At 41.8% G+C, this 72,057-nt stretch overlaps 1 protein-coding gene and 1 pseudogene across 4 annotated transcripts; both read left to right on the plus strand.

The window, feature by feature from the left end:
* Window positions 1-16,104: 16,104 nt before the first annotated feature.
* Window positions 16,105-18,811, plus strand: LOC114222848 (large ribosomal subunit protein eL15 pseudogene; annotated as a pseudogene).
* Window positions 18,812-23,642: 4,831 nt separating this feature from the next.
* Window positions 23,643-59,848, plus strand: NPL (N-acetylneuraminate pyruvate lyase). Of its 4 annotated transcripts, none has more exons than XM_028121499.2 (12): window positions 23,643-23,764; window positions 28,123-28,197; window positions 37,647-37,720; window positions 39,390-39,477; window positions 43,587-43,644; window positions 47,425-47,500; window positions 49,058-49,150; window positions 49,967-50,115; window positions 50,250-50,296; window positions 52,819-52,903; window positions 55,515-55,554; window positions 58,335-59,848. In XM_028121499.2, exons 2-12 carry the CDS (start codon window positions 28,130-28,132, stop codon window positions 58,517-58,519), a joined length of 963 nt encoding a protein of 320 aa, XP_027977300.1. In that variant the 5' UTR covers window positions 23,643-23,764; window positions 28,123-28,129; the 3' UTR covers window positions 58,520-59,848. The 4 variants fall into 4 exon arrangements, with proteins under 4 accessions (XP_027977300.1, XP_027977301.1, XP_027977297.1 ...); XM_028121500.2 differs by having other exon boundaries at window positions 23,663-23,764; window positions 28,112-28,197; XM_028121496.2 differs by lacking the exon at window positions 23,643-23,764 and adding an exon at window positions 23,905-24,005 and having other exon boundaries at window positions 28,112-28,197.
* The last annotated feature ends 12,209 nt before the right edge of the window (window positions 59,849-72,057 follow it).

Consider the following 72,057-nt stretch of genomic DNA (forward strand, 5'->3'; position numbering starts at 1 on the left):
TTATTATCACCTGAGTGAGGGGACCAAGGCTCAGCTGAAATAATCACTCAAGGTCATACAGCTATTAAATATCCTAACTCAAGTGGAGGCACAAGTATCCTAGCCCAGGCTTCTGTAATGCCAAAGTCTATCCCTTTAACCACTTGCAAAATAATGCAGCTCTCCACAAGGTGAATGATTGCCAATATTCTTTCCACTCCCCAAAATAGTGTTTTCTAAGCTGAAATAGACAACCATTGATTAAACCCAGCAGCCCTCATTAATCAGTTTCTTGAGTGAAAATAAAACAGCAGGTTCCAGCATTTTTATTCTTAGCTCCCTTAGGAGAAAGGAGAGGAAAACGGAAAGGAAGGAAATTAGCATCAAGATCCAAGATGACGGATTCAAATCCATCCTTTTGCCACCCTAGCCAGCAGCCCATGGATTCCCTCCCATGTATCCTTCCCCCAGCTCTACAACACCAGAACTCCTGTGCCTCACCCTTGAACCCCTGCAAGGTCTCCATTCTCTATAACCATGTATTCCTCCACAGTGAGTAAAGGCCATACAATTTCATTTCCCTAATCTTAACAATGAGTTTTTCTGCAACAGGAACTGGCTAAAATTCTCCGTTTAGAATGACAATGGATCTGCCGGGAGAGCCCTCTTACTGCCTCACCTGCCCCTTCTGTCCAGGTGGCCCCTGCTACTCTTGATGACAGTGCCAAGGTTCAGACACTCCTCCTGCCACCACACAAACAGCCAGTGATTCATTCCTAACTGTCACCCAAGCCTCCACTGCTCACTGTTGCAAAAAGAATCTGTGAATCTCTGGGAGTTGCAACCTTCCCCATTTTTCTTTTTTGCTGATAAATTCTGGAGAGCAGGAGGGATAGCAGTAAGACATCCATCATCTTGTGGGGTTTGCAGGCGGCTGGCATGACGATTCTCAGCCAATATAACTGCAAGCTGACTTTAATCATGGTCTGTTGATCTCAGCTTCCAGGAATATTGCCTTGATACATCATTCTCTTCCTTTTCTAAATGCTCTGAGGAAGGCTTTCTGAGTCTCACCATCTAAACCCCGGGGAGGAGGGAGGAGGGGATGCATAGAACCATTATTTCCTTTGCAAGGGTAACTGGAAAACAGTTGGATCTTAAAAGTCCATAGACCTTAAAAGAAGATAATTTAAGCTAAAATCTGAGCACATGAAAGTATTTGCAAATGTTAGGAAAATCTGTGCCAAACAAATGTTCCATCTTGCTGAATTTCATTGATTTCTTCCAATAATGTTCACTGAGTATTTCCACATTTTCTAAGATGACCCTTGGATTACCAATAAGGCTAGTTGCTTTTTATATAATTAAAAATCTGGCAATCTGAATTTTAAGCCTTCCTAAAAATTTCACTTTCTGCAAAACTAAAACTCAGCCGTTTTAAACATCATTCCATGATAATTAAAACTTTTGATTAAGTGAGGGGATGGCTTAGAAATGGTAAGCTATCGTCCCCTGCATCTGACAGTCTACTAAGACAACCCTGACATTTGCATTTGGCAAATGCTACGACCAGTGCCTCCAAATATTTTACACATGTCCCTCAATAAAAAAAAAAAAAATGTTACACATGCTTCCTGTATGCTAAGCAGAAATAGAGACAGAGACGTGTGTAATGGCTCAAATACACAAAAGTTTATATCTTGGCCCTGTAATAGCCTGAGGTGGATGTTCTTGGTAAGTGAGTGGTTTCTCTCCCAGCAATGTTTCAGGATGCAAGCTCCTTCCATCTCGGACCCCCATCATCCCTTCCGTGCCGCCCCCCCTGCCCCGGGGCCATTTTCTGCATCTAAGCCAGCTGAAGAGCTAAGAATACAAAGGAGGCATGCCTGCTTCTCAAAAACTTTGGTCCAGAACTGACATATATCACTTCTACTCACCTCCCATGGGGAGAACTGGTAACAGCTACTTATGAGGGGTGTGAGAAAGTTGTCTATGGCTGAGCAGCAACTACAGCTACAACCATTCCCAGCTACAACTGTATAATCTGGAATGAAGGACAGATTTCAGTGAACAATTAACTATCTGCTATGACTCACAGTTTCTTCTTTCTTTTATTTAGTCATTCTTATTTATTTATAAGTGGTATGCAAATGTGTATATACAAAACACATGGCATTAATATGCAGATTATAAAGCATATGTGGAAATAGATGTTTAAGAGGATGAGAAGAAAAAACAAGTTTAAATAGCAATTTTAAATGTTCTTCCTGCAGCCCATTGGATCATCCCGTGCCTCTCCTGGTCAAGATTCACACCCAAAATTCATCACTCAAGACTCTAGAAGGTCCTGGGAGTTAGCAAGTGTTTTTCTAGCAGAGTTTTAAGAAATGAAGGACATCACCCTCCCCCTAGTCTTTCCTATCTTTAGATGGCAACACACACACAGCTACTCAAGCCCCAAACCTAGAAATCATCTTCATTTCTTCACTGCCCTTTACCTCCATATCCAGTACCCAGCTGGTCCTGTCCACTTACCTTCTCAACCAGATCCAGAATCCCCAGTTATCTCTCAACCTCCTTGACTCCCACCCTATCCTAGACACTGTCATCTTTTATCTGGACCTCTATAATAGCATATTGTCTTGCAAATCCACCTTCCATGGGATAGATGGTACCATCTTTAAAACGTAAAAAAAAAAAGATTCAGTGACTGCCCTGCAGACTCCCCAATGGGTAGACATTTCGAATAAAATGCAACCTCCTCATACAAGCTTACAAGGTACAGAAAGAACTCAAATATCTCCTAAATACTGTTAAACGTTATATGCTTATATGGGTAGTAAAAAGAGGTCTGAAAAAATACATACCACGCTGTAGGTTTAGTGTTAATTTGCCCAATGGCATCTTTTATCATTGAAAACAAAGTTATTTGCATTTTGTAAAGAAGAAGAAAGGAAAGAGGAAGAAAATAAAAAGAAATGAAGGATATTTGCTTCCATGTAAATTCTACTCTAATGACCAGATCCGTTACTTTTATTACTATTTTCCCCTTCTGACTCAAGCAGATTCTAGCCTACATGCCTCACAGGAGGTTAGCAGCAAGAATAAACAGAAAAAACACTTCCTGGCTTGCTTTTTTTTTTCCCCTCCCAAAAGGCAAAAACCCATAGAGGAGAATCAGAATTTGATCAGAGAAAAAGGGCATCAGAGGAAAAATGGGGAGGGATTTCCCTCTGAGAAAAAGAACTGGTCTGTGTTAGGAAGAGAGACAGGTCAAAGGGATCTCAGAGGAAAAGGCCCTGTGCCACCTTGAGGAAGCTGGGAGATCGGGTTCTCACTCAGGGCTCCCAGATTCCTCATGGGTTTCAGCCCCAAGTGCCAAAGAGATCTTGGGGGCCAAAAGTGGCAGCCATCTCCATGGAACTAGTAGAGATAATTGTTCTACACAATGTTGGCCCTGCATAAGACAATAGAATCTTGACACAACCTCATGGGAAGTAAGAGAGGTGAGCTCAAAATGACAAAGGCTAAATTTCCTGTCAGTCCAAGGGGCTGAGTGTCCAGAGCCAAAATTAAGTTTATTTACAGAAACAAAGGAAATGTCATATTTCTTGGATACTTTCGTTTGTGCCCTGAGATTTATATCCACTAGCTTCCCGTATGAAAATATGCAAAGGATTTATCATCTTCATAAATTATCTCTGATTCAATGTCATTACTATAATAATGTCACTCTTACTCATGTGCATTCCAATATGCTCTTCTGGGGCAGGAGGTTGGAGTGAGAGGGGAAAGGAATGGAATCATGCACAATGCTGGTGTTGTCCCAGAGAATGTATCTCGTGCATGCTTATCAGGTGGCATACATACATTTTGGTGGGCAAAAGACAGAGAACCAGTGTTCTATGCCTGTCTCATTCTGACTTGATTACAGTTTATTGCTTGCATCCCTAACCATGTCTGGTATAGAACCTCGAACATAAAGAGATGACATAGCACAGCAGGGGCTGGACTAAGACGATCTGTGAAGAAAAGCTCTGCCGGCTCAACAAGCCATGTCATATGGAGCAAGTTTCCTAATCCTTCCATTTTCTCATCTGGGGATAATAATATTCTTACTCCACAGGGTTATTGGGAAGATGAAATGTGATCATTTTAAGGTGTTTAGCAAAGTGCCTGTCACGTGGTAAGCTCTATTAATGGTAATTGTTATTACCAACTTGTATTACAGTAGGCATTTAAAGATGCTGAATGAATAAATGAATGACCTATCTCAGCGTATTGAGAGCAGAAAATTCCCAAAGAAATATGGAACTGGCCAGGTGATCCTCCACTTAGGTGCTGCTCTGGGCCAAATATGGCCACACACTTTGTTTTTGCTACTAAAGTACATACCTCTGGGCACACATCACATGTCCTGAGGAGGTGGTAAAGTACTGCACGGAGTATACTGTCTCAATCAATTGGTGATCAATCGCTGACACTGGCAAGAACTTTGGCCACGACCAAGAATATACTTTGTCGTGTATTTTCTTCCAGAAATGCTAACTGCCTTCTGTGGGAATTGCAATTTTGGACTCAGCATTAGAATAAACCAATTTCAGGAATAATGGGAAATCAAGAAATCTGTATCCTTCTGGGGATGTATTTAAAACAATCCTCACCCAGTAACTCAGCAGAGCAAACAGTTGGACAGTAGCCATTTTAAAATGCTCAAATTTTAAGAAACAGTGTTGATAAATACCTTTCCAAATATTCTCTAGGAAAGCCTCTGCAATGAAAGGAAAATGATGCATGTATGTTGAATGGCTCTGTGTTGCCTTCCCACCACAATTCAAAGCAAGAATCACAAACATGTCATATTTTCGCACATCTTTGGGCCTTTGCCCATGCTGTTTCCTCAGCCTAGAATGTCCTCCACGCCCCAGCTCATGCTATCCCAACCACCCCCCCCCCCAATCCTAGCAAATCACAGAAATATAGCACAGAGGTTAACAGCACGGTTCAAATCCCATCTCTATGTTTCCCCAGCTAGGTGACCTTGGGCAAGTTATTTAACTTCTCTGTGAGTCAGGTTCCCACAGGGATGATAACTGAACCTAACCTTATAGGGTTTTTGGATAATTAAATAGGTAAATATATGGAAAATGCTTAGAATGGGACAGTTCATGGAACATAGTAAGCACTACATAATTTATGTCATTCTTATCCTTCAAATCGTAGCTCCAGCTTTAAACCCTTGGGAAGGTTCTTTCATTCCCTCCTGGGCAGAGTTACACATTTCCTCCTCCATGCTTGCCCTAGTCTCTGCTGTAGTATGTATCACATTCAACCATCGGTGTGTGTATGTCTGCCTTGCCACTATGCACAAATAGGAGGAATGCAAACACCAACACGTTACCTTGAGAGTCTCCAGGCCTTCCAAGAGAGCCATGAACATGACAGATGCACGGTAAATGTAAGGTTAACATATGAATGCATTAATTAAATGTTACCTGAGCTTTCTGAGTTTCTCATGCAGTCAGTATGTTCCCATCCTTGCATGAAACTGTTGAGTGATCCCTGTGGCTGGGCGTGCCTCTAAAAGCCAAATGAGGTAAGGTTCTGAGCTGCCTCAGAGTTTGTACACTAATCATTGGCATCATAAAAATTCATCATTAGCACCATTAACAGAGTGGACTGATGTGATCACGGAGACAGCAGAAGGACTCAGCCCAGCACATGGCATGTCTCTCGATGAGCTTTAACATTTCCCCCAGCTGCTCTTCAGCCCTGCATTCCTCCAGCACTGCTGGGACAAGGGACAGGTCACAGTTCTGAGGGGTGATGCGAGAGTGCTTAGTCACAGTCTATCTGCCAGTGGAGAAAAGACTTTGGCAGGAATGTGATCTGAGGAGACGCTGAAAATAGCAAGTCCATCGCAGGCCAAGGGAACTTCCTCTTGTGAAAGTGGGAAAAAGGGATTGATGAAAGAAGCTGCTTCCTGGCAGAGGGAAGAAAACATCCTGTCTGAGCTGGACTGAGAGAGAGGAATCAAGGAATGTTCTGGCTGCCTGGGGAAGGCAGGGAAAGCACTAGATTTCGAATAAAAACAATCAAGTCTTAATGCTTCCATTTGGTAAGCTTTCTCCTCTTCAAAATGGAGAATCAAATGAAGAAAACTTTAAAGCACCATATAAACGTTTAAGACACGATTCAATACAGCAGGAAAAGGCTCCCTCATACACCAACTCCCAGAAGGGGCTCCCACCTGAACAAAGGCCTCTCCATCTTCACTCTAGGGGAAAGAGAGAGGTCTCTGCCTCCTGTTCACTTAAATTAGCAAGTTTTAAAGAAGTTTAGAAGGACACTACGTTTCAAGGTTTCCTTGGGATAAAACTTTTTATTAGGAATCTGCCTTTGCTTTATTGTTTTTTTGGGTTTTGGCCAGTATAGCTTTGAGATATATGAAACTAAACAGTGTGATTTATGGCCTACGTGGAGTTTTCTTACCTTAAGAGCAAACATTTACAATGCAAATAGTGGCATGCCTCCAGCTAGCTAGAACTGATTTTGCACATGTCCTCCCAACCCCATGTTTTGTGACATCACATTGGTAGCTTGAAATTAGCCATGGTGGGAGTATTTCACCCTGGCAACTGACAAATGCTGTAAATTAGAGGGGGTTTTTTTCTGCTCCTAAAGCTGGCTTGCCAACACAACATTCACTGAGCCCAAAAGGCCTCAAGAGTCCCCCAGCCAACACTTTCCACTCCAAATGCCACAAAAAGATGGCTGCAACCACACACACAAACATTCGATGGGAAACATTACAGAGATACATCACTATGCAGATAGAAACACAAAAACAAAGTGAAAACCTTGGTAAATTAATTGTACATTCCTACCACACAGGGTTCTGACAATGAGGTGTCGAGTTTTTTTAAAACTGAGAGTAACTATAATAGGCCAGAGAATTTTGAATCAGCCTTATCTAGAGCCACAAATGAATATAGTCAAAAGACATATTACAGCTGGAATGCAAACATCTCAATTGCACACTAATATAATGATGGAATAACCCACTTATCAAAATAGGAGATCTGTCACTTGTCCCAGTAAGAGAATGTAGTGTTGCAATTATAATCCCGTAATGGTCAAGTGAATGAACAGTCTTTGTTTCCTCCTACATGTTTTATCTATTCTCTTAACGTTTAAATGGACTGTTCCTTTTCTTTTGGAACTTTAAACATTATGCTATGTTCCTAAGGCTGGCAATTGTCATAGGAGAAGCACAGATTAAGTGCTTGATGGTTCTCAGAGGCCTTTTTCAGAGCACGTTTTGACTAATGCTTACACACACCCTCTAAAGTAAGGTGCACCCATTTTCAGAGAAGGAAAATGATTTCATCATGATAGTAAGAGCTGTGGACTCTGCACCCTATTGTCTTCATTGCTACTGACCATTGGAAGCTGAACATCATAGCCGTCAACACCACAGCCATTAGAATGATGACCAAACTGCCCCTGCTTCTTTCTGTCACTCTTACTGTTGGACAGCTCAGGACAAGAGCTTGTCTCATGTCCACATACTAAGTCTCATGTCAAGATTTCAAGTGAACCAGCATCTGGTCTTCTTTTGGCGTCTGTCATAGGATGAAAATCCTCCACCCAGCAAGACTCTCAAAATGGTGGCTTCCCTAAACAGAAGAGAGTTCAGATTCTGGACAGTAGATATTATTATTATTATTATTACCATTACTATTATGGGCATCTATCCTATTCATGGCAGCTTATTATCTTTTTTGAGTCTTCCTCCTATATTTGGGGAAATATTCAAATCATGAGTCATCACCACTCCAACATAGGAGTCAGAATGCAATCTGCAATCTTAGCCTAATTCAGGCACATGGATTAGTTACTGCCCATCAGGGACCCCATCATAAGCTACTGATTCAGAAGTAAGCAACAAAAGGAAAGAGGCTCTACATGGACCTTCCATTTTTGCATCTTCACTGGTGAGGGGGAGGCAGAGGTGTCTGGTTTTTTGTGGTGACTGTTTCCCAGGGATTACAGTAGTATCTTTCTGACGTAGAAGCAGAAGCTATGGAGCAGCAAGAGTTTCCTATCAGATCTGTGGCTTGGTTTGGGGTATTGTACGCCAAGACTTAGCCTCAAGCCAGTTTTCCAGTGCACTCAACAGTTCTGTGAGCCACCTGATATTTTTTTTTTAAGATTTTATTTATTTATTTGACAGACAGAGACAGCGAGAGAGGGAACACAAGCAGGGGAAGTGGGAGAGGGAGAAGCAGACCTCCCGCCAAGCAGAGAGCCCGATGTGGGGCTCGATCCCAGGACCCTGGGATCTTGACCTGAGCCGAAGGCAGACGCTAAACGACTGAGTCACCCAGGTGCCCCCCACCTGATATTTTTTAAATAAAATGCTTTTCCATTTATTCAGCAAGAGTCATCCTCTGTTGCTTAGAGAACTCTGACTAATACAGGAACTCTAATACAATTATTTTTCCTATTTCTCAGGTATGGAAACTGAGCTTTAGGAGGTTAAACTGCTTACGATCACAAAGTTAGTCAATGAGAGAGCAAGGATTAGAACCAGGACTATCATAACCCAAAGCCCACCTCTAAATCAGAAAGATTATACCACAAGACCATAAAACTAATGAATCAGAATTGAGTTGTTGCTATTTTTTTAAGTTAGAATAAATGATAGAGCAAAACCCAAATCTTCTGACCTGATGTGCTTTCCATGGTCTCTCATCCTCATAATCCTGCCACATTTTTGCTTTATATATTTTGAGATGAGTTTTTAACTGTAATTGAATTTAAGAATATTATACAGGGAGGAGGTGACCGATTGTTTCTTGCATCCCACACTTTCCTTGTGTATTCAATGTCCATCTTACCAAAATATATTCCTTCGTAGCTCTTTCAGCAAGAGTCTATTTTTAAATTATTTATCAGAAAATGCCTTTATTTTTTCCTCATTCTTGAATGACAGTTCAGTTGGATATAGATTCCTAGGTTGAACATTATTTTTCATCAACACTTTGAAGATATTATTTCATTGTTTTCTAGTATCTGTTGAGGCTGATAAAAAGTTTACTACCGATCTACTTGGCCTACATTTGTGATTAATCTATGTTTTCTAGTTGTTTTACTACTTTATTTTTCTTTAATAGTCTGCAATATCAGTCCACTGTGAGGTTTGTTCTTAGTTATCTTGCTTGGGACATGCTTTCCATTCTTAGGACCCTTATCTTTCATCAATTCTGGAAAACTCCCCATCATGACCTCTTCTAGCATTGTCTTAACCTCTCTGCAGAGTAAATTGCTACTGTCCTCTCATATCCACTGTTCTCTATTTCCTTTGGGAGAACTATCACTTTTTTTTTTTTCTGGGAACATAGATAGAACCTCTCCCTGCCTCCCTAATGGGTCTGTGATAGAAGTGCTATGTGTATCTTCTAGATAGTGCTTTTAAAAGACACAGGCAGCCATGACCCTTTTCCCTTCCTTGCAACCCCTCTCCCCACCACCGCCACCCCTGCTTAGGATGTAGACCCAAGGACCAGAGCTAAAGAAACCATGTGGGATCCTGAAATAGAAGCCACAGATTAAAATAACAGAGCTGCTTACTAGCCCTTGGCCTCTAGACTGTTATATGGGAAATAAATTTCTATCTTCTCTAGGCCTTTATATTCTAGGGTCTTTTTTTTTAAGCAACTTCTATTATATCTTAGCAATTATACCTCTGTTCTCTCTACTCTCCCCTTTCCTTATGCCTTCCTTAGGAATCTTTTTTGAGTCTTCCTCCTATATTTGGGGAAATATTCAAATCATGAGTCATCACCACTCCAACATAGGAGTCAGAATGCAATCTGCAATCACAAATAGTGTGTGTGGATGTGTGTGTACGCACACATATACACACGTGACCCCATTCTAACCTCCATTTCTCATATTCATGTTCATATTTTTCTACCACATTATTTCTCTGTGCTACATTCTAGATGAATGTAGTCTTGGTTCTTTCTTACAGTTCACTTGTTCACTTCAGAAGTCTAATGTGGCATTTAATGGGTCCCTTTGAATTTCTAATGTCAGCAAATACATTTTTAATTTCTATACTTTATATTTGATTCTTCAATAAACCTCTTCTTTTTCCATAATAAGCTATTCTTTCATTCTATTCCTTCTTTTATGTCTTTGACATTCAAAAGACACCTATATCATAACCTCTTTCAGATTTTTTAAGTTAGCTCAGTTTTGGGGTAACTGACTTTCCTGTTTATTTCCAGGTTCCCCATCAGGGTGATTCATTTCCTCATTTGGTTTATAATTTTTTATTAACACTTCATCTTCAGCAGGACCAGTTATCCCAATGGATACCTGTGTGATAAGTTGTAGAAATACCCCTAACACAGCAGTTTGTTTGTCTCTGGTGAAATTCTGAGGTTTCAAAGGTCCTGGACCAGTTTTTATGGTAACTCCTCAGGCTGAAATTTCTATATCCCATATGTTATATAAATTTGAATCCTACATTAACTCATGGTAAGCCCTGGGGGACACTTACATTTTCCCACCAACAGCCCCAGATCAATTAAAGCTTCCTTTCTTCTTCCCCACAACAGTTGTGAATGTTTCCCCAAGGTAGTTACAGTCAGGTAGTTACACAATCCCTTCATGGATGAGGCACCATCCCCCCCATCCGGCCTCCAGGGTTTATTGAGAAAACTCTGTCATGGAGTTGTCAGATGAAATACGGAACACCTGGCTAAATTTGAATGTCAGATAAACATTTTTTAGTATAGATATGTCCCATTCAACTTTTGGAACATACTTACCTATATATTGAAAGTGTTCACTGTTTATCTGTACTTTTATTTATTTTTTTAGAGAGAATGTGCATGTGGGGGTGGGGGGGGACAGAACGAATCTTAAGCAAGGAGGGCTTGATCTCAAAACACTGAGATCATGACCTGAGTCAAAATCAAGCGTCTGACACTTAACCAACTGAGCCATCCAGGCACCCCTGCATCCTGTACTTTTAAATGCTAAATCTGATAACCCTAGTCACAGCGCCCTGCCTAAACTTGGCCTTGGGGCCACATATCCTGTCCCTACATGGCCTCAATATCTGAGCCTCCAGATTCTAGGACCTACATGTAGCTCCAGCCACGTTAGCTACAGTTATCATACTGGCTCTGAGTTCCTTTTTCATACTAAGAATAGGACTATTATCCTTACTTTTTTCAAGACTGGTTATATATAAATATTTGACATTTCCGCCACATTTTATCTAGGCTTTCTATGTGGCAGTAGAGGGAGGGAAGTCTTGTCCATGTCCACTCAGGCTGCTATTTGTCACAAATATTTCAGTTGAGCACTATACTATGCCATCCGATGGAAAGCCTGGAGCACAGAGGGTTAATTCACCCAAATTAATTGAAAGACGAGGGAATGTGCAGAAACAAGTCCTTACAACTTGTACTCTGGGGATGCTGCTCATTTTGGCAAAAGGAAGTTTTCCTACAGGATGGATTCTTCAAGAGAAGCAAACATGTCCCAGTTTTAGCTAAGGTTTGGCTTCCCAAGAACCTGGGTCTCCAAGGATTTCCCCTCTATTTGGGAAGCATAGGAAAGGCAGTAAAATTCTCACTTTACTGCACTTTATTTTCACTGGGCCAACTACGAGATGAAAAGCTAGATGGGAAGGTAAAAATAGAAAATTATTAACTAAAAGGGGTTGAAACATGTATATTTTAAGACCTTAAATTAGTCAAAATCTAGAAAATGGAAGACACCAAGTCATCGGATGAGAAAATACAATGCTTTTGTGTTGAAATCTTTCAGAGGAAGGCCCCTTTCAACACAGTTCTAAATAAAGTTCTCAGAATTGAAGAAGAGTATTTTCTTCACTTTAGACAGGGAAAATCCCCTGGACCAAAAATTCCAAAATCCTTCCCAGATATTTTCTGATGTTTTTCAATAATTCCACACACACACACACACACACACACCCCATGGTTTCCAGGCAGGGCCTAATTTAGCCTGGACCCAAATAGTCAACAAAGATCTCAAATCCAGGCTTTTAACATATTCTCAAAATGAAATTTAACTTCCTGGTTTTGTATTCTCTGGGTTAAAGGTACTGATTTCCTCAAGATAAGCATTTTTAGAACACCACAACTTTTGAAACTGTTTTGGTACATCTATACTTTTTTTTTTTTTAGTATTCCGTAAGTCCTAAAAATCGATCCATGCCCTGGGCTTTCTGCCCCCTGACAGGCTCTGCTGCTAAAAATTCATGTTGTATAAGCCTTAAAGAGTATGCATACCTCTAATTATCTCCTAGCTTGATGTGAGTTCATGAAAGTAATGTACACAGGAGTTATATATAAATCATAGAAAAATGGACTAATGCTTCTGAAGCTTGTCTCTTGGCCCAGAACTTCTTTGCTGCATGGGATCTGCCCCTCAAACCTATCTCCACCATCTCTACCTCCACCTCCACCTCCTAGGTCTGTAGGAATCCTCCCAGGACAGGTCTACTCCACTTCAGGGAAACTCGGTGGTTGATGACAGTCCAAATTATGACCCTCCAGACTTCCAAAACAAATCAGAGAACCATAGGATTTTTAATACATGTTTTATTTCAGAGTAAACCATGTAGCCTGGAAAACATTTGGAAATTTCACAAAAGCATAAAGAAGTGGAAGTAACATATATCTTCACCATTGAGATATGTTTCTCTGCATAAAACATGTTTCACAAAAATGGAATCATACTCTAGGAGCTGTAGAATTTTCTTTTTTTGCTTATCTATATATTGTGACCATTTCCCATCATATTCAATGGTTTTGCATGGTAACACTGTAGTGACTACACTTTCCATTTTTACAAATAATGTTCATTTATTTTGTTATTCCTCTATTTGGGAGCATTTAGATTGTCCCCAGTTTCTCTCAACTCTGTGATAACGATCCTTGTTGAAGAGTTATTCTTGCAGTCAGCCATGATTACATCGTTAGGATAAATTCCCAAAGTAAACCTGGTAGACTGAAGAACAGGCACATCTTCAAGGTCTGAGGTACCCACTGCCAAGTTACTTTGCAAAAGGTTTATCAGTCCTGCCACTAGTATACAAGAGTATCTATTTACCTGCTTCAAGGAGTCTTGCATAAACTAGTAAGTGATTATCTGTCATGCAAAAGTACTTTTCATTAACGAAAAGAATTTACAACATGATTTCTGTAAACACAGAACTCTCCTAGTCCAGTGTAGAACATCATTCAATTTAAAATATGATTTTAAGTTTCTGTGGAAATTTTCTGTAACACAATTAATAGAGAAAATAAGTATTTCTCTGTTTGATTTTTGTTTTAAATGGTGAATGCCACCTCTCAAAGAACTCTTTCCCTTTCTGCCCTCATCTAGACTGAGAAGAGATACCAAAGTACAGTACAGTTATTCTGCTGTTCATCCATTCTCTATTTCGTATTCAGTTTCCCATCATGCACCGGATAAACACGGCAGCCCTGACATGACGAGAAGTCTTCCCTGAAGACTACAGCCCACACTCATCCATCCCTTCACTGAACTCCTATTATACTTATTGTCTGTACCACACAATTAGCACTTTATTATATACTGTCTTGTTCTCTAATTGTCTGTACCACACAATTTAGCACTTTATTACATTCTGTCAGATTCTGTAATTGTGTCACGAATTTTTGCCTTGTCTCTCCATCTAGATTACAAGCACCAGGGTGGCAAGGGGTGCTGTCTGGTGCTGCTCTGGCATTCCAAACCCTGCCCTAGGAACAACAAAGTGGGCTTTCGACAAATGCTGAGTGCTTCACTGTTGGTGGGTGAGTTGGGAGAGGGGTAGATGGACTTTGTGATGGGCTCTAAGTAGGTGGAGCTATGGCAAACAGAGACAGGGAAGGCGCTGAGTGGCAAGAGGCTCTGTGCTGTGGTCATTCCCACCACTCCCCTTCAGTTCCACCTGCTCTGTCAGCTAGCAAGTCATTTAGTTTCCAAGTTTTTCTAGGTACATAGAACAGGGAAACCAAAACATTTGACCATACAATACCGATGAGAATCACATGTTTTTCACTGTCACATTCTCCAACGAGCAAAGCACTGCTCTGCAGAGAAAGAGGTCATGCTTTAGAATGAGAGAGACTTCTTACCACCTGGGTGACCATCCACACATTGTTTAACACCTCTCTTTAAAATTAAACCCTTGTTCCTCATCTCTGAAAATGATTCCAATGACTGTGATTATTTGTGATACTGCCACTGAGTATCCAGAAACCTGTTGGAATATTCTTATTTTTTCTAATTTCTACAAATGCCATTCCTTGAGGTAAGTGTTTAATATTGTTATTATTACAATAAACATAATTAGTACCTCTGTTAGTCTCACACGCTAGTTGAAGAGTGTCTGCCCTGCCTGTGATTCATGGATTTGCTTCTCAGAGAATAAAGTCAGGTAGTTACACAATTTCTTTATTTTTCTTGGTCGAAGAGTCATTTACACTTAGTGGTCTATCACATGACATCAGACTTACTTCTAGTAAATAATAAGAGAGGAAACACCCAATATCCAGCATTAGCAGATCCATGCCTCAGTCTGTCACTTTTACCTCCACTGTGAACATTTAGGTGACTGGAGCACTGAGTTAACCACATTTCTCTGAATTTGGGATGATACATATAAAATGTTCTGTCCCTGTATGTCATCTGCCTTTCCCCTTTCTGATCAATATGTTTTGCCATACTGTACCCTGTCATGTTTTTGTCCTTGTTTTTTCAATTGGCAGGTGCACAATACGATGTAACCAGTCAAACAGTTGTTCAACATGCTACTCTCTCAAAACAAGACCAATGCAAGCCTCTCCCAGAAGTGCTGCGCTCCCCTGAGGACCCAAGGAGCCCAGAGAGCGTTGGATGGATATTTTGTAGGGTAGGAGATGCCCCTTTAAGAACAGCTCCCCACCCGGGCACCTGGGTGGCTCAGTTGGTCAAGCAACCGCCTTCGGCTCAGGTCATGATCCCAGGGTCCTGGGATGGAGTCCCACATCGGGTTCCTGGCTCAGCGGGGAGCCTGCTTCTCCCTCTGACCCTCTCCCCTCTCATGCTATTTCTCTCTCTTTCTCTCTCTCTCTCTCAAATAAATAAATAAATAAAATCTTAAAAAAAAAAAAAAAAAAAAGAACAGCTCCCCTCCCTGTGTGTGTGTTGCCTGGATGTCCCTCTGGTAAAGATGAGAGGTTTTCTTTTGCATATCTTTGCAAAATGACTGTGTTTGATTATTCTTCAAGGGATATTTACCAAGGTCTGCCACGTGACAGGCAGGAATGGGGTGCTGGCCATACAAAGATGAAAACCACACAGATAGGAGCTCATACTTGAGGAGCCAGCAGTCAAACGGGGAAACAGACTTGCCAACAGATAATTACCATGCAGTGAGATAAGTGTGCATAGAACATGTGTGGCCAGCCCACCACAAAGGATCAAATTTGTTTAATAAATCTAAGGGAACAGTTGACCTGGTTAGAAGTTGCTTAGACTCAAGGAAGCCACTGCTTAAAGACGGTTTTGTGGCAGCCTTGGGTGGAAGAAAGGAGGACAGGAAGGGAAGCCTTGGGGTGGAAAGGAAAAAAAGGCCTTGTCTCCAACTTTGGTTCCCTGCCTTGGCTCTGTAGGCTCATACCTGAGCCCTGTGCAGGCAGACCCTTCAGACGGGGAGGGAGGGGGCTCAGGGAGACACTGAATACACGTCATGCTGCTCTGGGGCTTGGGTGACAGAATGTGGCAAGGCAGAAGAGAAAGGACTTCTCTCCACACCTTTAGGCACCAGGAGAGAGCAACCTTGGCTGAGTGGCTGTGGCTGTGGCTGAGAGGAGACACTGCCCCCCAGTGGCTTCACAGCAGGGGACACCAACAAGGAGCTCAAAGCAGAACAGCAAAGGATGGAAGGGGACCCACAGCAAGTTATCACCCTGCCCCTCAGACCAACCCCGGGTGGGGGAAACATGGAGGCAGGGGTGGTTCTGCATGAGGCAGGCGGAGGCACAAACCAATGCAATGTGAGTTATTACCATGATTACAATAACCATGACCATGCGGGCTGATGCTCAGGTAAAAGACAGGGAAACGCAGGTTCTCCACACACAAGAGTCATGTGAACACACAAAAAAAACACTTATTTTCTGGTCTTGAGAATAAGCAGAGCAATGTCTATGCTAGTTAGTAATGGGACTGAAGTCTGGTAAGGTGGAGAGACAAGAGGTGCGGGATAAGTAACAAAAGAAGATTCAGACAGCAACGCTGAGGACCAGGGGTGGGGACTGAGTGCTGGTGTAAGGGGGTCAGCCAGGGGAGCAGAGGGGTGTAAGCAAAGCTCTGGGTGGGGGAGCTTCCTGCATGATGGCACTAAAGAGAGCAGCCCTGAGTCTGTAGGCAGACTGGAGTCAGATGACTAGACAGAAATGTCCAGATCCACATTCTAAAAATATGACTTATCCCCTGAGCCAAACAAAATTAAATTCGATCTCCGAGTCCATGATTGAATAGAATTCAAACAACGAGAACCACCACCAAACACTGTAAACAGTACTAAAGGGCACACTGAAAAAGAAGTCTCTCCAACCTCGATCCTCTCCCCTCCCAAGAGAAATGGCTGAGGATAAGCGCAAGTTGTTCAACTGTTTACAGATTCTCTAGATTGGTAAACAGCTGCTGCTTGAAGCCCCCTGAGTGCTGCCCCCCAGAATTTCAATCAGCCATTAAAGAGTTGCAGCTTGGATACTTGAGGATCTGCAGCATGCTTTCAGAGCTAAAGCCAGCAGCCATCCCTTTCCCCAGCACTGACCCAGTTGGTAAATATTTGAATATCACTGTTATCCTCCTAAATAACATACCTACAGATACAGGTGCCTCTCGACACACACCTTTTTTTTTCTTTTAATACAAATGGAAGAATTGAATAAATACTGTTCTGTACTTTGCTTTTCTTTCTTTTTTTTTTTTAACCTAGTTGGCCCACCTTTAAATGTACGGCCAAATATAGATTGTAGGCATTTCTTTCAGAGTTGACATAATTTAGCTGTAACTAAGATACCTAACCTGAGAAACAGAGCACAGGAATAACAAACTTTAGAAAAACTTATGAGAACTTTGGGGGAGGACCAGAAGAACATGGTTGATGGGGGCAGTAGGAATAACATGGGAAGCTGAGTCTGCTAGTCCAAGACAGTAGCGCCCAGATGGCTTGGGCGGTGGGTATGAGGAGGGGCAGGACCAACAAAATTTACCCCCAAACCCCCCAGAAGCCATCTGAGCTCCTGTCCCCTGCTACCAACTGACAGGAGGGGCCCAAACTTCCCTGAGCCCAGACTGTTAGTGCTTGAGTTCAGCTATTACCCAGAACTGAAGCAGCCTTGGGTGGAAGCAAAGGAAATCTCAAGTTGCGCTTACCTCACTGAACGTGTTCCAGGGAGTTTTCCCTTCACTCAAAAAAGACATAAAATGAAAGTTCTTCATAAATGAGCTAAAATATATTTCTCCAGAGAGCTCCATCTTCACGTCAAATGCTGAAAGGAAGCACAGAGTTATATTCATGAGGGAGAAAATACCTATAAACTAAACTTGAACTAGATTTTTTTAAGCATCCTCTACATATCAAAAAGTCAAGACCACTGAGTGTACTTTTTTCATAGCCATATTTATCTTCAAAACCCAAAGAACTAGTTTCTGAGGGACTGAATTTTCTATGTCTGATTTCTGTGTGATTTTCCATACATCATTTTTTCATTATTTTCATATTGAGACAGAGATTACAGAAGCATGTTTAAAATTGAAGATGTCCGCTCCATAGATTTTTGGGAAAAGGAGGCTAGGGAAATGGGGTCAGAAAAAGATTACCTAATATTTTTATTTTTACTGATATTCCCAGAAACTTTCAGTTGGGGAAAGTCATTAAACGAGAAAGCAATTTCTGCTGACAGACTGTCACCTAGTGGTGAGTTTTCACCTAATTCATAATATGACCAGCTTCTGAGCTCTGGCGTGCTCTTGGAAGCCATGTTTATTTCTCTTTGAGATCCCTGGGGAAGCCTATAGAGTGCTGTCGCAAGTAAAACAGACTCACTTGGGAGAAAGGCTCTTTCCTTTCTGTCCAGCGGCAGCCATCAGCTCAAAGGTAGGCCAAGGTGGGCACTTACAAGTACTTCCAGGAGCTATGGAGGAAGAAGCAGTCCGATGAAATGCGCTTCTCAGGGTGTGCTGCTGGGAGTACCGCCAGCTCTCTGTGCTCCACAGGGCCCCCCGCCCAACCCGGCCCAATAAAGCGCGCAGGCTGGGGTACGAGGCCAAGCAAGGTTATGTCATATATTGGATTCGCGCGCGTCGTGGTGGCCACAAATGCCCAGCTCCTTAGGGTGCTACCTACGGCAAGTCTGTCCATCATGGTGTTAACCAGCTCAAGTTTGCCGGAAGCCTTCAGTCTGTTGCAGAGGAGTGAGCTGGACGCCACTGTGGGGCTCTGAGAGTCTTGAATTCTTCCTGGGTTGGTGAAGATTCCACATACAAATTCTCTGAGGTTATCCTCATTGATCCATTCCATAAAGCTATCAGAAGAAATCCTGACACCCAGGGGATCACCAGACCAGTCCACAAGCACAGGGAGATGCAAGGGCTGACATCTGCAGGCTGCAGGAGCCGTGGCCTTGGAAAGGGTCACAAGTTCCACCACACTATTGGTGGTTCTCGCCATGTGTCATGGAGAAGACGTAATACTCTCCAGCTCCACCGTTACCGCTAATATAAGTAATGTTTGTAAAATTCTTACCTAATACACAATTTAGGACAGTCATGTCTGCTTAAAAAAAAAAAAAGACTCATTTGTGTGCCTTCTAACAGCCTAATGTTCCTCTAGGCAATACCTAATACAAGCTGAACATCCTTCAAAAGGAAGTTCTGCCTCTGTAATTATTTTAATATTGTCAAAGAAGACCTGCCAAGCAAAATCAATATTAACTTCCTTTTCGGTTTTCAAACGATGGCACCCTCATAATTCTCCCTTGCCAATCATTAAACTAGGCCCAAATTTTCAGTGTTTTCCAATTATTATGGGGTGATAAATCAATGTGGGGATCCCATTGGCATGTCAGACCATAGATACAATCCAGAAAAAGGGACCCAAAGTCAACAACAAGGCAACATACCCCAGATTTAATGCAGTCAATAATCCCTTCCTTCTTGCTCTCAGAGAGGTACTGCAGGCCTCTTTATCCTCGGTGCTCCCTAGTTCTCATTCTCTGTGTTGACACCATCCCTCTTGGCCACAGGGCGCCTGACTCTTGTATAAACACCAGTCAACAAGAGGTAGCCTCCTCCCATCAATTCAAAAGTTTATGTTCAGGCAACAGAGCTAGGATACTGCTCTCACTTATCAAGATTCATTCTGCATTGTGTACTATTTCAACTACTTATTGAGTGCCTACCATGTAGCAGGCACTATATGTGTCCCAAGGAAGAGAACAGTTCACTGTCCTCATGAAACTTAACCAACTAATGGGGAGCATTAAACACACTAATGAGTTGTGATGGAAGGAAAAGCACTGGGTGCTATGAGGAGGGTCTGCACCAGTTAACTTCTCAGGAGGGTTACATTTGAGCCAAGATCTGAAGGATGAGTGAGTAGCAGTCAGCCTGCAGAAGAGCAGCTTGGGCACAGGTGAGAGTCCTGATCGTGACAAGGACTTGGGGCTTCAGAAAAACTAAACAGAGGCCAAAATGCCATACACTAACTCCACTGGAAAAAAGATACCACAATATTCCAGGAGGTCTAAAATCTGCCATCACAATAGTAGCATTATCCATAATAGCCAAAAAACAGAAAGAATTCAAATGTCCCTCAACCGATGAATAAAATGTGGTATACCCATACAATGGAATATTATTTGGCCATAAAAAGGGACGAAGTACTGATTCCTGCTGCAAGATGGATGAACTTTGAAAACATTACACTAAGGGAAAGAAGCCAGACACAAAGGACTACATGATGTCTGATTCCATTTATATGAAATGTCCAGAACAGGCAAATCTATAAAAACAGAAAGCTTAACAGTTGCTTAGAGCCAGGGGCCAGGAGGAGGAAGAGAATGGGGAGTGACTGCTAACTGTATGGATTGTTGGGGGATCATGAAATTGCTCTAAAATTGACTACAGCGATGGTTGTGCAACTCTGTGAAATTACAGCAGAGAATATTGAAATATGCTAAAAATAGGTGAATCGTATAGTATTGAATAGTATCTCCATAAAGGTTAGTATTATTAAAAGATTGAGATTATTGCTATTAAAAATAAAAATCTGGAGTCACAGATCCTGGGTTAAGAATGCCAAATATGGAAGCGCATCTTCTGTTCATTTTTTCCTTTGAGCTGGAACCCAATATGCCTTCACCAAAGGGCCTGGCCAGGAGACAGTTAAGCATGACTGCTCTCAAAACTACCCTTTCCTATGACCCCAAAGCGTTCTCTGAAACCCAGTTTCTGCACAGGACTTTTCTTCTCTCAAGAGATGTCCCTCTACTAGTTGGCATTCAGCCTCAGAAATAAAACCCTGAAAAGGTGTCTTGGGGACCAGCAATCATGTCCCACTTCTAGTCACGGCCTGCTCCCTGCTCTGAAGATCTCTGGACTTTGATGCAAAAAATAAACTTTGGCTTTTCCACCAGCCCCACCAACATGCCCACACAACCAGAATTTCCAGGAGTAATTCTCATACCTATGATTCGGTTATATGTCTTTACAAGGAATGCAAAGAACTCTTCTTGCTCACCTATGGACAACTTTTTCAGGCCCACAATGGATAGCAACACTTTCAAGATCCAAATTACATTCTCCTTCCTTCCTGAATGTTCCTCAATATAGCAGTATTCTGGCTGTCTACAATCCATTTCCTCTTTTCTGGTAAGGACAACTGTATATATATAATACACAATGTAGATAATATATAATAAAAAATGTATATTTTGCTTTCTTCCATTTCCCGCACAGAGCTCCTAAAACTCTCGGCAATTTCTAAGAGATGAGAGCAATAAATGTCTTTTGTTATGTGAATAAGGTGACTTTGGGAAAGCACTTAGGATGGGGGCTGGTTGCAAGGAGAACTAACCATGTGATTAGAAGGTTGAAATTTTCAGTTCTACTCGCAACCTTCTCCAAAGTTGAATTAATCACCAATGGCCAGTGATTTAATCAATTGTGCGTATGTAATGAAGCCTCCATAAAAACCCAAAAAGGAGGGCTTTTGACAGGCTTCTAGTTGGTGAACATGGAGATTTTAGGAGAGTGATACACTCGTACTCAGAGAAAACAGGGAAACTATGAGCCCTTTTCCCATCCCTTGCCCTAGGCATTTCTTCCCCCTGGCTATTCCCAAGTTACATCCTTTTATAAAAGCCAGTGATCTAGTAAGTAAAATGTTTCTTTGAGTTCTGTGGGCTGCTACAGCAAATTAATCAAAGAAGGGGTCTGGTTTATTGCCAATGGGTCAGAAGCACAGGTAAGAGCCTGGGTCTGATGTGGTGTCTGAAGTGGGGGTGGGGTGGGGAGAGCAGACCTGTAGGACTGAACCCTTAATCTGTGGAAATCTGATGCCATCTCTGAGTAGATAGTATCAGAATTGAGTTAAATTGTAGGACACCCAGCTGGTGTCAGAGAACCTTTCATTCTTAGTGTGGGGAACACCCCCCACACCCTGAAATTGGTACTAGAGCATTTAACATCATTACAAGAAAGTGAGGGGAACCCTTCTGGGGAACCACCCTTTTCCCACATTAGTTCCGGAGGCCGTGATAGGGTTCCACTGCCCTCTCCAAGGATGGAACATGTGACCAGTCTGATCAATTACAGTGCACCGTATCCCCCAAGCTCTTTCCTCCACGTCACTGAGTTTCAAACTTGAATTGTGAACACAATGTGATGTGGAACCCCAATATATTTTTTTAAAACAAAGGAGAGTTGAAGGGAGTAAATGTCTCCAAATCCCACCCTCTTGGCCTGCAGGTGGACAGGACTGCGCTCTGCACTGTAGGAAAAACAAAAGAAGAGGACATGGCACCTGCCTTGAGCACCTCACAGTGGAGTTGCAGGACAAGAAATAAGAGCATGAAAAGTAATGATACTGTATAACAATAGAAGAAAGGTCACAGAGCCCATGCCACTTAGCAGACAAGTGTTAGAGGACTTCCGGCCAGCAGTGAGCCTTTTGCTGCCTCTTCTTTCTCCTAAGGCCTACTCCTTGTCTAAGACAGCTCAGGTGTCACCTCCCCCAGGAAGACTTTTCAGAAACACTGTCCTGCTTCATCATACACACACATACATGCCTACCCACACACTCACCCCTCTCCCCAGATTAAGGTCTTCCCCTCCCTCAGTGTTTCATATTTTTGCACAGGCATACGTATTTTTTAAAGATAAATGTCTTCCCCACAATTCTTTGGAGAAGCTGAGTGTCTTAAGGGGTGAGGCTATGATGTGCCCCTCCCCCATGCCAGTGAGACCCTTCCTTCCCCACCCTCTTTCCATAGCTTCTTCCACAGGTGTCAGCCCTGAATGACAATCCCTGCCTTCTCTGGGTCCCTCCCCCAGTGTATTTCCTGCACATCAAATCCCAATGTAGCATGTGTTTCTTAGCAAACCCTAACACATTACTAGAAGGCATTGCTTTGTACTACCATACTTATTTAAACAGTAGTTTATCCATTTAGCATATTGGTTTATTGGTTGACAATCTTAAACCTAATGTCCTATACCGTTTGGGTACTGAAATATTTAATGTGTGACTTTGAAAAAAAATTACTAACATTGTCCCATTAGGATATAATATTCTTGTCAACATTACAAGACAAACCTAGGATTTTCCCTTTCTTTTTTTGCCGGATAACATAGAGTGGTGATTAAGAGTATCATCTTCCAGACTACTTGAATCCAAATCACTGCTCAACTACCCACAGCCTGATAGCCTTTGGCAAATCACTTAAACTCTACGTCTCTGAATGAGATGGTGCTTCCTCAACTGTAAAATATGAACTTAAAAAATAGTACCCATCACAAAGGATTGTTCTATGAATTGATTAATGAATTAGTTTCTGGAGCTGTGTGCAATGAAAGAACTTCTACAATGGATTTAAAAGCACGGTGCAAACTAGAAAGCCCTTTGGGAAATTTATTTTCTCTAAATGAAATAAGCACCGGCCACTGCCTTTTATGGAAAATTGAGGTTAATTCACCTCAGCAAGAGGGAGCTGAGGACTTGTTTATGGCTGTGTTTCTGATTTATTAGCACAGTACGTGATATTAGAAAATAAACTCTTGACATTTCTGCAAGTAGATACTTTGTTTAAAATTATTTCTCCCTTTCAAAACTCAACTGTTCTCCAGAATACGCAGGAAAGCTGCCACTTAAGTAACTAATCCGCTTTTAAAGTTCGTCATCTCCTGGCAGGCGGTGTTCTCAGCAAGCTTCTGAAAGAGCAGACATTTCAAAGCCCACAACCACGAAATAACCTGTTGCTGCAGGGCCCTGGACAGAAGTTATTAAGAAAGAGAGCCCAGGAGGCGTCAGCAAGCGGAAGGACTGGCTGAGCCGAAGAGGAAGAGATGAGGCTTGCCCGGAGGAATCCAGGCGCACCGCCGCCCGCGCGACGGGGTCCCGAGGCGCAAGCTCAGGTGCTCGCAGTCCCGGCGCCTCACCCACACCGCCCAGGTAACGCCGAGTTGGGGGAAACTGCACGCGTGCGCAGCGTCTCGGGGGCGCGCCTCTGCGCGCGCCGCGGGTACAGGCGCGGGCCCCGCCTTTCCGGGCCCGGGAGTGGAGGCGCGTGGTGCGGGGCCGCGCGGTAGCCCAGGCAGCAAAGGCCGCGGCGGGCGCGCGGGGCGGCGCGCGGCGGTGCAGGGAGCGGCGGCGGCGGCTGCCGTGGCGAGCGAGGAGGACCCGGGCGCGTCCGGTGAGCGCGGCTCCCGCGGGGCGGACGGACAGGCGAAGACCCCCAGCCCACCAGCGGAAGGGGGCAGAGGGTGGCGGGGAGGGGGCCGGAGGCGGCCCGGAGGAGAGGGGAGGGCAGATAAGCTGGGACCGTGGGGCAACAGGAAGTGTGAACGCGACACCCTTCCGCCTGGAGCGAACGGCCGCACCGCCGCGGGCGGAGGAACCACTCCCCGGGATGCTTTCAGGATCGCGTAGCTTTCTCTAAGGCTCCTTTCCTCAAAGTGACCCGAGGCAGCCGTGGAGCGAAACAGACTTTAGCGGTAGCATTTGATCCAACGCCTTCTATTTGTGGGAACTTCGTTATATTTCTGCGTTTTGTTTTTGTGTTTGTTTCTTTAGTTTCTCCATTTTCTCTTTCTTTTCTGTGTATTTCTTAAGTCATTCACCATGCCCAGAACTGCATCCTTCCTCTCCCCCAGACTTTTTTCAACTTTGTCCTTTTACGAGGATTGACTTAGGCAACTTGAATTCTTTGCACCAAGTGTTGTCAGTGAACGGAGGTACAAGATTTCAAGAGTAATACCCCCTCCCCAGCGTTTCAGTGTTAACATTCCAAATTCACGTTAAGCCTTAGGCTGGAGAACGTTCTAACCATTTGCTTCTGATACAAGCTATAAAGAATACCAAAGCTAGACATTACCAAGTTTATTTAAAATTCAAATTTTACGAAATAGCAACCATTATCTGTTACTGTTGTTGTGATCCTTTTGCCCCATCTCTTCCTGGAGTTTCAGTGTTCGCAAAGTCAGCAAATTTTGCTCATTTAGTGTATTGCTCGGCAGATAGATTTTTTTTGAAGCTGTTCCTGCCCCCCTGGTGGCTTGCACTGTAGGAAAAAAGCCAAAACTACCCTAATAACTCTGAGGTAAAATTTTTAAGGAAAAGCAAGTGTTTGTTGAGGGAATTTTGAGGAGTAAGAAATTATCTTCCTCTTGGGGGATCAGGGGAAATTCTCTAGTTTTTCAGTGAATTTTTAAACTTGGCTGAAGTAGGAGATAATGTCATTCCAGATGGGAGAGCCTCAGGAGAGAGGAAGCAGGCCGGACATGGTAGAGACGAGCACCAGGAATCAGCTGAGATGAAATGAAGAGATCTATACAGAGACCTACACCAGGGAGTTTGGTATTTCTCCTACGGAAGCCAGGGGGAAGTTACTGGCATTTTCTGAGCAGGGCAAAGGGAGGACCAGAAATGTCTGTGCTACCAGGAGATTAACCTGGCAGCCTATGTGGATTCGAGGAGGAGAGTGGGGATTAGGGCAATAATTCCCAACTCTGACCCCACACGCCTACAGGCTCTACGTTTTTGAAATTTTTTTTAACCAAATTGCATTTACATGCACTTAATATTATTTCTTTCAATCAACAGCATATATAAAACTACCCATCCAAGCTTCTGACAGTCCTAAGAATATCAATGTAGTTGCCCTAAGTATGAAATAAATACAGCTCAGAATACAGAAGTATAGTGTGAGCAGCCTGGTAGGGTTTGAATTAGGAGACTTTTAGTGCTGAACCTAGCTGTTGAGAGTCTTATCATTTGCACCTTCTTGAGCCCGTTTGGGCTCCTTGGACCTGAGGTTGTGTCCATTGGTCTAGATAAGAGGTAACAAAGGGTAAGTTCTGAGAGGGGCAGTAAGCAGGGAGGGAAGGATTGCAGGGAAGGAAGATAAGAGCATTGAAATGACTTAGTCCCTGAATGGACCAGAGTACTGAGGGTCAGAAAAGCAATACCAGTGAAGATGAAATGACAGGAAAGAAGGTGCTGGTAAAAATAATAATACTGGCTAACGCCCTGTAGCTATCTGACAAGACTTCACACTTGTACTTACTATGTGTCTGGCACTCTTGTTAATCATTCTATGATAATTCATTTTACTCTCCACAACCTATGAAATATGACTGCTATTATTTACAGGAGTGAAAACAGACTCACAGAGAAGGTGATTAACAGTTCCAGGGCCGCCCCGTTGCTAAGTGGTGATGCCAGGATCCAGACCCGTGATGTCTGACTCCAGAGCTAGTGCTCCAACCCCTCTACTATAAAGAACAAAGGAAGAAATCTTGGGGGACATGTTGGCAGGTATCTTGAGTTCAGATACTTGCAGGAGTGCCAGGTGAAGATATGCAGCAAGCATAGCATCCATCTCAGTTAATGTACAGACATTCCTCTGGGACAGACAGGGTCTGTGCCCTGGCCCTGTGTTTTCCCAATGGACCCCCATTTATCTCTCAAAACCTCCCACAGGATTTTGTCTCCTCTTCAAACTAGGAAAAGTCAGAGAAATCCTAGAATCCCGTATATCAGGCAAGGTTCCCCTTTATTGCCTGCCCTTTAGTGCAGAGCAAAGCTACTTGAAGGATTTGGGCTTAATTTCAGGAGCAAGTTTTGCGAGGGAGATATCTGTTTGTCAGGGAGGTGTCAAGTTGGCTTTCTACAAAAGCAGTAAGTTTTGCCATACTGTGCCCTTTCATGTCTTTGTCCTTGTTTTGTCCTGTTTCTGGCTTCAGGGGCTCACCAGAGCCAGAATTGTTGGGGGATATAAAAAAAGTAGAAGATACGATATATGTACTCCATAAGTTTATACTCCCATTTAGGGAGTTGAGATGAACAGTTATAAAGAACGAACAAAATGAAATAGTTTGTAATTATTACATTATGTAGGTCAAATTTAAGTGTAGCGGGCATTGGGTTTTTAAATATGCCAGTGACTTCAGAACTGTAATATACCCCATCTTCTCTGTTACCTATAGATATCACTGTGCTTGCCCTAAGCCAGACATCTTTTGTCTGTCACCAAATACACTCTGATTATATTTTTATTTTCTTCTGCAGTTGTTAGACTTTGCATTCATGGCTTTGAATTTTTATGTCTTTTTTTTTTTAAGATTTTATTTATTTATTTGACAGAGACACAGCGAGAGAGGGAATACAAGCAGGGGGAGCGGGAGAGGGAGAAGCAGGCTTCCCTCTGAGCAGGGAGCCCGAGGCGGGGCTCGATCCCAGGATCCTGGGACCATGAACTGAGCCTAAGGCAGACGCTTAACGACTGAGCCACCCTGAGCTCAGAAAATAGTAACACTTCCGTAACTGGTAAGTGGCAAAGCTGGAGAGCTTTGAAGTCGGCCTGTGGAATCCAGGCTATTAAATAGGATACTCTGTTGCCTCTCACGCCTGTTTTCCACAACCTCTAGACTTTTTTCCACTGGCATGACAGGTGTACTCTCTTGTCAGATGGTGAGGAATCCTTCTGCCCCAAATGAGTGGGGTCAGGTTGAGTCTCTGAGCAGTGATCTCCCTGTTCTGGAAGTCATCATCTAGCTACAATCTGAATACCTCACTCAGTTACCCACATATTCATCACTTTTTAATTGAAGAAAAGGTGTCCAGCAGGTATTTCAGTGCAGAAAAAGGCAAATAAAATATATTCCCTGTCCTGGGGAGCTTGGTCTAGTGGGAGAGAGGTAAATAAACAATCATGATAGAGTTTACATGATTTACTAGAGGTAGGAAAACAGCAAAACTGGTCGAAATTAGAATATGAAAGGCTAGGGAAATCTGAAGATAGTTAATTAGATCACACTGAAGCCTTAAAACTCTAAGTGCTGGTTTTAGGTGAGATTCTTGCTTAAAAGAATGAAGCTATGGAAAAAGGGATGTCCCTCATGTCCTGACCATATTACAGTTTAAGGAGTAGTAATTTTTTTATATATTTGACCTCCCTGAGTTAGATTCATTTTCTTTCTTGGATCTGCTGTTGTTTACCCCTGCTCTTTGAGGTTTCAGACTGCCTGTATCACCTGTAGAGATAAAGTGAGAGGCCTTTCTGATAGTGCTTTCTGGAACACTGCTCCCTTCCTCTCTCCCCGTTTTCCTGTCTTTAAAAACAGTCACCTCCTCTGCAGAATTAAGCTCTCCATGTTACATTCTTTCTGTTTGCTCTGTGTGTCTGTGTACTTATAAGCATTTTTCACAATTCTAAACTGGGAATGGACTTTGCCTGGGAGTTTTATCATTAATGGACATTCCTTGAAGAAGGAGAGGAATTACATTTATGTTTCGTAGACTTTTTTCAGCAGCTCAATGGCCTCCCCGAAGAAGAAGCTTCAAGGTCTCGTGGCTGCAACCATCACGCCAATGACTGAGCATGGGTAACTATCATTTGGGACCTAAGGGGAATCTGTTCTCACTCCACCAAAATGGACAGAAGTTCTCTATGGTAGCAGTCACTTAGATTCTGCGCCTCTGTGGTACTCTTGCCAAGTGGCCGCTTCTGTCAGTCCTCCCTCCCCCATACTGTCTCTGATCCCAACTCAGAGAAGAGTCTCTATATCACAGACAGTGCAGAAAGAGAGAAGGTAAGATATGGCATCTTGCCTTTCTCCCAGTGTCTACAGCTCCACAAAATAAATTCTCTTTGGATTTCATCAGAGGCGTGGCTTTCCCAAATAAGGCCAGTGGAGTTGGATGAGGAGAATCTCATTTTAGCACAGTTTGCTTCTAAGCCCTGGCCTGGCCCCTCTAGATCCTGTCTCTAGATAGCTGCGTGATTCCACCTCAGGCCATTCATAGATGTGATGAAAATGTCCTCCCCTGACTAAAGAGGGGAAGTTAGCTGCAAGGTGGACCCCTTAGTATGTTTACAGTCTCATTTCAACATGGGTTAAATGTTGGGGGCCTGCAGGAGTGGAAGGTAACAACAGATGATTGCTGAGAACTCCTTACCCAGACAAGCACCCTAACTCCCAGGTGAACGTTATGGCAGTCCCTTTGCTCGTACTATCAGCTAATGGTCATGTGCCACAAGTGTATAACCCCTCTCTGGACATTGCCGTGGACAAAAAGGGAATTTATCCACCTGGATCTAAATGCTTTTGACCCCTTAGAGTGGTCAGTGTGCCAAAACAGTCGCATACTGGAAAGTGTGCTTGGATAAACCAAAGTGTAGCTTAAATAAAGCATCTGGCTTTATTTATATAAAGAATTCTGGCTTCTTTAAGCTTCTCCTTTCTTTCTCTTTAAAATACAATGATAATTAACCTGCATGGTGGAGTTCTGGGTGTTAAAGTGAGATATTCCATATAATGGTGCTCAGCACAGGGTCAGGATGCACTTAGGTCAGTACGTTCATTTGAACCAGACAGGGATAAAAGGAAGGTGCGGAATTTAAGAGATCTTTAAGAAAGGCTTTTATTTTTTTGGTCTTTTGTTGTTGAATTTGTAAACTTTAACCCTACCCCCCTTTAAAATAGGCGAAATTTCTTAAGACTTAGTATTTTCATTCAAAGTTGGCCCTATCACAGTTTAGCTTTAGATCACTGGAGTTCAACACTTCCAGTTTCCAAGTTTCATGAAAAATCCCATTTACGTCTAAATCAAATTCTTGCTGAGATAGCATTTAGATTACTCAGTGATTCGTAGCAATTTTTTTTTTCTGTTGCTTCTCAGTTTCCATAAGTCCAAAGAAAGACTGAAGTCAACTCTTTGTTGATGTGTTAGCCACTTGTTGGGCCAATAAAACAGATAAATCATGTGATTGCATGAGCAGGCAGGATTCACTTCCTGTTATTGAGAAGGATCCTATTTGCAGGCTCACAACACTACATCTGGTTGATGCTGCTTTAACCTTTTTAATCAGATCCCTCAGCCTAGAAGAGACTCCTTGAACAGTCTTATTTGTTCATTTAGGACTCAGAGTTTTGGTGTGTTCTTCCTCCCTATTCTGCTGTTTTCCGGGATCGCCAAGCCCCACATATGAAGATAAATGACTCTGCTTTTCTGGATCCTTCTCCATTCCCCAATACCTCTGGCCCTGCTTCCTCCATTTCTCTGTTTCTTCTTCTTCTTTTTTTTTTTTTTTATCCTTTTCCCGTCTAGGACCTTCACTTTCCTGATGTGTGCAATCAAAATAAGAATGTATTTTTTTGCAAGGGCCTTAAGAATTAAATTAAAATGTATGTCAGTACAGAGCACGTAGTAGGCATGTAAGCTATATTAGCTCCCATATCTCCCACCACCTGCCCTTCTCATTCAAACATTACTGTGGGTACAAAGCAAGATTGGAGCTCCCACTGAGAGCAGATGGGCATTTGCCTACTTGCCCACAGGGGAGTGTGAACTTATGTTTCCAGGAGACAGAAAGAAGGGTCACATGGAATCGAATAACTGCAAATTCTGCCTGGTGACCTGCCATCATGCGAGTTTTCCCAACCTGGCTCATAAACTAAGCCACAGTCTCCATGATTGAGAATGGCTGAACAAGAGCTATTCCCCTGCATCCTTTTTTCTTTATAATTCTAAGAAATATCCAGATTCAATTCTGAATATAAGTTGTTGTTCTGAAGTGGGGAAGTATACAGGAAGAACATGGTTAAATGGATTTTAGTTAGAGTATCTGGGTTCTTGACCCCTAGCTTTACCACCAATTAGCTGTCTGACCCTGGGAAGGTCTTGTCATCTGTTAAAAGTTCTCTTTCATATTCTGTAAAGTGTTCAGCCATATCATCTCCGAGTCCCATTTGAATTCAAAGAGTGCAGCCCTCTGGTGTTATGTCATGAGGGATATTGTAGTGATCCCAGGAAGAATGTATAAAGTACCTATAACCCCAGTCCAACCTGCACACTGCAGCCCAGTGAGCGTCCTCATAAATAAATCTAATTTTAGATTTAAGACTTCCCTCTTTAAGACTTCTCTTAAAGTCTTTAAGAGACTTTAGAGTCTCTCTAAAAGACTTCCCTCTTTAAGACTCTCTGCCGATCCCCTTTTGTCAAAGTCTTACTACTCGTCATGTGGTCCATGGACTGTTTGCTCTATATCACATAGGAACCTGCTATAAAGGCAGAATCTCAGGCCCTCCTACATACCATTAAGTCAGAACCTGCATTTTCACTGTCCCTGGATGATTCTTTAGCACACTAAAGTCTAAGATGAACTGATCTAAAGTTAAAGCCCAACTTTCTGCATGGAGCATTGGGTGTTATATGCAAACAATGAATCATGGAACACTACATCAAAAACTAATGATGTAATATGTGGTGATTAACATAACATAATAATAATAAAAAAAATAAAGTTAAAGCCCAGACTATCTGGGATACCTCTCCTGCTACATTTCTATTGCCCCATACACCTCATGTTCTTTCTTCCCTCCGTGCCTTTACACATTCTCTTTCCTCTGCCTTTTTCTACCACCATGCTCTCCTCTCTCTACTCCACATGAACACTTCTACTCATCCATCAAAGCCATTCTCTGGTGCTTCTTTCCCATTTCCTATAAAGAATTACAGAGTTCTTCCCCCTGTGCTCCCACAGTAGCCTGTGCACACCTTTTCACATTACATCAGAAGTATTTGCTAATGAAAATTGCTCTAATAACTGTTTGTTACGTGCCTGTCTCTCCCAACAGGCTTTGAGCTGCTTAAGCTTATTCCAGAGATATTTATCGAGTACCAGACAATACACAAGGACTGAGCATGTTTCTTATTTATCTTTGTATCTTCAGCATCTAGCACAGTGAATGGTAAATTTTGTTATTTCATGAGGAAAAGCTAACACTAATTGGCTAAACACTACGTGTCATTGTGCTGGCATTTTAATGTACATATTCCAAATTCATCTTCATAACAATTCTGAGAGAGAACTGTAACCTCTGTTTCTGCAGTTGATGAGACCAAGATCCTAAAACGTTAACCCACTGCACCTAGCCATGGAGCCAGAGAGAAAGGTCCTTCTCTACCCATCTCAACTCTTGTCTTTCTACACACTAGAAGACGTTTGCTTTCCTTAGTTGTTTCAAGAAGTCACTTCTTCCCTTGGGCAAGTACAGTCGTTGAAATAGAAAGTCCATTTCATGGGGGCACCCGGGTGGCTCAGTCGTTAAGCGTCTGCCTCTGGCTCAGGTCATGAGGATCGAGCCCCGCATCGGGCTCCCTGCTCTGTGGGAAGCCTGCTTCTCCCTCTTCCACTCCCCTTGCTTGTGTTCCCTCTCTTGCTGTGTCTCTCTCTGTCAAATAAATAAAATTAAAAAAAAAAAAAGTCCATTTCATGGACGCCTAGGTGGCTCAGTCAGTTAAGTGTCTACCTTTGGCTCAGGTCAGAATCCCAGGATCCTGGGATCGAGTCCCGCCTTGGGCTCCCTGCTTAGAGGGGAGCCTGCTTCTCCCTCTGCCTGCCGCTACCCCTGCTTGTGCTCTCTCTCTCTCTCTCTCTCTCACACACAAATAAAATCTGTAAGAAAGAAAGAAATTTCAGATTGGCTAAAATGTCAAAAAAAAAAAAAAGTTATTTTCTCCCTCAAATGCCTTTGACTTCACCATGGGAATCTTCACAATACCCTCTAGTAAAAACAGGCTGGTTACCCCAGTCAGAAGGGGCCTGGACTGCTGGAGTTGGAGTTTGGTATTGTCTTTTTAACTGTGTGGGGAGACTACATGACCCAGATTCCCAGAACAGAATGTTTTCTGGCAAGGCAGGGCAGTTATGGTCCCTGAATACTTCTCTGCCCAAGGAGTTTTAAAGTAGCCAAGTAGTTATTTTGCCAAAAGCACGCATAACTTTCATCTGGTTTTGAATGCTGAGAGTTATATGTAAAAGGCAAAAAAATCCGATTTTCTAACATGTGTGCCAGTTATGAAAAGACCTCCCTGGTGATTCTGTATTCTCAGATACAGTGAAAGTCTTTCATTTTGTGTCATACACCAGGAGAGGAAATGAACAGCAATAGAGATTTTTCTCTGAAAAGCCACCTCCGAAAAATTCCTTTATCCTTCTGTCCTAGGAGAAGAGAGACAGCCTACATGCTGTTTCAAACGGTATCCACTCAGGGCCTCAATTTGTGGCAAAAATAATTGGATAAACATTCTCTCCTCTTACATGGTTTGGAAGTAAACTAAATGTCCAAGGGTCTAGAGGATTAGCTAAGTTCTGTTCATTCATACAATGAAATGCTGTGTAGCCCATATAGGAACAGAATATCTGAAGATGCGGGAAAATACTCAGTTTGGCATGCTAAGTGATAAATATCACAATGCTTTGTACAATATGACCATATCCATTTAAGAAACGCTGCACTGTATGAATAGAAAAATATCAAAACTAATAATAGTGATAATCTCCAAGGAGATAATGAGTGGGTTTTTCCCTCTTTTTATATCATGTGTACTTTCAAAAATAAATGACATAGCTTCTATGGTATGAAAAATTGGAAGAAAATCATGGACCTAAGGCAAAGAATCTGAACCCATGGGAACTGAAATTAAGATAGTGAATTGGAGTTAAGTAGGGGAGTGACTTCAGCAAGCATGGTATTTGGTTCTGGGTCACTCAGCACTGAGATGGCCAGTACTTGGATGTGTTCTTGAGGCTCACAAAGGAAGAGACATTGCAGTCCCACCTTTGGAAGAGAACTGGTTTGTGCCACCTCTTACTTGCATGAGCAATGAACCCCAGACAGCCATCCAGCGGGGAAGAGAATATTCCAGTCTTACCATTTGCATTATCTCTAGTGACTTCCGGATGCCTGATACAGTGCCTGCAGCAATTAACATAAACCCACATACCGCAGAGAGGTAGATTACGGTGGAGAAACAGGGAAGGGAGCAAAGTCCCCAGAGAGAATTATCATCCTGCTCCTACCTTGGCCCTGCTGTTGGGGTACTTTTGTGACACCAAGGGTAACAGCTCTGGGTAATTTCCCTGGGCTCACTTGTGACTGTAGCCACTGAACAACAATGCCAAGGGCTGCAAGCTTGCACCTCTAGTCAGACAGAGACCTGAAATCCCTGAGGTGGTCTGGGGGGATTCTATGCCTCCAAAGGGGGCAGCCACAACTCCTCCCCGCCATTCAGTACTGTACAGAAATGTAGGCCTGGCCTTGTTAGATCTTCTGGCTTTTCCATCATTTTTCATAACAAGAAAAATTTTTATCACTGTGAAGGTCAAAACACATTAGGAGCCATCTCTTTTCAACCTTTTTCTCTCTCTAAGAGGATTTGGTCATTCCAAAAGACTATCTGTCCAAGGACATTTTGGGGTAACTCTGCCACTGCCCAGAAATTCTACCATTAGTGTCACTCCTGTAGGCTAGGGGCATTTTATAAGAAGCAACAAACTGCTTTCTTGAAGGGATAGATAATGTATCACCCCTAACCCGAGGGAATTTGTAGCTGTCCTCCAGCAAAGTCTAAAGGAGTAGGGGGTCAGTGTAGATGGAAGCATTACCCATGGAAGCCACAGAGTGAAGTGTGGAGTTCACTGAGGAAGGAGAAGAAACTGCGGATTTCATATACTGGCCTCGATCTGCCTAAGGGTGCAGCCAACTCCCTGGAAAGTGGAGGGCGCCAGAATAGGTCCAGATAGACAGCAACTCAAGAACGTGGGAGGGAAGGAGGAGTGCAGGGTTTCATTCTGTTTATTCCAGACCCACCTCCTCCATGAAGCCTCCTTTCCCAGCCTCCTTAATTGGAGTGATTCCCTCTTCTGAACGCCTGTACACTTTCTAACTCAGTCATAGCCCTCAACGTACATTCCTTAATATTCTAGTTATTTGTATACTATGCCATCTCCTTTCCTAGTTAATAGTGAAGTTTACACGTATCCTGCAGGTGTGGGGATAGGCTGCTCTGAAGGCAGAGATCATGGGGGTTTCCTCCTCACTGAGCTTCTGCACTATGCCAGGTGCAGACAAGGGGTTGTCAGGGATAAAAGGCACAGTGCCTGCCTTCAGGAAGTCCTTGCTCTAGCCTGGAGGGTGGGCATAAACAATTTACAAAATGATCCTCGTGGTAATAGAGATGTGAACTTTGATGGGGGTGTGAGGTATTTCTGGGTTTCATCATGAGGAATAGTAACAGCAGTAATGATTGAGTGTTTCATTGGAGCCAGGTAGAGTGCTGAGCACATGCAGTGGACTGGCCGTGTGGGTCCCTGCTGAGTTTAGAGTCCACTTTGGGGATATACACATACATCCCCCAACAGAAACAGTTTCTCTCCTTAAGTACTTCTGAAAATGGAAACAAGCTCTCTAGCTTCCCTTTCCAAATGATGAAGCATTAGATTAAACCAAAAGAACACACATCAGAGGGAGTACTGTACCTACCAGCCCTGACCATCCAGAGCTCTCCAAGCTCCCCCTCAGTGAAAAAGCCAGGCCTACCCTAGGTGATCTTGAGTACGGGGCTGGGATGGGATTGGGGAGGTGTCAAGACTTTAGTGAAAGTGTCCGGGAGCCGCTGTGTTTGAATCTGTGATTCCAACACAGGCTGTTGCCCACTAGGTTTATTTTCTGTTTCCAATCTGTGATTTGGAAGTGTGATTGGGAGCTGTTTCCTGGTTGCTTGCATTGGTAGATGGACATCATAGGTCAAAATCTGGGTTTTTATCCTGCAAACAAAACCACTGCTAATTGTCCTGCATCTCGTCACTTATCCCAAGTGGTGAAGGGCTTGATGGAAGCAGCCAGGAGCAGGTTCAAATGGTCAGGAATGTCTGAGGCTTAGACATTTCAAGTTGAGCAGGTCAAGCTGACCTAAATGAGGGTGTTGAGATAGATTGTCTAGGCGGATAACTTGCCCATCCTCCTTTTAGGTGAGAACAACCTAAGTTTGTTCCTGTTGTGCATTCAGGAATCCTCCCTGCTCAGCAAGACAGAGGCCAGGATTTGGCATTTGAGCAAGTGGGGCGGGGGGGGGGGGGGGGGGGGGGCAATGTTACAATACCATGAGCCATTAAAGAGGGAATCTGCTCCCCCTGGGGGCTTTTATAACTGCTTTAAAACACACTCTTCCCAAGTGGCTGGCTCAGATGTCATTTGCATGTTGGGGACAGTGATCACCTGTGCATTCTTTGCTTTTATCTCTCGTGTCCCTGTTATCTTTGACAACTACCCTTTGATGCCTTTGTTTTCTATATGCATCCGATTTTTTGTTTTGTTTTTTTTGCTAAGGAATACAGTAAGTAGAAATGAAAAGCATGTTAATAGGTTGAGATTAAACTAGGATTCTCTGGCCCCCATTGACAAAAATATAAATGGAAGCCAACTAGTACTTTTTGTCCTTGGCGATGTAACTAACCATGGCTTCTGCGACATTTAACACCCACTATAGCCACAGCCATAGTTTTCCTTTGGCTTTTCACTTTTTTTTTTCCCCTCTTTTAAATTTTTGTTATGTTAATCACAACACATCGTTCGTTTTTGATGTAGTGTTCCGTGATTCATTGTTTGTGCATAACACCCAGTGCTCCATGTGGTATGTGCCCTCCTTAATACCCATCACCAGGCTAACCCATCCCCCCACCCCCTCCCCTCTAGAACCCTCAGTTTGTTTTTCAGAGTCCATCGTCTCTCATGGTTCGTCTTCCCCTCCGATTTACTCCCCTTCATTCTTCTCCTCCTGCTATCCATCCCCCATCATCCTCACCTGCATTTTGACTGAGAACAGGTCATTTTATATGATGTGTATGTGTCAGTTTCTAGATTTTAAAATCAATGTGACTAAGGAAAAGAGCCCTTATTGCTTTAAGCGTCAGATCCTTATAAGGTCTTTGCTTTTCAAACTGCCGCGTGCATGCAGATCACAAGGGGATCTTGTTACAATGCAGATTTTGACTGGTTAGGACTGTGTGGGGGCAGGGAGGGCAATGCTACAATACCATGAGCCATTAAAGAGGGAGTCTGCTCTGCGTTTCTTACAGACTCCCCAGATGCTCTTCCACAGACCACGCTTTGAGAGGCAGTGAGAGCAAAGTTCCTCTCCAGTGTTAATCTTCTTTGATTTAAAACTAGCAAATACAACTGAAGCTTTCATTTACTGTCACAAATATTAAGTGCTAAAATTCTTAAATTATTAAGATCCAACTTTCCTATCTTGTAAGCCTAAAAAATGCTTCTCACCAAGTGGAAAATATTAAATTCTCATTTAACAATGGCCCCAATCATCCTGCTTCCCCAAAAGAGCAAAAGATTACTAAGTAATTACTTTTTAAATATTACTTGTGAGGATGTTTAAAGGTAAAGCCTTTGTGATAAATAACGGTGTGTTGCTCACATAAGTGAGGCATATATGAATAAGTAGAGAAATCACCAGGCTCAAAAAATAAGGAAAAGCCAGGCATTATTTAGAGCAAGTTAAGAATTTTACAAATTGGCTAGGTGGACTTTTTTTTTTTAATTCAATTTAGTTAACATATAGTGTATTATTAGTTTCAGGGGTAGAATTTAGTGATTCATCAGTTACATACAACACCCAGTGCGCATTATATCAAGTGCCCTCCTTAATGCCCATCACCCAGTTACCCTACCCCCACCCCTTTCCCTCCAGCAACCCTGAGCAGACTCCCTCTTTAATGGCTCAGTTTGTTCCCTATGGTTTGCCTCCATCTCTATTTTTATCTTATTTTTCCTTCCCTTCCCCTATGTTCATCTGTTCTACATATGAGTGAAATCATATGGTATTTGTCTTTCTCTGACTTATTTTGCTTAGCATAATATGGCTGGGTAGACTTTTAATAACTATTAACAAAAGAGAGCAGTTTATAGATTTGAAGATTGGTTGAATAAAAACTAAATATGCTTTTTTCCCATTTTTTTCCTGTGTCCTTTAGAGAAATCAACTTTTCAGTCATTGGTCAGTATGTGGATTATCTTGTGGAAGAACAGGGAGTGAAGAATATTTTTGGTGAGTCATCTTTAGACATTTCTCTAGACATCTCTAGCCCGGTCCTTAGAAAGTAGCTCTCACCTGGTTCTAATTAAGAGGTCACAGTGTCTTGTGTCATAGGTTATGACTGAGCCTGGCCAAACTAAGTAAAATTTGCGAATCTGTAGACTCATCAATTTTAGACCTGGAAAGCACCTCAAGAGATTACCTAATTTGGTGGTGTACCTTCAAAACAGATAAGGTGTTATTTTTAATTCCAACTTAAAGAGGAAAATCTATGGCTCAGATATATTATTTAGGGTGCCTAAAGACACTTAGCCAAGGAATGATAGAGTAACAGCCAAATCCAGACTTCTCTCTCTTAAGAATGGGCTTTATTGTGTCTTCACCACACTTTTCATATAATAAATGTAGAAAGACTAAATGCAGCACACAAAAGAATCACAGATCCAGCAGTTATCCTCATTTATTTCATGGACGGTGGAAATTAAAAAATCAGACCTTGAACATTTTAGGCCTGAGAATATACAAACGTGTGATTGAGTTGCTCCGTGTGTGGTGTTCTGAGTGCTTGAACACCTACCTACAGACTGGACCCTACAGCTTTTTCCCAAGCTCCTGCTCTACCAACAGGGGTCCCTCAAGAACCTGGAAACACGAGGTCATAATCCAGGCAGGTTAAAGCCTCTGCGAACAGGTGGTCAGGGCACATGTCAAAACCAGAACCTGATTACAGAACCACTTGGTGTCCCCCTACAGCTCCAAGCCATGGTGGGGGAAGACTGATTCTTACTCTTCAAAGGGCCACGGCTCTCCCCTGGGTATAGGGAAAAAGTAGGAACATCCCTACTAGTAGAGCATACTTGGAAGTGTCTTAAGACCCTAAAGGAGTGATAAAAAAACACTCTTTCCTACTCTCACTCCCCCTTCTCCAACTGAGCGCTCAGTATTTGGAGATCCAAATGCATTAGGCCCCAGTAATGTATCCTAGTGCTGTTTGCATACTATCTGTGATCCATTAAGAGATTACTGCATTAGAAGGGAAAGTTTTAGAAACACAGCTTTGGATTCAAATTTATTTAGTGATTCAGAACCTCATCTCTGCCTCTGTAGATGAGAAGAACCATTTGTACTTTGCAGGGTTGTTGTGAAAATAAGTGACTATTGTAAGAGTGCTTAAATAAGAAATATTAATATCCTTGGTGTTTTCTTATGAATTACCATGAAGAAATTGTCCTAGAGTGCTACAATCATGTTAAACTCTAGACTGAGGTCTTTGTAGATCTGTAGTATGTACCACTGTCCTCATAAGTAAATCCCACTTTTGACCCCTTTGACAGCCCAGTACTGGGTGGTGGTGATTTTCCTGCCATTCAAGCCCAAATAATTGGATATTTGCCTAAAATGAGGACAGTTATCTCAGTCTGCTTTCAAATACTCTGCAAGGACAGGTTTGTCATTACAAATCATAATTAACCTTCCCACTGCTTTGAACACGGTGAAGATGGAAAAAAGACAGTCTTAGATAAAAATGGAAACGTGGCGTTTCCCCTCCAGATTCCATCCTCTGATCTTTCCCCACATCCCTTCCCCTTAAGCAGGGAGTTCTGACCCTGCACTTCCTGCGTTGGTGTTGGAGGGGCAAAAGGAATCGGTTGGCCCCACTAACTGACTCTGTTTGGAACAGTGAATGGCACGACGGGAGAAGGCCTGTCCCTGAGCGTCTCAGAGCGTCGCCAGGTCGCAGAGGCATGGGTGGCCAAAGGGCGGAACAAGTGAGTGGCGTCACCAGGATGAAGGCGCTCTTCGAGAGAGCTGCATAGAGTATGGCTCTTTTCCGATGGCATAGCCTCCCACCTTCTGGTCAGAGGGCAAGCCTGAGGCATGGGGATCCTGGCGCTTTGGCAAGGAGCTGAGGCAGCAGAGAACCCCTCCCTTCTGGGTGGAAGGGCAGCCAGACTGCGAGGCCCACCTGGCTCCCAGAGGGTCCATCTGGAAGCTGGAAGCTGCCCCTTATCTATTTACAAAGCCAATCCCCTCGGGTTACTTGTCCTTGGGCTGAGGGGATAAGAGGGGGAGCGGCTAGTGACACTCTGTTGTCCCCTGGCTCTTGTGAACAACTCCAACCCCTTCCCCTCTCAGGATGGGTACCTGAGGCTTACATCAGCCCTTGCTTCCCTACATCTCTGTGCATATGACTCAGCATGCTCTCTGTGGTGCTGCTTTTTGTAGTCTTCAGGACTCAGTTCATGCCCTGGTAGTCAAGTCAAGTAAAACAGGGTCTCTGCCTTCAGCTTGCTTGCCATCCAATGGAGATGTCAGATCGTGAAATTTAACACTGATTCTTCTGATGAATAGTATAAACAGGGATCAGAGAAGGCAATGGTTGACGTTGCATTAGGTGGAGGCAAAGATTGGAGGTTAAGTACCAAGTGAGCCTGGTGCAGTTGTCAGTGTGAAGCCCATGACCTCCTTGGGGATCCTCAAATGGCTTAAGAGCACCTTGAGGACTCGGAAACTGTATGCCAAGGCTGAGTGCATGTCCATGGAAGGAGTTTCTGCTGATCCATCAGCTTTCAGCTCATTTCCAGTCAGATTGTGAGCCCAAAAAGATTAAAGACCATGGACGGAGAAACAAGGAAGGTTAAGGATCAACATTAAGAAAAGCACCAGAGGGGCGCCTGAGTGGCTCATTCGCTAAGCATCTGTCTTCGGCTCAGGTCGTGATCCCGGAGTCCTGGGATCAAGCCCCACATCGGGCTCCCTGCTCGGCCGGAAGACTGCTTCTCCCTCTCCCTCTCCCCCTGCTTGTGTTCCTTCTCTCACTATCTCTCTCTCAAATAAATAAATCATTTAAAAGAAAGAAAGAAAGAAAGAGAGAGAGAGAGAGAGAGAAAGAAGAAAGGAAGGAGGGAAGGAGGGAGGGAGGGAGGGAGGGAGGAAGGGAGGAAGGAAGGAAGGAAGGAAGGAAGGAAGGAAGGAAGGAAGGCACCAGAAATGGGGAGATAGGGAAGAAGGCAAAGACAGAAAGCCCTTCGCAGGAGGGAGGTCAGAGGTGAATCCTGCCACTTAAGGAAGAATGTTTCAGAGCGTGCCACTGTAGCATGGGACTCTACAGCCAGACTGCCTGAGTTTGGGTCCTGGCTCTGGCTCTCACTAGGCTTCTGAACTCAGACAAGTCACTTAACCACCCTGTGCTTCACCTATAAAATTGGAATAAAAGTATGTATCTTGTGGTGGTGAGGATTCGAGCAGTGCCTGGCACGTAGTAGCAAGTCTTATACGGGAATTCATTGTAATTATTTGCAGCGGATGCTGTGTTCGTCATCACATTTGTTATAAATGTCAGATGTTGTGATAGTCAGTAGATGGAGGGCTGAGAAGACGGTTGGTTTGAAGTGACCGTGACCAATGACCTCAGAGAGAGCAGAGCCCGTCGGTTTGTTGAAACAGGAGCAGACTGCAGTGAACTGTGGATCGTGGATCACCGCAGACGTGTGGGGGTGGGGGCCACGAGCACAGCTCGTTCTCGGAACATTTTCTGGTGAAGGGAAGGAGAGATGGAGTGGTAGGTTAGGGAGGAGGAAGCAAGATGAAAAGAAGGGTAGTTTTGTTTTGTTTTTTTTAAAGATGTTATTTATTTATTTGACAGAGAGAGAGTGAGAGCACAAGCTGGGAGACAAAGGGAGAGGGAGAAGCAGGCTTCCCGCCGAGCAGGGAGCCCGATGCGGGGCTCGATGCGGGGCTCGATCCCAGGACCCTGGGATCATGACCTGAGCCAGAGGCAGACGCTTAATGACTGAGCCACCCAGGCGCCCCCCCTAGTTTGTTTTAAAGTGGGGAAGTCCTGGGCATGTTTCTCTGCTGAAAAGACACTGTTACAGGAGAAGAGATCAAGAGAGTAGACAGCTGATACCTTTGAAAGGAAGGTCTGGGGGGTGGGGAGAGGGTTGAAACAAAACCCAAAGTAGATAGTGTAACGTGAGAGGACAGCCCAGAAGCTGGGAGGAAAGCATAGAGGAGAATACGGCTAAGCGTGGGGGTGCAGAAGAGAAGTGGGGCAGTCTGTGTATGAAATCTCTGTATATTTCTGGTGTGTTGGAAGTGAGCACATCTGCCAGGAACAAGGAGTTGAGTTAGAATTAGCTTGAGAATAGTCCAGATGTGAAGTAGCCACTGCAGGGAATTGGAAGGGAAGTAAGTCATGTTGAACAGAAGGCTTTTTGGAGCCTCGTTCTCCTGATCTGGGAAAGGACAAATTGGCATAAAAGCCATAGGATGGCTTTATCTAGCAGCACCTAGCAGCAGGGTGGAAGGAGGAAGGCATGGATGGCTTCTTTTAACCTAAGCCAGGAGAGGTGTAAAAGATTTAAGGAGGTCTGCAGAAAAGCTGCTGATAAGAGTAGAACCTATCAGTCAGCCTTCCTTTCTCCTTTCAAAGGTCTTAATCCTTTAAAGATTTTTTATTTATTTTTATATGGCACAGAGACAGAGATAGTGAGAGAGAGAGCATAAACAGGAGGAGCGACAGGCAGGCAGAGGGAGAAGGAGAAGGAGAAGCAGGCTTCCCGCCAAGCAGGGAGCCCAATGCGGGGCTCGATCCCAGGACCCTGGGATCATGACCTGAGCCGAAGGCAGCCGCTTAACCGACTGAGCCACCCAGGCGCCCCTGGGGTTGCATTTTTAAAGGATTAAGACCTTGGGTGCCTGGGTGGCTCAGTCGGTTAAGTGGCTGCCTTCGGCTCAGGTCATGATCCCAGGGTCCTGGGATCGAGCCCCACATCGGGCTCCCTGCTCGGCGGGGAGCCTGCTTCTCCCTCTGCCTCTGCCTGCCTGCCTGCCTACTTGTGCTCTCTCTCTCCCTCTCTGTCAAATAAACAAATAAAATCTTAAAAAAAAAAAAATAAAAAATAAAAAAAAAATAAAAATGCAACCCTGGGGCACCTGCGTGGCTCAGTGGGTTAATCATCTGCCTTCGGCTCAGCTCATGATCTCAGGGTCGTGGGATCAAGCCCCACGTCGGGCTCCCTGCTCAATGGGGGGGGGGGGTCTGCTTCTCCCTCTCCCTCTGCTCCTCCCTACCCCTCTGTTCACTCTCTCTCTCTCTCTCAGGTAAATAAATAAAATTTTTAAAAATGCAACCCCGATCACATCACTTCCTTAGTGAGGCCCCATTTCACCTGAGACACGGCAAATCAAGAGTCACTGGGGACTCACTGATGGGACCTAAACAAGAATATGGCATCTCCACCCCTTGAAGATGGCATGTGCATGTTATTCAGGGTCCCTCAGGAGTCTCTGGGGTGACTGGACTCACAACTGAGTTTTATTAATCCTCTGAAAACACCAGGCTCACTGTGGCCTCCTCCCATGGGGCTACATGGAGCACCCCTAAAGATGAATATTGGGGTCTCAGAGGAAACCTCTCATAAGAGGCCAAATTCTGAGGACTGACAAGATAGGAAAAGCTTTTTACAGTGAATTCATTTCTCATGTGGCTTGTTCCTGGCTGTACTCTTTGAAGATCCTCTTTGTTTTTATCTCCAACCAGAAATACCTCCATGTTACACCAATCTCCACACACATATCACCATCAATACACCATCTAAAATAGTGCTTCGTCAAAGTGCGTAGTCAAATACTGATTGACTCTTGGCGTCAAAATTCTGCTTGGTTAGACCTTAAATTTTACTCCCTGCACATTTTTTTTTAATCCCCTATTAGATTAATTTTAAATAGACCAGTATAGAATTTAATAGTTTTGAGGTTGAGGTTAGCAGGACATTAATTAACTGCCAAAACCAGTACAAACCAGGGTAGTTCAGCCCTTCCTTCCATGTTACTGTAAACTTCCAAGTGATGCAACAGCTTTTCTCTTTTGCAGGTTGGATCAGGTGGTAATTCATGTAGGAGCCCTGAGCTTGAAAGATTCACAAGAACTGGTAGGTATGTAGGTCCATCTGGGAGAGACCACTCAAGGGGCCTCCTTTTCCTTTTATTATTAGAGCATGGTTGATATATACAATATTATATTCATTTTAGGTGTACGACATGGTGAATCGATAATTCTGTGCGTTACTCAGTGCCCACGAGGATAAGTGTAATCTCCATCTGTCACCATACAATGTTATTACAATATTATTAACTACATTCCCTATACCTTTCATCTCTGTGGCTTGTTTATTTTATAACTAAAAGTTTGTACTTCTTAATCCCCTTCACCTCTTTTGCCCATCCCTTCACTGGCAACTACCAATTTGTTCTCTATATTTATGAGCCTGTTTCTGGTTTTTTGTTTATTTGTTCATTTGTTCGGGTTTTTTTTTTAGATTCCGCACAAGGGAAGGGGCTCCTTTTTTTATGCTGAAGTTAAACTCAGTACCATTTTTGCTGTATATTGGATGCTGTCATTGGGGAATATGAGGTGTGGGACCTCAGAGCTCACCATCCAGAAGCAGGCATGGAGCAATAATGAGAGTAGCCCGAGGTGGTAACTTCTGTAGCAGAGTTTTGAGTAGGAGACAGAGGCCCGTCTTCTTCCGAGGGGTGGGTATAGAGGTAGTTCAGTTTGCAAATAGGGAGAAGAACTTGAGCCAACCTCAGTTTCTCTAGGAAGCAAAAGGCAAAGCCATCTGCTGGGCATGAAGGAGATGGAAGATGGGGTTCAGAGATGAAGAGCAGTAAAAATTGAGAATCACTGCCCAGGGGAATGGGAGGGAAAACTGAAGCACAGGAAGACTGTCTCCACCCATGTTCTTGTCAGCATTATTTACAATAGAAAGAGGTGAAAGCAACCAAAATGCCCATCAATGGATAAATAGATAAACAAAATATGGTATATACGTACTATTAAAGGACAAAAATACAGATGAGTAATTTAAAAGATCAAATTGGCTTTATTGAATGAATCCAGCAGCATCCAATCTAGCAAATAGAAAGCTCTATTGAGCTGTGGAAAAGGAAAGGTAAAAGACAGAGAGGGAGCAAGAAAAAGGAAATTATTAGCAAAGAACACATTGTTTTAAGCAAGGTCGCCCTCCTAAGGGCAATGGTAGGGGTCTGACAGTAAATTTCCTAGGGCTGACCAGGAAATTCCATGTTGACAGTTTAAAGGTTACATTCCTGGGAGGATTGAAACTGAAGTCAGGTTAGGTATTAAGTCTTGGTTTGCTGACATGGGTCCTTAACATAAGTGACTCCATTTGGGTCCTGTGGTTTTCTTTTTAACAATACAATGGAATATTATCCAGCCTTAAAAAGGAAGGGAATCCATCCTGCCACCTGCTATAATATAGGTGAACCTCTTTGAGGACATTATGTTAAATAAAATAAGCCAGTCACTAAAAGACAAATACTGTATGATTCCTCTGAAATAAAGTATCTAAAGTAGTCAAATTCATAAAAACAGGAAGTAGAATGGTGGTTGCCAGGGCCTAGAGGCAGAGAGGAAGAATTATTTAATGGGTATAGAGTTCCAGATTTGCAAGATGAGAAGTTCTAGAGATCTGTTTTATAACAATGTGAATATACTTAAAACTACTGAACTGTACACTTAAAAATGATTAAGGTGGTAAATTTTATGTGGTTTCATCACAAGTAAAAAAAAATTTTTTTTTTGAAGTAAGCTCTACACCCAACATGGGGTTTGAACTCATGGCCCTGACATCAAGAGTCACAAGCTCTACCAAGCCAGCCAGCCACCCCTAATTAGTTAATTTTTTAAAAAGGATTGCCCAGGGCGCCTGGGTGGCTCAGATGGTTAAGTGTCTGACTTCAGCTCACATCATGATCTCCAGGTCCTGGGATCGAGCCCCACGTTGGGCTCCCTGCTCAGCAGGGAGTCTGCTTCTCCCTCTTCCTCTGCCTCTCCCCACTGTTCCTGCTCTCTCTCTCTCTGTATCTCTCTGTCTCAAATGAATAAATTAAAAATTATTTAAATAAATAAAAAGGATTGCCCTTTGGTGCTAAAAAACCAACTGAAGTTGTAAGTCATAAATTTGTCTTACCACCATTCAACTAAGTTATGAAAATTTCTTTCTAGGTATAGTCTTCAACCAGAATATAGGTTCAAGAACACGAACAATTGGATTGCTCCAGGTTTAGAGATTAGCAGATTAGGTAGAGCAAAGGGCAGGAATGGAAGGAGTTAAAGTTTCTGGCAGAAAAGTACATGACCTGGTGGTTTTGAGGACTTTGTGAATTGGGTAAAAAAAAGAAAGCTCGAAAGTGTTGAGGTATTTACCAGCAGGCCCAGAAACTGGACCACTACTAAATTAACCATGTTTTCAGAATTTATATATTCTGATTTCAAAGATTACAATGACTTGATCTAGCTCCAACATCTTCTTGATGGGTATTGTTTTTCCTATTACTGAATTTAGAAATGGGATATATATTATATATACATATATATATGTATATATAATATATATTTGCAAAATTGCAATTCAATACTCTTAGGCAAGCCACAAGGGAAGGCATATTGCTAGGTGGTTGCTTAATAAGCCTAGAATCAGAACTTGGAGACTTGATTTATTCTTCTTATGCGTGATTTGTTCTTCTTTCAATAGGTCTTTCGATTAAAGTAGTGTGATGTAGGAAATTTGTTTTCATCTTTTTTTTTTTGAAGATTTTATTTATTTATTTGACACAGAGAGAGATAGCAAGAGCAGGAACACAAGCAGGGGGAGTGGGAGAGGGAGAAGCAGGCCTCCCACTGAGCAGGGAGCCCAATGCGGGGCTCGATCCCAGGACCCTGGAATCATGACCTGAGCCGAAGGCAGACACTTAATGACTGAGCCACCCAGGAGCCCCTGTTTTCATCTCTTTTTAATTGCTTTCTTTTCCTATGTGTGATATAAATTTTAAAATATTGTCATGACGTGAAAGGTTGTCATCCATTGAGCCGAACACTGGAATAGTGTAGAGATAATCTTAGGATAGAGATAATCCCCTTCTGTAGGGATAATCCCCTACTATGGGGATAATCTTGCCAATGAGACTGTATCTGGCATCTGCTTAGCCATAACTCCATAGGATGATGTTTGAATGGGCACTGCCATCAACTGTCTCTTAGCTGTTTCCTTTTTTCTTGTTTTCAGCTAAGGTTATCCTACTCTTGTCCTAACGGAGTGCTAAACAAATGATTCAAATATATCCAACTGGTGGCCAGTGATTTAATCAACCATGCCTATGTAGTGAGGCCTCCACTAAAACCCAAAAGGGCAGGTTTCAGAGAGCTTCCAGGTTGGTGAACATGTGGAGATTTGGGGAGAGTGGAACACATGGAAACTACACCCCTCTCTCCATACCTTGCCTTAGGATCTCTTCCATCTGGCTGTTCCTGAGTTAATATCTTCTTACACTAAACTGGTGGCCTAGTAAGATGTTCCTCTGAGTTCTGTGAGCCAGTCTAGCAAATTAATTGACCCAAGGAGGGAATCATGAGAACCTCCAGCTCTGTAGCCAGTCTGTCAGAAGCACAGGTGATGACCTAGGTTTGTGACTGTCATCTAAAGTTCAGGAAAGTGGGGTAGTCTTGTAGGATGGAGCCCTGAACCTGTGCAATCTGTCTCCAGGTAGATAGTATCAGAGTTGAGTAGAATTGCAGGACATGCAGCTGGTGTCAGAGAATTGCCTGTTGATGTGGGGAAACCACCCCCCAACCCACAGACATCGAAATTGTCACCAAACCCATAATGGTCTTCTTTCTTCTTTTAAAGGCCCAACATGCAGCAGAAATAGGAGCTGATGGCATCGCTGTCATTGCACCTTTCTTTCTCAAGCCATGGAACAAAGGTAAGCAAATAGTCTAAATACACAGTGCCTCATGTGGTCCACTTCTTTTTGCCTTCATTCAAAATGGTCATGCTGACCTTCTGAAAGTAAAGTTGTATGGACTTCTATGGGCATGAATTTGCAGCGGTACAGTAGCTGTCCAGAATATTTGGTCTCCCTGGATCCATACAAGAAAAGACTCCTTTAAGAAGGGCTTCAACTCTTTTGCCAAGTAATCTGATTAGGTCATCCACCAAGCCCCAGGTCAACCTACAGGTGCCTGTGTTGGCTCAGGCATCCACCCCTAGTCTAATCAGTTGTGTAGGGAGTCAGAGTTACATGGCAAAGCATGGGATCATTTTTCTCAAAAAAAGAGGAATATAAGTGATGGGCATCTTGAGACTACATGTTCTATTCAAGGCTGAGTCAGTAATGAATTTAAGGGGGATTTCAGAGAAAGATCCATGGTCTTCCAAATTACCAAGTTAATTACTTTCTCCTTCTCTGCTTTCTCTACGGAAACTATTTGTGGTTTCCAAGTATACTGAGTCTTTTTAATCCTTCTGATGAGCAAACAAAGGAATACAGATTTTGAAAGGATTGAAAACAGACAATCCATGATTGCATGCATGATTAAATAAATTCATAACTAAATGTAATTGGGTCAAAATTACTGTGAAATACCATCGATTATTGGTGGAGAAAAAATAATTGTCAATATAGGATAAGTAATTTAAATACTGCCATCTTGGGAATTGAGAATGAACATTTTAAGTTTTTTCACATGGTTATAAAAATTTTACGTGAATACATTTCCCAAAAAGACAAAGGAAAGATAATGAGTTATACATAATATTTTTGTCAAATATTTATCATGGACAGAGTACATCATCACAGTATTCAGATGAAGTATTTTCTCTCCCACTCTCCAGTGTAAGCATCTTCTGCAGTAATGTCGCAGTGAAAGCTCATGGAGGATGATGTAGGAAATTGCAGATCCTCAGTAAACTAGAATGAATTCTCTTCTGCTATATCTGGATTTCTCCCAAAATGGGAAAAGTGCCAACCTCTGGTTGAATTATTGTGAGGTGTGCCACTATTCTTATAACTTCCCTCTTTGAGCAAATGTTTATCTTTTTGTTGTAGAATTTTCTCAGTTACAACTTGATGATTCTGATCCTAATGCAAATTCCTTATTCACTGGCCACATTTAGCCCTTGTGGGGTAAGAACACAAGAGTCCAACCAACGGGCTTCTGGCTTTGATAAGAGTATTTCAAGAGCTTCTCTTAATATGTGGGAAGGTTTGCACCAGTTTTTTAATAGTATTTAAGGACAGCAGGAAAGTGATCATCTTATTTTGGCCTTTCTACAGAAAGGAAAATAAACCTTTGAATGAAGTGAGTTGCCAAACATTCCAGTATTGATCTCAGGGATGGTTGAGAGGGATCGAGAATTTTCAGCTTCTGAGAGGGATGGTTACATTTCAATAGATGGTTAGGTTTTTTTTTTTTTTTTACCAGGGAAAGCCAGTGTTTTATACTTGTTCACACCATGGCTTGTCCTGCTATTCTTTCAGATGCCTTGATTAATTTCCTAAAGGAGGTGGCTGCTGCCGCCCCAACATTGCCATTTTATTATTATCACATTCCGGCCTTGACAGGGGTAAAGAGTAAGTACTGCTTCTTTCCATGTTTCTCCCTCACATCTTACCCTGTTTCGCTAAGAAACTCCCACTCCATCACACTCCACCCTGTGTCACAAAAGCCTAAAACTATTGACTGGATGTTTCGGATTGGCTCCAAAATAAGTCAGTCTTATCAAAAATAAGTCCCTCTTATCAATCATTGACACTACCTTATAATGAATGTTTTGAAGTGTGAAAGATGCATTTCTAGCAGACACCTTGTGTCTTGTATGAGAAGACACAAGCCTCTAAGCCCCATAAGGATGAAGACTGTGTCTACCTTGTACTTTACTGTATTCTCAGTGCCTGGTACATAGGAAGGTACTCTTGATCCCTCTTCACTCTTCTTTTGGCTTTCTTTCTTTCTTTTTTTTTTTTTAAGATTTTTAAAACTTATGGGATCATGACCTGAGCCAAGGCAGATGCTTAACCGACTGAGCCACCCAGGCCTCCCTTCTTTTGACTTTTCTTTTATTGTTACTATGCTTCTCCAGAAAGGAGATTGTTACAATTAGATGAGATTTCTTAGGAGATTATTTTTTAGATACAATTCCTTTCTACTTCCTTAAAAGAAAAAAAAAAAAAAAGCTGTGCTTTGGAAACGTTCATCTGTTGTCTTCAAGGAATGGAAGCGTGGGGGCTGAAATTTGATGAGTACATAGGAACTCCTAAGTGAGGGCAAGGGACGTCCAGCTGAGAACAGCCCCTGGCACTCAGCGCAGATGTGAGGGGCTCTACAAGACGGGATTTGACATTTTCTGGAGGGGTGCAGATTCGTGAGGCATTTTCTGTTTTGAGCAGTTCGTGCTGAGGAATTGTTGGATGGGATTCAGGATAAGATCCCCACCTTCCAAGGGCTGAAGTTCAGTGACACCGATCTCTTAGACTTCGGGCAATGTGTTGATCAGAATCGCCAGCAACAGTTTGCTTTCCTTTTTGGGGTGGATGAGGTAAGTCGCCCACTGGTCTGTCCCAGCAGGTTTGTTGTCCTCCAGAACAATTTGTAAAGCTGTTTAGATAGCAACATTTTTTTTCTCTTACTCTTTTTCCTAAAAGTGAATACCCTGTGTCTGTTTTTGCTTAGCAACTATTGAGTGCCCTGGTGATGGGAGCGACTGGAGCAGTGGGTAGGTAAGCCTGACTCGTTTTTCCCCATAGTTATAAATGTAAAGTCCCCCCGTGGAGGCATTCGCCGCCTACGTGGTTATACTTATTGCATGGACACCTTTTCTAACAAGAGCTGCCTTTCTTTCCCCCAGTCTTTCAGCGAAAAGGAATTAAGTAGAACTTAGCAGTTTGTTAGCAACTCAGTCACTGTTTTTAGAAGCATCTGTTGCAATTAGAGGTGAGGCACATGAGCTAAGAGCATGCACAGAATTTGTCAGAAATTATTTAGTTATTAATAACAGGAACCCATTGAAAGTAGCTAATGCGGAAGAAGACACATTATTATAAACTACTGGGAAATTAGGTAAAACTCAAGAGGAGGAAATGCAGCCAGGCCTCAGAGAAGATGAGAACCCAGGCCTGCAAAACGCTCAACAGCCAGGACAGATGGTTCTCCATCTGTGGTCCTCTGGAGACTCTCACCCCTGCGTCTCTCTGCATACCTCTCTCTTTCCCTCTCTTGCTCTCCAGGTGCGCTCTCTATGCTTCAGCATGCACATGGCCAGTCGTGGCTGCCCGGTCGTGAATCTCATCTCAGGATATCACTAGATAGCACTGCCTGTTGGGCTCACCTAAGTCCAGTCAGCTGCAGCCAGCTAAGTAGAATTACATGGCCTGATGCCTACTCAGGCAGAGGCAGGCAATTTGATTAGCATGTCCACTGCACATGTTTACCTAATTCATTAGAAACGTGCCTGCAAGGGATTGAGTGAAATATTCGTGTTAACTGAAAGTGCATTTCCTTCATATAGGAAAAGTGTAGGAGAAGCAAAGTAGTATTGATAACATGTCTAGGTGAGCATGGCTTTGATGAAGAATATGTAAGTTGGATGATCTCAATGGCTTATTCACCAAGCGAGGATGGTGACGTCCTGTGACATCCATTGTCACTACAGGGACATTTCTACCACGGGAACCTGAATGCCTGGATCTGCTGCTGACCATGAAATTCTTACTTTCTTTTCCCCCAGAAATTCTTACTTTTTTGACTTTTGTTTTTCGGCCTCCATACTAGGCATTTTAATTCTGTCAACATAATCTATAAAGAAAGTACATTTCGTTAGACTTTATTTCTTCTTAATTATAATTACATTTCTCTCTAATTAAATATGCCTAAGGCCCCTGGGATTTGAATTTTAGTATTCTGAAACTCCTCAGGCATATTGTGACTTAGGAGTGTTTCACATTTATAAGGGACTTCTCTCAGCTATTGTATTTTATTTTTCCTTACTTTATTACCAGAAGATAATGTGAACTTCATGTTCTTGGAATCCCTTGCTGTTCACTCCAGGGTCTCCATATATCAAGTACCAACAATATTTTGTTCTTGGTACATCAAGATAAATGTATTTTTCTGAGACTGACTTACTATATGAGAAGTTGCTAGAAACTGCAGAAACATCTTTGTTAAGAATTGCTGTACACTTCTATCTTGCTGATTTCTCTAAGAATTCAGTGATTAGTCTGAGGTATTTGTCTTTACTGGTAGAGTTGGATATTATTTTTTTTTTAAGATTTTATTTATTTATTTGACAGAGAGAGACACAGCGAGAGAGGGAACACAAGCAGGGGGAGTGGGAGAGGGAGAAGCACGCTTCCCGCCGAGCAGGGAGCCTGATGCGGGGCTCGGTCCTAGGACCCTGGGACCACGACCTGAGCCGAAGGCAGGCGCCTAACGACTGAGCCACCCAGGCGCCCCTGGATATTATTTTTTTAAGTCCACATTTTATCAGATCAAATAACTTATTTTCACTTTCACTTGTGCTGAATTGTAGTAGATGGCAGCATGAAGGGATGAGAGCCTTTGCCACAATTGTGTAGCCTTCTTTAAGTCGTAGTTTCTTCACAACCAAAGAGAAGCCAGGGCTTTGAGGGGATTAGACGTGATTTATGTCAAGCACCTGGAACACAATAGACAATAAATGATCTCTCATTTTATTATCATCTTTTATTATTATTGTTATTATTAGAAAGTAGTCTCTAGGTAATATATAAATTGTATAAGCATATATATTACAGGTAATATATAAATTGGCAGAGAACGCAGATAATCTGCTGGGATTTGCCCCATTCACCTAGTTCCTCGGCATAAGGCTTTAGGCCTCACCTCAGATACTACATTTTACCCACAGTTCAAATCTAGCTTTGTGCCTGCACATGTGCCCTGGGGCAGGTGTTGGCCTCTGTTATTCCCTACCAACTACACCTCCATCTCTAACGTTTTTCCCTTTTTTCTAACTTTATCCTCTTCCGACTTTTCTTCCTTTTCTTTATTCCCTTTGGTATTCTGTGCCTCCTCTTGGCACTGCTTACTGTTGCCGGATAACTCAGAAGTGAAGACACCTGATCTCTAATAGATTAGGGCCAAAAAATAGACTTCTGGGAGGCCTGGTATATTTTTCCCTTTTAGGCATCAAAAGAATTTGAAGATCTAGACTTCTCCCGCTGGGTTACTGATCCTGCAGTGTCTACTGTTTTCTTTCCAGTACCTATAACTACATGGGAAAAAAGACAAACCAGATGTTGGAGGCTTTCGAACGAAAGGACTTCTCTTCAGCCCTGAACCATCAGGTTAACTTTTCTTTCCCACTGGATAATTCTTATTGTCTGTTATCAGCACTCCTAGCACACCTGCCCTCGTTAAAATTGCCTCGCTGCCTCTTTCTTTACTTTCCTTCTGCTTCTTACCTGTTCTTGTTTAAAGCCAGACCTGTCCCCATTGTCTGTGTTCCCTACATGTCTAATCAGGACAGGCCCCATACGGGAATGACTTCTCTCTCTGTTCCTCCTAGAAATGATCGTATTTTTACTCTATGTTCAAAGTATTTTTGTGACTATAAGATAATAGCGATAGATTTCTGGGGAAATGACCCCATGCCATCCCCTTGAGGACTTCACACCCAAGTCTCCAGAGTATATGAAGAAGCTGTGAAGCTGGTAACCCAAAATGGGGAGACTTAATCCAAAGTCAGAGCAGGTCAGTCATCTTCACCTGCCATGTGCTGAGAACTGGAAGCATCTACCAGGCAGAAACAAGAGCTAAGTGAGTGATCTAAAAGGAGACACTGGCTTGGAGAGAGGAAGAGAAAAGCTGCAGGAGCTGATGTGTTATAGGGAAGACCCTAGGGGAAATGGCCCCTGCCATTAATGTTACACCAAGGGCAGGCTAGCTGTCCACAGAATGGAGAGCCTCACGAAGGGCAGAACCAATCTCGCAGCTGGGTAATATGTGTGCTTGAGGTAAGTGGAATGAGGTGGAAAGAAACAGCATAGGCACAAGAGAAGGACTTTTTGGAGGCCAAAAGGCCCAGGGATTTTCAAAATAGTAGAAGTAGCTAAGTGGAGTACCCCAGGGAAATAAGTGGGAGTGAAAGGTATAAGCAAGATTGGAGCAGGTTCTGAAAATTCCAACCTGTTCTGAGTTGTATGACAGGAAAACCATAGGACGGAATAGACAGTAAAATGGCCCTGGGAGGAGCCCTTCCTTTCAGCAGCTTCTTTTATTGACTAGTCCCGTTTTCCATCTCTTTTCCTCCCATTAGTCCCACTCAAATAAGTCATCCCACTCAAAATGGTATTGGTGAGGAATGTAGTTTACCACATTCTCTGGCTTTTCTTACAGAAGGCTAGTGTGATTGGGTCTCATTGACTCCTTTATTCATATGCCAAGGGCTGAGCCAAGTGCGTAACTTCAGTCAAGCTGGTCTCTGCTGTAGAGGAATTTGCAGTCAGGTGAAGAAGCAGGCCAGCAAAAAGGGCAGAATTTATTCATTCTCATGGACTCAAACGCCATCTGTTATATTTACATAAGTGAAATGACATGCATACAGAGATGTTCCAGACTACGTTGTTTATAAGAGCAAAAGACAGAAACAACCCAAATATCCATCCATAAGGAAATGGTTAAAAACATTATGTTTGAGTTATGCAATGGAATTATATGCAGCCCTTAAAAGGATGAGATCATTTTCTGTGTACAGATCTGGAAAGACTCCATGATCTCTTAAGTGTACAAAAGCAGTGGAGGACAGAGTTTGTGTGTGAGGGGGAAAAAAGAACATATACATGTATGTTTTTAAGGCTCTGGGTGTTAAAATTTCATTCTGTACTGAATTTTTTGTTACTAGACTGTATGTAATTGGTTAAAACAACATAAAATGTCATCGAAAATGCATCTATTAATGAGATGGATGGGAGTCTGCCTTTATGAATTAGTTCACAAATTCATGGACGAATATTACTTAATGCTAGGATGAGTTACATGTCAGCATTGATACTATTTCTGTTTTTTGTTTTTAGAGAAATAAATGCTATGAAACCCTGTTCATATAAATTAGTAGTAAGAATAGAAGAAATTTTGTTATAGCAATGTCACTCAATTCTTTGAACAGTTTTTTGAGTTGTGTTAAAAATCACACAATGCTTTAGTGACTTTCAGCTGACAGCCTGAGTAGCAACATTGAAAGCAATGTTGAAAGCAAAAGTTGAAAGCCCTCTGATTTTTTAGAGGACATGTTACCCATTAATTAGAGGAATCGCATTGTCACTCTGTCGATGCCAATACCAATATTTTGATCTGCTCCTTTATTTGGTTCCCAGAGGTGTCCCAAGGCAGTGATACAGGAGATTTGTCTTTATTTTTTTCAAAAGTGGGAAAAGAAGCACTTATGAAGAGGAAATCTAAAAGAACAATCTGCACCTCCATGCAAATTCTTAGTCTCATTGGTTTTAGAAAAATAGCACTTACGGAAGTTTAGGATCTAGAAATTATTTATTCCCATAAATCTTAGCCTTGCTAAGTGCCCCTTAGAGAGTACCTCAGAAGTTTGCGTACCCCAGTTTGAAAACAACCTCACTAGCTGATAAATTTAGATGGATAAGGGTCAGCTAGATGGATGAAGGATGCCTACCCCTTTCTTAACTCTACTGTACAATTCTGTCTTTGGCACCTCTCTTCTCATGGCCCCTTTTTATAAATCTTACATGTATAAAAAGATCCTACCTTATCCTGGATGGATCTCAACCATCCTCACTAAGCTGTTTTTCTCCACTCTGAAGGCCTTCAGAGAACTAAGGTGGTGGGCTTTTTCATTTGGGGTTTCTGTCCTTTGACCTCCAAAATGTCTAAATTGTTACCACAGTTTATGTAATACTGACTGTAGATTTGTTTTTTCCTTTCCAGTTTTGTATTCAGAGATTTATCAACTTTGTGCTCAAACTTGGTAAGTTTTTTACTTTGCTGTGAGTTTGAAGGAAATGGAACACTGTCACTTTCCGTGAGGGTTCAACAAGGACACCTTTCAATGTTCTGTTGCAAGCAGAGTTTTATTTCCAATACTAGCCTCAGGGCCAACGCTATAAAGTGCTGAAGTAAATCTAGTTGGCACCCTTCTACAATTCTTGTTCCTCAGTCTTAGCACTTTGCTTGCCTTCCCACTCTGCACACCATCTTTTGATCCTTCTCAGCATTCGCTCCCTCTACTTGCCTCTGCTCATTAAAATTCTACCACACCGTGGCTGACTTCAGCCTGAGTGCTTGGAGGAAGGCAGTCTGAATACAGATCTTACTAAATTGTGAATGACTGACAGCTCTCCCAAGAGTATTTGCAGTGTAAAAAGAGTTTATTAACATAAGTAAGCTCAAATGGATGGAGGTTTGGATAATATGACAAAGTAAAATTTGAGGGAAATATAGTGAATTTGCATAGAGAAGCCTTCTCAGAGTCTCTTAAATATTATCCCATCACAAATGACAAATGCCACCATTCACCCCACTTCTGAGGAGATTAGCGCTTCCTGAGAACCTGGGTCAAGTCCAGGAAAAGTTTTAGGTTTATTCTTGGCAGACCTCCCACCTCCCTTTCAGAGCTGTTCTGCCTTATTATGGCAACTCCTCCTGAGCCCCAAGCACCCATTATGTGGTATGGCCCGCATTCTTGCAGGGTCCTCTGCTAGCACTCTTAATTCTTCAAAGACAGTGTTTCCCATCTGCTTTTCACTTTCATGATTTCTGTCATATTTATGTGCCACAAATATCATTAATTACCTATTATTATTCCCTTGTCCTAAGCAATACTTTTCACAAAATTGTGGGTTTGGTGTGATGGTTTTGTATGTTCCTAAGGTGCATTGAATAAATATTGAACTATTAAAATTAGAACTAAAAGTGTACCTGTGTATATATAAGATCATTCTGTATACGAGCAGTGAGACTGCAACATTTTTGCCAAATATAGCTCTAAGATATTAGCTGAAAGAATTTACTCTCTTGCCAGAATATTTGCATTTTAAAAGTGGACTCGGGGCTCTAGGGTGGCTCAGTTGGTTAAGCGTCCAACTCCATTTCAGCTTAGGTCATGATCTCAGTGTCATGAGATCGAGCCTTGTGTTGGGCTCCATGCTGGGCCTGGAGTCTACTTAAGATTCTCTCTCTCTCTCTGCCCCCACCATAGACAGATAGATACATACATACATACATAAAGTGGACTCTTGTAGATAATTTTTATGATTTAAAAGAACATATCTTTAAAAAAATCATTTCAAACTTCTTTGGCAGGTTGGAGCTTATATGGTTTAGGCAAGGAGAGACTTATCTTAATAAACCTGTAGTCTTATTATGAGGGTAGCTCCCTATTCTGCCAGTTGTAATAAGCCTGGAGGGGCCATTCTGCATTCATCAAACTATACTGTGTGTCTTTGGTCATGCTAGTATTTTCCTTCCATATGCTCAGTTGTTACTATTAGCTTAGCAAAAGAAAGTTACTTCTCATATCTTGGATCCAAAAACCATAGCCAGTTAAAACAAATACCTTTCTCTTTCTGCTGTATTGTTTCCTTAGATCTACCTTCAACATCCCTAATTCTATGTTCAACTCTGTTTTCTACTATTTCATTTCATTGAATATATTTTTTTATCTTTATTTTTTTCAGATTTTCCTGTACTTTATTTATATGCCCTTCTCCTAGCCTATGGCTTCTATTCCTCCTTTTATCTCTGTGAGGTCTCTTTCAGAATTGTGTATCATCTGTTCTCAGAATGTGGGATTTGTCAGTTGTGCATTTGCAAGCTCTTGTGCAGCTTCTTTTTCTCATGTGTTTTGTAATTTTTAACTTTGAATTTGTCTTCAGAGACTGTTGTTTTCTGGAGAATCCACTGTGCTCTAGGTTATAAGGTGTCCTAACAAGTGGTTTTACATTTGCCTCTGTTGGACACTATAGTTTCACCAATTCTAACCAGTTCTTAGGTTAATTTCTTAGTCCAGTTTTTACACCAAGTGCCTAACACAAATATGGATCCAGATTCAGAGATGGCATAGGCTTGGGATTTCTTTCATATGATCTTTTTCCATCCACAGCCTGGCAGAAGTCAAGCTTCCGTGCCTCTCCATCCCCAGGCCAGCAGGCCAGGTTTTCTTCTATTGCCTTTCATAGAAGGCTGACTACCAGTTTTACATAGGGTATTTAATTTCAGCCCTCTGCTCTGCACAGACCTAAGGCTTCATCTTGCATTCCTGCCCTAGCTTTAGAACATGAGCTCTGAAAGAGCAGCATCTTAAGGAGTGCATTTCTCAGGGACTTCTTAGATGTGACTGAATTAAATTGTCTTAGCGGTGAAGTCCTGCATCATTTGATCCATAGTCGTATATCCCTGAATCAGATTATCCTCACGGACCACTTGGCTTCAGCAACTCACCACACTGACCTCTTTATTCCTGGTACCTTTGGTCCCTCCTTCTTGCTTTTGAGGTTGTCTTAGAGTCTTCCTTTGTTTTGTTTTACAGTTTGTCAATTTGTTAAAAATTTTCAGCTTTTCTATATGTTCGAGGCAGGAAGAGGGATTTCGTATGTCTGCTCAGTCTGCCATAGTGATAAGAAATGTTCCCCTCTTTTACTTCCACCTTATCCTATCATAGAAGTCACTAGAATATGATCTCTTCTTTAGGATGTTTGTGGCAAAGTGGATGGTCCCAGTCACATTTCCTTATTTATTTTTCCCGTCTAGGTTTTGGAGTGTCGCAGACCAAAGCCATCATGACTCTAGTCTCTGGGATTCCAGTGGGCCCACCCCGGCCTCCACTGCAGAAAGCCTCCAGGGAGTTTATTGATGATGCAAAAGCTAAGCTGAAGAGCCTGGATTTCCTTTCTTCCACTGATTTAAAGGATGGAAACTTGGAACCCTGTAGCTAGTGCCTCTCTATCAAATCAGAGTGTGTACCTTGAATGGTGCCTTCATTTCTCAAGGACTTTTTAGATGAACTTGAACTAAACTCTTTTCTAGCAAGTGAAATCTCACCCAATCAACGAGTATTTAAGTACCCTCTAAGATCCTAAAAATCTCTTATTTTGTGAAGGGGCAAAAACTCTAAAAGGAATCATGAGCCCTGAGTTATTCAATATTTCACAAAATTTTTGTGGAGAAATTTCTGCTTATATGGATGAAATGGAATCAAGAAGAAAATTATAATGATTCATTCCATCTGCCTTTAGGAGCTCCCATTATCTTTATTTCTGATTCTTAATCCTATTTTAATTTTTTTTTTAATTTTAAACCACTATAATATACTTTCATTTTAATAAATATTCATTTGGAATCTAGGACAACTCTGAGCTACTTCGTTTAGGCAGATACACTTACTTCAATGCCAAAATACAACATAACTCAACTGTTGTAGTTGTGTATATTATTAACACACCCCCTCACTTGGCTGCTCAGTTTAATTCTAGAATATCTGCTTTCGGATTAACTGTGATGTCAGTTTTCCCCCAAAACACTGCATTAGGTGAAGACTTGCTTCAGTTCTTATCACTCAAGGGCCCATTAGAGTAGCTTTTCACAAAACAAAGGCCCTCCCCAAAGATGAACTCAAGTCTCCACTTCTTGATATATAGAGAACTTCTCAAAGCTTCAAGTCTCAACCAAAGAGCTCTCCTCTGGGCACCACACACTTCCCCTTTCCCCACAGAAAGTGAATGGCTCCCCCACAGTGCCCTGAATGACTGTACATGAAGGCCAATGTCCCCTCTATTGTGAGCCTAGGGGCTAACTGTTATTTCCTGGTCACACTTCAGCACATTTTGAAGATTTGGGGAGGACCAAAAGATTTCACTCGTGCTATCCCTACATACCTTTTTATTCTTTTCTTTCTCAGTAGTATGGCTGTTTAGTCTCCCTTCAACAAACCCTGGTTAGTGCTTCCTAGTAACAAAGTGTATTGCCAGTCAACCCTTGGTGATTGTAAACCTGACTATCCAGTTTATCAATTACCAAGGATTTTTACTCTCTTTTTTTACTCTTTATAGTTTACTCTTTATATTTTATCTCTGAAAAGGAGAACTTTTTTCAAAATGAGAATTTGAAATTATCTGTGGATTCAGTTACCATTGTCAATTGATCAGTTAAGAGTTGTTATATTTATGGCTCCTCACTCCTCTTTTTGCTCAGGAATGACATGTGCTGTTTTCTCATATTTCTGCCTCCTTCAGGAGTAAGGCGTTGGAATAAGAAATTGAACTGTAGTGGTTTATGTGAGCTTATATTCTCTCACTGAAACATTTCTTTATAGCCATTAATTTCCTAAAGGAAGAAAAGGGAGGTTTTTGGTTTGAAGAGGTCGTATCCCTACTTAAGTATACTAAAGTCAAATTAATTTTTTCTATGAAGGTACATCTTGGCTATCCACTGGCCAAGATTTTTTTTTTTCTGAAGTGAGTGCTTGGAGAACTTTGAAGATAGTTAATAAGAGCTTGTAAACACAAAGAGAAATAAGATGATTTTTCTTCAGTGACCAGGGTTGAATTTAACTCTGTGTGTTCTAATATCCAACTCCTTGGAAATGAATGTTACGTAGTAATAGTTACTAATAATGCCTTTTATCAAAAGTAAATTTTTGGAGTATTATGAATTTACTATTACCTTTGAATTTAATCTTTAATACTAAAACTAAAATAATGATGTGAAATACTTCGCTCAGCATGATACTAAAAGCGAATTTTTAACCTCTGTTTCAAGATGGAATTCTGAGATTAATTCACTGGGGATGGTGGAAGGACAAAGTGATTCCAGGGACTGGTTTTACTTAGGATCTCTTGGGTTTATTCACAGATGTAGGAAAATGCCATGGTGTGTGGGGCACCGGTGGAGGTGGGGAATGGGTAATGCATGCTCTTCTCCAGAAAGGCTGTTTGCTACAACTTGAGAGAAATTTCCTCTTTATGATCACGTGAAGAGCACATAAAATCCCTTCTGTCAGGAATCTGGAGCCTGAGGGGAGGCTGGGTTGGGCTGGGCTGGGCTAAGGGACATTCTAAAATGACTGCAGTCCAAGACCAGGCACCCACCTGGACTCACCCAGGCTTTTCACATAAGGAAGAACGGAGAGGGACTTAAATGCCTGTCAAAGCAAGAAGAGCAAAGAACGGATCTAACCCATTTAACCATTGTCCTTATCACATGCTCACTCAACCCCAATTTCTTTCAGTTACACGGAGAAGGAATCTTGGAATCAAAGTTATACAAACCAGCAGAGCTAAGCCCTTGCTAGAGGTGGGGCATCACCTTGCACTTTGGGTTTCTGGGGCTGAGAAATGGCTACTTGGTGGACAAAATAACTAACCCAAATCATGTTTTCTCTGCCAACCCCTTTGGTGACTCTTGAGAGATCATTTGATACATAGGACACTTCTTCAGCATTTTAAGTTAGACAACCAAAAGAAAAACCTTACAGAAATTTCCTAGATCTTAATCATGCACTTAGTAAACATAACAGAATGGATTCCACAAAATGTGTATAGAACCTATATCCAGCAGGACTTGTTACCTATATCTGTATACCAGGTAGAGGGAGTGTTCGAGTTCTATGCCACATGGACCACCTTGGAGCGTGGACATCAAGTTCACCTCCAGTATATTTTCTACACACCAGCTAGAATGACCTTCATCAATGCCAGGTTCCCAGATTTGAGCCAGATTTTGGATGAGGCCCTGTGGGCACAGAAAATTTTTTCAAATATCAACCTTTGTAAGGGACAGGCCTCTTGCCCATCACCAAGCACACATAACAAAGTTATCATTGAGGTCCTGGAAGTGGGCTCCCACTGATGGGCAAGCACATCAGGGGCTCAGAGTGATCTATATATAGTCCAAGTCCAGTTGGCCCCATTTAAGGTCGCCTGCCTCTGGTAAGAGGAGGTGGCACAGGGACTACAAATCGCATTCCTGGGAATCCTTGGACTGCAGTGCAACAGAGTGATTCACATCAGGACTCGAGGGAATGTGTACATCTAAACCATCTCTTACTAAGAGCTGCAGGTAATATTCACAAGCCTGGGCGGTCTGCAGGTTGCGGTTGCTATCTGGACTCCCCAGAACATTGACCCAATTAGTATCATCCTTGTCTTTTCCCTAAGGAAGTAACCTCAGTCAGCTTTGAGGTCCCAATTTGAACATTATACTGAGTATTCTCTTTTGCTCTTTCACTTGTCTGTACAGAATTGCAGTATCTGTGGGTCTTCCATCAAGATCACTGAGTCTGGCCAGAGGAAAGTGCTGGAGGATGGTGGTGCAGGAGGAGAGAGACTAAGAGACTAACTCCCACAAAGCAGTGAGGGAAGTGTCTCTGTGTCCCTTAGACTTCATCTGAGATTAGAATCTTGGGAAGGAGCCAGACATGTAAAGAGAAGTAGAGGGTATATTCCCGGTGGTAGGAGCCAAAGATCTGATGATTCCAAGCCACAACAGTCTGTGGAGTGTGAAGATCTGAACAGAAGCCAGTGGGCCAGAGTTCAGACACTAAGGAAAGAATAGGAAGGGAAATAGTTTAAAGGGACCGGAAGGAGCCAGGTCCTGTAAGGCCTTGTAAATCACAGGAAAGTTAAACTAAAGATGTTACTCTGTGCTTTGAGTGTAAAATAACTATAAGTTGCCCAGAAGATTGAAAAATGGGTTAAGGAAATGGTGCAGAAGGAAGAAAAGTTTACAATAAGGCTTCGTTACATTGCAGCTTATATACAGCTATATATATTGTTACAAGTTATTGTTATTATATAAACTTTGTGGAAAAATTGATATATTTTTCTATCTGGAATTTTTTGTTTTCTTGGGTTCGGGTAGTATACATCATGATTTTTCTGGTTAAAATTAAGCAAAATATTTTTTTTTAATTTTGTGGCTTTTTATTTATTTAGCAGTAGGGTGAAATAAACATGAAAGAAGGATAGGTACGCTCATAGTCTGTATTAGATAATTCTAACACTTAAGATACGTACAAGTACAATTTTGCTGGCTGGTTTTTTTCTTCTGATGCTCGTGGTACTTTTTATCCTCATATTTTGTGATTTTTAAATGTGTTTATGTACAGTGGAACCTTATATGTAATAATTATTTCAAGTCTGGATGGAAAATGCACTCTACCAAAGAGGATATGATTTGAATTCATACAGGTGATTTATCCCTGCTGACTAGTGACCACTTTAAAATAATTGACTTGGAATTTTTGGGAGCATCACAGGAAGTGAATCCTTCCCCCGCCCTTCCCAATATCTAGTTTGTAACAGACAAGCTTCCTTAATATGCTCCTCCTCTGGGTTTGTTTTTTGTTATTTTTGTTTTTTGATTTGTTTTTTAATTTTGTTTTATTGTTGCTATTGCTGTTCACTTTTCACTGCAGGTGTAAGGCATTCTGACTTATGGGTACATCTCAGCCTCTGCACTTTGGGCAGCCTCCAGGGTTTGTCTCCTTTCTCCTAAGCCCCATGCAGCTTTCAGTGAAAGGAAGCTCAAGTCCATCAGGGATCAGCAGGCTCTGTCAGGGTAGATGCTTACATCAGGGTTCTCTTGCCTCTTTGGATTCATTTTTCCCTTTAACTTTTGTTTACCTTTAAGGCATATTTTTACTTAGTTGGCAGCATAGCAATGCATTTTTTTAATTGTATTCAACACTTTTATTTTTTTCATTAGTGGATTTATTTAGAACATCTCCATTTTTTTTCAAGTTGTTGGAATCTTTCACTTTAGATGCTTCTTTTAAATAGAGTAAATTTATATTTTGCTATGTGTTCCAATCTAAGAGTCATTTTCTCTTAATAGGTGAGTATATCCCATTTACCTTCATTGAAAGTTTATTAAAAAAAGGTGGGCACCTGGGTGGCTCAGTCAGTTAAGTGTCTGACTCTTTTTTTTTTTTAAGATTTTGTTTATTTATTTGATAGAGACAGAGAGAGCACGCAGAAGTAGGCAGAGCAGCAAGCAGAGGGAGAGGGAGAGGGAGAAGAAGGCTCTCCACTGAGCAGAGGGCTCAATCCCAGGGCTCGATCCCGGGACACTGGGATCATGACCTGAGCTGAAGGGGAACGCTTAACGACTAAGCCACCCACGTGCCCTGGTGTCTGACTCTTGATCTCACAGACAAGAGTTCAAGCCCCGCATTGGGTTCTATGTTGGGCGTGGAGCCTACTTAAAAAAAAAAAGAAGAAGAAAAGAAAAAAAGTTTTTAAAAGTAGTTTGCAAAGGGAAGCATATTATTTTGTTCATAAAAATACAGTACATTCTGTACTAGTATCCAGTAGGAAATTACAAATTCTGGATATGTGAAACTATTTAACACTAAAAGAAGGTAAAATCTCATTATCTTATAGAAATGTATTAGTATCCATGAAAGCTGGTATAAGCAGGCAACAAAGTGCTCCAATATACAAATGCATGGGAAAATAAAACCCCACACCTTAATATGGCAACCATTAAAGCAAATGTGGATATGGTGTTTTGGTGACTACATAAGTAAGAAGCATGCCAAACTGTAAACTAAATTTAAACGAGTTTCTATAGGATAAAGGCAGAGAAAGCAAATATAATTGTAAAGTGGAACAAAGCAAGTTGTGAAATCCAATGAACTTGAATAAACTTGTAGGTAAACAAATGGCTCGGTAGAAACTGGTACAACAGATACAAAAAAATAACACATGAATGATTTCCAATGTCATGTTTACTTGTAAAAAAAAAAAAAGCAAATCTTCACTGATAAATATGCACAGCAAGCCACAAAAATGAATTCTGATAGAAACTGGCATTTCAATGAATACCAGAACTATATAACAAGGAAGAGAGTAATTTTAAAGTTATCAGATATGTTACATTCTTCATCCTCAAAATCTAGACAATCATTTCTGCTGGACTCCAGATTATGTACTTCATCTGTGACATCTGCCATACTGAACAAGTCATCAGTCCTTTAAATCTCAAGCTGTTATTAATAGCATTAATTCCACTCTTAATAAATTGAACTTTCATCCTACTATGTTGTATTTGCTGTATCTAGCATCCCTCAGGCCCTCTCCTCATGGTCTCCAGTTCTGTATTGTGTGCTCAGCTAGTGGGCATACACAGTTCCACTCAGCAGCCTCTCTCCAAACTTACAGCACTAAGTTTGAACTTAATGTTAGGCCAAAGCCTCCCTGGCTTTCGAGCCATGGGTTACTGTTGGTAACACATTTAAAACTAAATCTTAGAAGATAAGATTCTATGACTTGTTATTTTGTGAACAAAACTAGTCCAGTGGGCAGAATAGGCATCCTTACTGGGATGTCCTGGGTTGGTACGTTTTGTCCTTAAAAGGTGGCACATCACTTTTTGTGCTTTGAGACATCTGATCACTGCAGCTCACCCTGGATTCCTTATCGATATACCCCTTGCCATTCTTGCTCTAGGTGGGGCCTAATCTTTTCAACAGTGCATGCATACAGTGAACACAAGGTAGTTTTCACATGTTTGTTTTTTGGTTCTTTTTTTTTTTAGGGGAAAAAAAGTTTTAAATCGGTATATTTTAGGTCCTGAATTTTATATGCTTATTTATCTATTCTTTATAGTTAGTTTATGATGTAGGTTCATGATGTTTCATCGAATTTCTAAGGTGCTCTTGATTGTAAGACATCATTTGATATACCTCTGAGGAAGAAAAAAAAAACGCTGATAAAGTAGAACATGCCATCTCAGTCTAGAGATATCAAAATGCTTTTTAAAGTGTATTTTAGAATTGATACAACTTAGCATCTTCCCATTTTAAAAATGAAGTAACTATGGCTAAGAGATGTTAAATATCTTATGGTCACACATGGTCTGTGGCAGAGCCAGAATATGAATCTTAACTGGGTGACACCAGACTATATTTCACACCAAGAATCTTAAAACTGTATGTCCACTTTTAACAATATCTCTTAGCTAGTATTGTCCCTAAGATTCAAGCCCAAGGACCTACTGATGTAGTGGAGAGTTGGGTTCGATATAGTATGAAATGACAAACAGTATACCATGGTTGTATGACAGGCAGAGTTGCCTCATGGTTATGAGTATGTGCTCAGATCCAAGCTGTTCGGGTTCAAGTCCTGGTTCCACTGCTTACTAAGTATATGACCTACAACATTTTATTTAACTTCTCAGTCTTTCAGTTATCTATAACATGAGAATTAACATATCCATCTCCTGATGTTATCTGTCTCCTGGTTATTATGAGAATCACACTAAATAATACAGATAAAGTTCTTAGAACTGTATCTGGTACAACATAAACACAGTGAGGTATTAATTTTTACAGCTATCCAAGGCATTCGGTATAAGCTCTTTATACAACAGAGAAACATTACATCACTGCTAAACCTTTTAACTAATAGCTGGCAAAATAAAGTTGAAAATGATACTAAACCCAAGGCAAGAACTGCAATAGAAATTTGCATTTATTATTAATGGAGCCCAGATGATAGTGCCACTCAGATTTTTTCCTAGTTGGAAGTTTTTACTGTGTTTCCATCTAACCATATAGGGTAGGAAATGAAAAATATATGTGGGCTCTTGAATGAGCCATGTGTGACTATTTGGAACAGTGACGTACACAAGGAGACAATGCCTTTTGCTGATTTGAGAAGAACAAGCAAGCCAAAGAGGCATGGGTGAGAAAAGGGGAAGCAATGAGTCATCATCACTAAAAGATGTGCGTATGGGATAGGTAGTAGGTTCATGACACAACTTTGTATTAAAAATGTCATTCTTGAAGCAGTGTGATGAGTAGACTGGAAGACAGAGACAGGAAACAGGTAAACCATTGGGTGGCCTATTGCAATTGGTACCCAGTGGTGAAGCTCTAACCTAAGGAAGTGGCAGCAAGGAATGAAAGAATAGACAGAACCTAGATATAGAAGATACTTGTTTTTGTTATTTATTCCATGTAACAAATCACCCCCAAACTTAGCAGCTTAAAACTGCAAACATTAACTCATGCAGTTTCTGAGAGTCAAGAATCCAGGAGCAGCTTAACTGGGTGGTTCTGGCTCAAGTGTTTTATAAGGTTCCAGTCAAGTTATTGGCCAGAGCTTCACTCACCTCATGGTTCAAATGGGGCTGGAGAATCAGCTTCTAGGTTCACTTACATAGTAGTGAGCAGACCTGAGTTCCTTGCTGGCCATTGGCCAGAGGCTTCAGCCTACTTCCTCTGGAAAGAGAAAAAGAATGTGCCAGAGCCCAAAACAGAAATCACAGTCTTTTATTTTTTTTAATTTTTTTATTGTTATGTTAATCACCATACATTACATCATTAGTTTTGGATGTAGTGTTCCATGATTCATTGTTTGTGCATAACACCCAGTGCTCCACGCAGAACGTGCCCCCTTTAGTACCCATCACCAGGCTAACCCATCCCCCCACCCGCCTCCCCTCTAGAACCCTCAGTTTGTTTTTCAGAGTCCGTCTCTCATTGTTGGTCTCCCCCTCCGATTTCCCCCCCTTCATTTTTCCCCTCCTGCTATCTTCTTCTTTTCTTTTCTTAACATTTATTGCTTTATTTGTTTCAGAGGTACAGATCTGTGATTCAACAGTCTTGCACAATTCACAGCACTTGCCATAGCACATACCCTCCCCAATGTCTATCACCCAGCCACCCCATCCCTCCCACCCCCCCACCACTCCAGCAACCCTCAGTTTGTTTCCTGAGATTAAGAATTCCTCATATGAAATCATAGTCTTTTAGAACAGGAGTGACCTACCATTCCTTTCTGTATGCTAGTCGTCAAAAAGACCAGTCCTAATACAGTGTAGGATGGGACCAGCCACTTAAAACACTTCAAGCTTATGGCCCCCTGGTTGGCTCAGTCGTTAAGCGTCTGCCTTCGGCTCAGGTCATGATCCCAGGGTCCTGGGATTGAGCCCCACATAGGCTCCCTGCTCCACGGGAAGCCTGCTTCTCCCTCTCCCACTCCCCCTGCTTGTGTTCCCTCTCTTGCTGTGTCTCTCTCTGTCAAATAAATAAAATCTTTAAAAACAAACAAACAAACTTCAAACTTAGCTTCGTAAAATTTGTTTACTCTTCCTAAGAGCAAAGAGGATCACAGTCTTTTTTTTTTTTTAAAGATTTTATTTATTTTTGAGAAAGAGAACGAGCACAAGCAGGGAGAGGGATAGAGGGAGAAGCAGTCTCCCCCCTGAGCAAGGAGCCTGACGTGGGACTCGATTCCAGGACCCCAGGATCATGACCTGAGCAGAAGGCAGACGCTTAACCAACTGAGCCACCCAGGTGTCCCAGGACCACAGTCTTTTTAATGTTCTACCAAGAATGTGACCTACAGAAATGTGAGGTAATAACCAAGTGTTGAGTTAAGCCACTAAGTTTATACTAATTTGTTAAATAGCAATAGAAAACTAAACTTTGAGATGATTTTGTGGAAATGGTACATTCAACCTACATTTTCTTTTCCTTTCGTCTCTGAATTTCTTCTTTAAAAAGCTGCCCAAGGTCTTTTAAGTTCTTTCAAATCATAATCAGAAGACTCAATTATTTCTAAGACCCCATTACTGATGATAATTGAATTAAAGGCTACAGAGCTGGGGCCACATTTTAATACAGTATTAAATATTGCTTTGTTGGGATTCTAATACTGCAAGCCATTCAAAGGGCTGTGGTTTCCCCCATTGCAGACAAAAACTAAAACTAAAAACAGAGGGGCCAAAGATGCAATCAAGAATGTTCATAGCAACTCTATTCATATTAGCCCAAACTAGAAATTACTCAAATGCCCATCATCAGGAGAATGGATAAACAAATTGTGGATAATAAAATGGAGTACTAACAGCAATAAAAAAAAAGGTACTGCTATATCTAACAACATGAATGAATCTCAAAACTATTATGTTGAGTGAAATAAGCCAGATGCAAAACAGTATATACTACATGATTCCACTTTCATGAAGTTCAGGAACAAGCAAAACGAACTCTTGTGATAAAAGTCAGAATGGTAGTTACCTCTGAAAAAGGACACAAGAGAACTTTGTGGATGATAGAAATGGCCAATATCTGGATTTGGGTGGTAGTTCTATTGGTGTATACACAGGTGAAAAAAAAAATGAAGGGCTATACATTTAAGGGTTGTTCATCTTCACATATGTAAAATAGCTCAGTTAAAAGGATGGCAATTAACTGAATTAATTATGTATGAAAATTTGGGGTGAGTTCTTTTAGCATAGTCTGTATATAACTGAAAGCATGGTGATCTGTCAGAACAGTTCACCCCCTTGAGGGAGTTCAGGGAAGACTCATGCTTGTGGCCCACAGGGAAATCACAGACCTTTCTTACAAGGGATTGACTAAAAATGGATCAGAAAGAATGAAATAAAATGCAAAACCTGTGGCCACCAGCTCTGCTTCCAAGGGAGGAATTTGGATCATATGGATCATAACAGCCATTTATTCCCCCCACCATCTTCTCCTCCCAAATATCCAGGTATCCGTGCTGCAGACTTTCATACTAAGAGCTTAGGCCTTTACCATAAAGAGCTGCCTTGGCCTGTGGTAGAGTTTCCCCTTGGAGATGTCTTGTTTTTAACTGATAATCTTTGGACTTCCTTGGCTGGGGAGATCATGGTGTTCAAGGCACTTTGGAACACAGACACTGTTCTGTTTCAAACTTTATCCAGCCCTACCTCACTTGACCTGTTACCCCTTAGAAGAAGAGTCTGCAATGTTCTTCTCCTGATTCTCACATGGTTCCCTTCTTGTCTGCTATTCAGATGTTAGCTTAAATATGACCTTCTCAGGGATGATATTTTTAACTTCCAGTTTAAAATAGCCACCCACTCAAATTCTATCCCAGCATTATATTTAATTCTCTGCATAGCAACTTATTACCAGTGAATATTTTACTTGCATCCTTTTTTATTGACTGCTAAAATGCAAGCTTTCATCGAATCTGTGGCTTTATGCCTTCATTGGTTTTAGGGAATACTTCTTCAAATATTGCTTTTTCTCCATTCCATCTCTCTTCCACTTTTGAAACCTTAATCACACGTACATTAGACCTTTTTACCACGTTCCATTCATCTTTTAGGTTCTTTCATGTATTTATCATTTGTTTTTCTCTGCAAGGTCAATCTGGATATTTTCTACTGATCTATTTCCAATTGACCAATTCTCTTTTCTGCTGTGTACAATCTATTAACCCATTAATTGAGTCCTGAATTTTGGTGATTCTATTTTCACTTCTAAAATTTCTATTTGGTACTTCTCATTTATCCCAGCCTTCTGTAAATTACCTCCAATGTTTTCATCTATATTCTTGAATATATTAATCACAACTTTTATAAAGTCTCTGATAATTTCAACATCTGAATCATTTATGGGCACATTTCTGTTATATTTTATCCTCTTGATTTTGTCATTTGGCCTGTCTCCTGGCTTGCCTGGAGACTTTTTTTTTATTGAATTTGGGAGATTCTATAGAGAATTGTACAAGTTATAGGTCATTCTGTCTTCCTCTTCTGGCAGAAAGAGAAATATAAAGCACTTGGTCCAATGAGGAAATGAGATGATTTAAGGCTGGTTTTCATTCCCCTGAGTTTGTCCTTCCTTTTAGAATGTACCTCTGCAGGGGGTGTCAGATGAAAGCCTGGCCTCTCTTCCTTGGTGAACCCCAGGTTTTGTCTCTCTAGTACCATAAGGCTCCTGGATGCTCTACCTAGCTTTTCAGCCTTGCAGCCTCTGTTTTCTACATGGCTTCTTGGTCTCTTGCCCTGGGCAGCTTAGGAATCAGTAAATGTATCAAAGTGAAAAGTGACACAAAAGCTCTGCTGTTCCCTCCTCCCCAGGATTTTAGCTCCTCAGATATTAGCTGCCTTGCTTCTAATGCTTCAGACAGCTGTTTTGTTTTGGAGTTGCTTCTAGCAGGAGAGTTGGTCTGATAAAAGCTACTCTATCATACACAGAAGTCATCTCTAAATGCAAGCTCTATAAGAAAAGGATCTCATCTGTGTTATTTATGGCTGTTTCTTCTAGGATAGTGCCTCGTACCAAAAACAAAAACAAAAAAAACCCCACCCCTCAATAAACATTTAATTAATATAAGTAAGAATTAGACCCTATATCTATCCTTGACATCTGTATCATTGACAGTCCTCCATATCTATCCAAAGGAGCCTAGAATTGTTCATGTCTCCCTTTTAAAATAATTCCTCACCCTCATTTCTCTCCCCGACAATAGACATCCATTCTAATGCGTTTAATGTGTATCTATTAAAACTAATTATGCAAAACATCTACTGTCATATTAAATTCACATAAATGCTGTTGTATAACTTACTTTGTTCCTTTTTTCTTTTCACTACCCCTGTGCCTTTAAGCTCTGTGTATATCCAATTCATTTCTTCTGACAGTTGCATTGGATTCCATGGTTAACATCCACTGCATTTTATCTATCTAGGGTAGAGCACCAAATTGCCTCTAACTCCCTGCCAACAGAAATAATGCTGTACTGAATATATTTTACATGTTTTCTTCATGCTTATGTGAAACTTTCTTTTATATATGTATACCTTGTCATATATATATGTATACACACACACACACACGGAGCAGACTAGTTTGATTTTAACCCACACAGTTTCTTTGACTAAGTAGTACCTGATTTCTCTCCAGAATGGCTGTACTAGTCTACTTTTTTACCAACTGGGCATGGTGAATCTTATATCCCAACATCATCACCAACATTTGACAGTATTCACTTTCCTAATGTTTGCCGATCTAATGGGCATGTGGTGATATCTGTTTATTGTTTTCATTATATTTCTCCTGTTACTAATACTTTTGAGCCTCTTGAATATGCTTAGTGACCTGTTGGTTTTCCTTTTCTGAAATTGTTTCTTGTCCTTTTAGGATTGCTACATTTTTCTTGTTGGTTTGAAGGATTTCCCTGAATAGTTCAGAAGAGTTAATCATCTCTTGACAAGCTTAAACATCATGAATATCTTCCCCAACTCTGTCAACTATGTATTAACCTCATTGTGTCTTTTTTTGAGGTGATATCCTTTAATATAATCAGTGACTTTAATTTTTTGCCTATGGTTTGTACTTTTGAACTTTTCTTTAAGGGGACTTTTTAAAATAGATCTTCCCATTAACCTGTCTCATATCCAGGTTCCATGGGTGTAATTGTGAGAGTGCTGGAAGATTTTGGCCCACAGGAGAACTTGGACCGGATACCCTCCTGGAATGCAGAGAGCACCCAACTTGTCTTCCTTCTTGGACTTTGCCTTTCTATCCTGCACTTTCACTTCTTTTGCCCTTTTATATGCTCTTAATGTAAACCTACCCATTTTAACCTAATTTATTCTGGGTTTGGAAGTGAAAAGAGTATAAGGATTCTGGGAGGACCCCAAATACAAGGATCCTAGCCTATTCAGCAGTGTAGGCCACTTCCTA

Source organism: Eumetopias jubatus, unplaced genomic scaffold (genome assembly GCF_037043125.1).
Source record: "Eumetopias jubatus isolate StellerSeaLion01/CBP00866 unplaced genomic scaffold, mEumJub1_p1.0 scaffold_12, whole genome shotgun sequence".
NCBI lineage: Eukaryota > Metazoa > Chordata > Mammalia > Carnivora > Otariidae > Eumetopias > Eumetopias jubatus.

Excerpts from the sequence above, each read along its gene's own strand:
- NPL (XM_028121499.2), top strand. The coding sequence starts at position 28,130 with ATGGCCTCCCCGAAGAAGAAGCTTCAAGGTCTCGTGGCTGCAACCATC. Across the intron at positions 39,478-43,586 it reads GTGGCCAAAGGGCGGAACAA|GTTGGATCAGGTGGTAATTC; the intron begins GTGAGTGGCGTC and ends TCTCTTTTGCAG. Across the intron at positions 50,297-52,818 it reads GCGACTGGAGCAGTGGGTAG|TACCTATAACTACATGGGAA; the intron begins GTAAGCCTGACT and ends TTTTCTTTCCAG.